Source organism: Rhinatrema bivittatum, chromosome 16 (assembly GCF_901001135.1).
Source record: "Rhinatrema bivittatum chromosome 16, aRhiBiv1.1, whole genome shotgun sequence".
Classification (NCBI taxonomy): Eukaryota; Metazoa; Chordata; class Amphibia; order Gymnophiona; family Rhinatrematidae; genus Rhinatrema; species Rhinatrema bivittatum.
The window spans coordinates 33,643,281-33,696,591 of record NC_042630.1 but is presented as its reverse complement, the minus strand read 5'-3'; the positions used below and the strand labels follow the sequence as shown (position 1 = coordinate 33,696,591).

Here is a 53,311-nt window from a genome sequence, read left to right as displayed (position 1 = left end):
GGCCCTGGAGAGCCACAAACAAGCCAGGTTTCTCAGGATATCCTCAAGGAACATGCATGAGATAATATGCACAGTACGGGGGGCCATGCATGGAAATCTGTCTCGGGCGTATTCCTTGTGGATATCCTGAAAACCTGGCCTGCTTGTGGCTCTCGAGGACCGGAGTTGGCCAGCCCTGCCACATTTCTTCAGGGCCTAAGATAGCAGGGTGGGTGAGCCAGAGTTTTCCCGTCCTCGTTAATTGTCAGAATCATTTTGCTTTTCAGAGAATGCACAAGTGCAGGCATGCCAGGGAGTTGTTTGAAGATTTAAGTTATCCTTCTTCTCTCTTTGAATCCTCACACTGCAAAGCATCGGGGCAAAGCATGTGCATGTATGAGGGAGAGAGAATATGAATGCATGGGTATGGGAGAGGAGAAAGTTTATGCATCCCCTCTCTCACTGATCCACAACAAATCTGAGTGACTGGAAATCAAAAGTCTCCAGCCTCGGCGAGCGTGAATTATTTTATCCTTATTAGTTTTAATTTGTGGATGCTATTTGTGTCCGCTGTTTTGACATATTTTATTGCATGAGAGACGGATCCCACCAATAATGCTTTCAACTCCAAACGATCCAAACTCATATCCCTATTGTAGTGGTCCCTGCCTGCATTTTTGGCAAGCAGTGTGCGGCTTTTCCCCCCTGTGTTCGGCTACCAGAGGTTTTTTTCAATATTGCTTCTGAATCTAGCGAGGCCTTTCTTGGGTGCACGGTTTCTGCAGGAACAGGAAGGCGCACAGATGTTCCCCAGCTCTCAAGTCATCTCCCTGCACACTTAGCCCCTTCCACCTTCTGGCACTGACTTTGCTGTTCTGGATGTTTTCATTTAATACTTTGAGTGATTTGGGTTGAAAACTGTGGGATAAACGTCTGCCCTAGTTTGGTTCCCTCCCCTTAGAATCCTGAAGGATGGTTGCTGGCTGAATTTGGCAGCGCCGCTGGCCGACCCAGTTTCCAGAGGGAGCGGGGTTACAAACCAATCAGTCAATTTACTGCCAGTGATTGACAAAAAAAAACAAACAAAAAAATGAATAACTCCCACGTTTGTAACGTCCATGATAAATAATTTCATGTCTGTAAAAACGTCGGCCCGGTGTTCCGTCCGTCCTGTACGTCTCTGTGCCGTGCACGCAGTAAAGAAAGTTTTCCAGGGAATTTTAAAAGAACAGTTGTTTGCAGGATGTGCCAAATATGAATCTGTAATAACCACACTGTGCAGAGCATGAGTGTAATAGAGAGTGCGACCGGAGAGGGAAGCTAACTCGGGCCCATTTCAAATTTTTTTTTTTTTTTTTTTTTACCTTTTGGGTACAAAATGATATTAAGTCGAAGGGTGCACAGAAAAGCAGTTTTTACTGCTTTTCTGTGCACTTTCCCGGTGCCCGAAGAAATTAGCGCCTACCTTTGGGTAGGTGCTAATTTCTTAAAGTAAAATGTGCGGCTTGGCTGCACATTTTACTTACTGAATCGCGCGGGAATACCTAATAGGCCCATCAACACGCGTTTTGGACGTGCTATTGCCCCTTACTGAATAAGGGGTAAAGCTAGCACGTCCAAAATGTGCGTCCAAATGCCGGCTAACAGTGCGCTCCACCGGTCAGAGGTGGAGCGCACTGTACTGTGTCGCCCGGATAGAAATGTGATGGCAGAAAAAAAGACCACATGGCCTATCTAGTCTGACCACCCTCCCAACTAATTCAGCTTCCAATTAAATCACTCCCTCGGAGATCCCATGTATTTATCCCATGCTTTTTGGAATTCAGATACTGTTTTTGTCTCCACCATCTCCACTGAGAGGCTGTGCCATGCATCCACCACTCTTTCTGTCAGGGCCAGCGTAACCCAGTGTGCAAGCCCTACACTTGCACAGGGCGGTGGCCTGGAGGGGGGGGGGGGGGCGGTGGCCTGAGGCCAAGACCAAGTGAGCTGCTGGTGCCACTGTCCGGCAGTTCCCAACCTGCCACACTGTGATGATGAGGAGCCCGTAGGGCTGCGCGGCGGTTCCCAATCTGCTGCGTGGTGAAGAAGAGGAGGAGGACGGGGCCATGCAGCAAATGAGGAAGTTACAGGGCCATGTTTGTGAGTGTGTGTATATGTGTCTGCGCATGTCTATGTGAGAAAGAGGGATCTTGTGTGTGTGTGTGTATGTGTATGTAAGAGGGAACATGTGTGTGTGAACATGTCTATGTATGTAGGAGGAATCATGTGTGAGCATGTGTGTGGGTGAGAATGTGTTTGAGAGAGAGGGTGCATGTGTGTGGGTGAGAATATGTATGAGAGAGAGGGTGCATGTGTGTGAGTGAGAATGTGTTTGAGAGAGAGGGTGCATGTGTGTGAGTGAGAATGTGTTTGAGTGAGGGAGCATGTGTGTGAGAATGAGTTTGAGAGAGAGGGTGCATGTGTGCGAGTGAGAATGTGTTTGAGAGAGAGGGTGCATGTGTGTGAGTGAGAATGTGATAGAGAAAGAGGGTGCATGTGTGCGAGTGAGAATGTGTTTGAGAGAGAGGGTGCATGTGTGCGAGTGAGAATGTGTTTGAGTGAGGGAGCATGTGTGCGAGTGAGAATGTGTTTGAGAGAGAGGGTGCATGTGTGCGAGTGAGAATGTGTTTGAGTGAGGGAGAATGTGTTTGAGAGAGAGGGTGCATGTGTGTGAGTGAGAATGTGATAGAGAGAGGGTGCATGTGTGTGAGTGAGAATGTGTTTGAGAGAGAGGGTGCATGTGTGCGAGTGAGAATGTGTTTGAGTGAGGGAGTATGTGTGTGAGTGAGAATGTGTTTGAGAGAGAGGGTGCATGTGTGCGAGTGAGAATGTGTTTTATTTTTATTTTATTTATTTAACAGCTTTTAATATACCGGTGTTCGTGCGAGCACATTGCGCCGGTTTACAATAAAACGAGAAAGGATGAGAAATTACAAAAAACAGGGTGTGGGGGCTGGAGCAGGAGCGAAAAAGTGGGGGGGGGGGGGGGGGGAGAGGGAGAGAGAGGGGGGAAAGGAAAAGGAGGAGAGGATAGCAGCCGAGAAAGGTAAAAGGAACGTAACATTACTCACACAGTGAATAATGTGGGATCGAACAAAGAAAACTTATAACATGTATGGTGTAGAAGGTTATATAAGTAACTTATTTACAGCATTTATGACAAGTAAGGGGTAACTTGCTTAGCATTTGAAAACAGGTTGTACATTTTGATATGCATTCACAATCTTACAGTTTACACAGTCTTACAGTTTATGGAGGAGGAAGGTGTCTGGGGTGTGGAAACGGGTGTGGGAGAGGTATGGAAGAGTGGGGGGGGGGAGGGTGTGAGGGGAGTGGGAGGTTGTGTCTGAGGGGGGTTTCAGGGGTTGGCTACGAGGGGTAGGTTTCGGGGTAGGCCTGCCTGAAGAGCCAGGTTTTAATGCCTTTTTTGAAATTGTGTAGTGAGGGTTCAAGACGGAGGTGTGTGGGGAGGGAGTTCCAGAGGGCTGGGCCTGCAATGGTGAATGCTCTTTCTCTGGTGGTGGCGAGGCGGGCTGTTTTGAGGGGGGGTGTGTGGAGGGTGCCTGTGGAGGTGGATCTGGTGTGGCGGGTTGAGAGATGGAAGTGGGGCATTTCCTTGAGCCAGGAGGAGTTGTCTTTATAGAGGGAGTTGTGAAGAATGGTTAGGGTTTTGTATTGTGAGCGGAATTGGATGGGCAGCCAGTGTAGGTCTATTAGGATGGGTATAATGTGATCTCTTTTGCGTGTGTTAGTGAGTATACGACCCATGGCGTTCTGAAGGGTTTGTAGTGGCTTGATAGTGGAGAAAGGGAGGCCTAGTAGCAGGGTGTTGCAGTAGTCCACTTTGGAGAAGATTGTGGACTGTAGGACTAATCTGAAGTCTTGAGTGTGAAGTACAGGCTTGAGCTTTTTAAGGATCTGGAGTTTGTAGAAGCCTGATTTAAGGAGGGATTTGATGTGAGGTTTGAAGTTGAGGTGTTGGTCAAGAGGTGTTTGAGAGAAAGGGTGCATGTGTGTGAGTGAGAATGTGTTTGAGTGAGGGAGCATGTGTGTGAGTGAGAATGTATGAGTGAGGGAGCATGTGTGTGAGTGAGAATGTGTTTGAGAGAGAGGGTGCATGTGTGTGAGTGAGGGAGCATGTGTGTGAGTGAGAATGAGTTTGAGAGAGAGGGTGCATGTGTGCGAGTGAGAATGTGTTTGAGTGAGAATGTGTTTGAGTGAGGGAGCATGTGTGTGAGTGAGAATGAGTTTGAGAGAGAGGGTGCATGTGTGCGAGTGAGAATGTGTGTGAGTGAGAATGTGTTTGAGTGAGAATGTGTTTGAGAGAAAAGGTGCATGTGTGTGAGTGAGAATGTGTTTGAGTGAGGGAGCATGTGTGTGAGTGAGAATGTGTTTGAGAGAGAGGGCGCATGTGTGCGAGTGAGAATGTGTTTGAGAGAAAGGGTGCATGTGTGCGAGTGAGAATGTGTTTGAGAGAAAGGGTGCATGTGTGTGAGTGAGAATGTGTTTGAGTGAGGGAGCATGTGTGTGAGTGAGAATGTGATTGAGAGAGAGGGTGCACGTGAGCATGTGCATGTTTGAGGGAGAGAGAATATGTATGCATGTGTATGAAAGAGGAGAAAGTTTATGCATCCCCTCTCTCACTGATCCACAACAATCTGAATGACTGGAAAGAAAAAGTCCCCAGGTACGGCGAGCGTGAATTATTTTATCCTTATTAGTTTTAATTTGTGGATGCTATTTGTGTCCGCTGTTTTGAAATATTTTATTGGTATTTAAGAAATTTAAAACAAATTGTTTATGAGTTTTTAATTAATGGACCTTCTGTTCACAGCTGTTTTGAAATATTGTTTTTATTAGTATGTTGATACTATTTATTATATTTCTTGATATTATTGTTTAATGTCTGAGGATTGGTGGTGGTTTCTGTTTTTCCATTGTTACACTGCATAGAGATGACTTGTTGCGGTTTTCCTGTTCAGTTTTTGCCTGCATGTTTCTATTTATACTTTATGGCTTCCTTTTCCTGTATTTGGCGAAGGTTTACCTGTGTCCTGCATGTGTGACTGACATGAGAGATTCTGCTAGGGTGTAGGAATTTATAACAGCTTGGTTTGTTCTGTTTCCTAATAGGAGGTGTATTGGTGTTTTAGGGCCTGGTGTAATATTTGCAGTGCTGCCTTTTCATAGGTAGGGTTGTTACATTTTTAAATGTTGGCAGTTAGAGCTATTTTTTTTTGCGTGGGAGGTTTATTACATTTTAATTGTAATTTACTCATGGCCTTCTGAGGGTCAAGCCCACACCTAACACGCATTACAGTAGCCCTAATGCCATATGGGATCCAAGTGTCTTTTTTTTGTAGGGTTTTCTGGTTGGCACCAGAGAAGTGCAATGCACATGCTTGTTGTGATATTTTTTTTTACCTCAGAAGACTGTACTGTGAATATTCGTTTTCATGTAAAATCTGTTATTATAAATGCATCATTTCTAAATTGTGTACGTGGCGAGAGCAGGAGGTGGGGGTGTTGGGGTAAAAGCTTTGCCTAGGACACCTAATACTCTTGCACCAGCCATGGGTTCCAGGGGAGGGGGTGAAGACCCGGAGGGTAGAGGGGTGACAGTGTTTAAAGTTTAGGTGGCAGGAAGGAGCTGGGATTTCTGGCAGGCCTGAGACACAGAGGGAATGAAGTGTGTGTGGGAGGAGGAGGAGGGAGGCGTCACGATAACTGTTTGCACAGGGCAGCAAAAAAGCTAAGCACGGGCCCTGCTCGCTGTAAAGAAATCTTTCCTAAGATTACTCCAGAGCCCTCCCCCCTTTCACCCTCATCTCATGACCCCCCTCGTTCTAGAGCCTCCTTTCCTGTGCATGGAAACCTTTGGGATATTTGAATGTCTCTGTCATATTTCCCCTATTCCACCTTTATTCTAGGGTACACATGTTTAGATTTTTAAGTCTATCCCCCCCCCCCTCCACCTTTAGAATAAAGACCTCCCTCTGGCCCGACTCCATCCTGTTTATATCCTTCTGAAGGTGCAGTCTCCAGAGCTGTGCACAGTATTCCCAGTGAGGTCTCACCAGGGACCCATACAGAGGCAGTATCACCTCCCTTTATCTGCTGACCATTCCTCTCCCTGTGCAGCCAAACATCTTTCTGGCTTTTACCATCGCTTTATCCACCTGTTTGGCCACCTTAAGATCCTCAGATACAGTCACCCCCAGATCCTGCTCTTCCTTAGTTCTTAGAAGAATTTCACCTCCAATACTGCACCTTTCCCTTGAGTTTTTGCTTCCTAAATGTATTACTCTGCATTTTTTTAGCATTAAATCTTAGCTGCCAAACCTTAGACCATTCTTCAAGCTTTGCTAGATCCTTCCTCATGTTTTCCACTCCTTCCCGGCTGTCTACTCTGTTGCAGATTTTGGTATCATTGACAAAAAGACAAACCTTTCCCAACAACCTGTTTTCTTGCTCACAAAAATATTGAAAAGAAACTGTTTGTGAGGCACCGCTAATAACAACCCCCGCCTCAGAGAAATCTCCATTTACCACTCCCCTCTGTCACCTCCCACTCAGTCACTCTAGGCCCCATACCAAGGGCGCACAATGTATTTATAAGTCTCCTATGCAGAATTGTGACAGAGGTCTTACTGACATGTAAGTATCCTACATCTAGCGCTCTCCCTTGATCCAACTCGCTGGTCACCCAATCAAAGACATTGATCAGATTGGTCTGACAAGATTTATCTCTGGTAACACTTTGCTGCCTCGGATCTTGCAATCCATTGGATTCCAGAAACTGCACCATCCTCTGTGTTAGCAGCGAGTCCCTTAGTTTGCTCACCACAGAGGTCAGACTGACTGGTCGGTAGTTCCCAGCCTCCTCCTTACTTCCACTTTTATGAATAGGAACCACATCCGCCCTTTTCCAGTCCTCCAGAATTACTCCAGACTCTAAGGAAGCATTGGAAAGGTCACCAGCGGAGCCGCCAGGACATCTCTAAGTTCCCTCAGTACCCTCACATGTATCCCATCCGGCCCCATCGCCTTATCTACAAGGAGATTGATATTCAAAAGCCACAAGTTATCTGACATGTAAGGCCATTCATTTTTGAGCGACGTGCCGGCATCGTGGCGGTATTATTAAAATTGGGGGGGGGGGAGGGGAGGAGTGTGGGCGGGGGTTCTCTCCCCGGCAGCGCTGCGGGTGATAATGTTCTTCACATTATCGCCCGGCAGCACGGCGGGAAATAGCTTCACCTTTTCCCGTGGCGCTACGGGGGCGACGGCGTGCGGCTGCCCGCTACCCGCCGCTTCCCCCCCCCCCCCCCCCCCCCCCCCACCACCACAAAACATCATTCTGCTATAAATACAGCAGGATGATGAATCTAGGGGTAAATGGCAAATGCGGCGTGTTCAGCCACTTATCCGTCTCAACTGTAAACCAAATATCAGGGTAGCCAGGTAACTTTAGACCTGCTTCAGAATAAAGCCACTTAAGTGGTGTTTCACTTAAAAACAAACAAACCCAAAAGCCTGATTGTAGGCCTACAGGCCCGAAGCAGACCCTCCCTCCTCCCTTCCATGAATGGCGTAAATACCCTGGCGCCCCCTCATAGCAGCCGCATCTTAATTAAAAAAAAAACAAAAAAAAACCAGGGCCAAGGTTTGCTTGCAAATGCATTCCCTCCCCCCCTCACTTTAAAAATAAATATGTGTTTTTGCAGGGCTCGCCAAGCCCGTCCCCAGGGCAAGTGCAAGCTTTTTTGCTGCCCTGTAGAAACAATTACCCCTCCTCCCCCCCTCCCCTCCCCCATACCGATTCATTCAGTCTCTGTCCTGTGCCCATCACATAAAGCCCAGCTTCCTCCAGCAATCTGTATTTTTAAAAGCTGACATCCTCCCCCCACCACAGACCCCATGGCCAAGGGAAGGGTGTTAGGTACCTGAAGCACCCCTTGCACACCCTGTCCCCCCACACACTCCCACACCTTCTACAGACACACACACAATGGATTTATACATTTATAACAGATTTTACATGGAAAAGATCATTCAAAAGTACAGTCTGCTGAGGCAAATATCTCACTTACAGCATGCAGGTTATATTCACATGCACTGCTGTGGTGCCGACCAGAAAACCCTGCCAAAAAAGACACTCGGAGCTCCTATGGGTGTGGGCATGGCCCTCAGAAAGCCATGAATAAACGGAATTACCATTACAATATAGTAATGGTAACCTCCCATAGCAAAACAACCCTAACTGCCAGCACTCAAACAGTAGCAACCTTACCTAGGAAAAGGCAACACTGCACATATTACACCAGGCCCTAGAACACCAATGCACCTCCTATTAGGAAAACAGAACAAGCCAGGCTGCTGTAGATCCCTACACAGAAACTACACACACCAGTGAAATACCTCATCTCGGTCCACAGATGCAGGACACAGACAGGCCCTGAACAAATACAGAATAAAGAGACCAGAAAGTATAAACAGAAACATGCTAAGAAGAACTGAACTGGAACACACAACAAGCCAGCCTCTACATGCAGAGCAACAACGGAAAAACAGAAACATTACCATTCTTCATAAAACATTAAATAATAAAATCAAGAAATATAAAACATTAATCATAATAGTAAAATCACATTCATAAAAAGAATAAATATTTCAAACCAATTAATGACTAGAATATCCAAAACTTCCTAAACACCGATAAAATGTTTCAAAACTTCCAAAACATCAAATTACACCCAATAATTAAAACTAAGAAGGATTTAAAAATCTCCTGCTCTGCATACTTGGGATCTTGTGGATTGGGGAATGTAGGGCTGCACAAATGTTATTGTCTCTCTCTCACACACACACACACAGAATAACACATTCATTCTCTCACACACTCCCTCTCTCACACATACACAGGCTCTCTCTCCCTCACAGACACATTATGCGTGTGAGAGCATATATGTGACACAGTCTCTCACAGGCACACACACACACGCGCACAGGCACTCACACAGACACACGCACACAGTCTGTCACACAGACACACATACTCAGGCATACAGTATCTCACGCACACACACACAGAGCTTCCTCTTCACTTTGGACCGTGGTGATCTTCATGCGCGGGGGGGGGGGGGGGGGGGGGGCGGCATGCAGAGCGGATGCTGTGTGCGGGTGCACATGCACACAGATTAGCGGGACCACCTTTCCAAGCTGCTGGCGGGTTGGGCCCTGCGACTTCTCCTGCCGCCACCCACCCCCCGTGGGTGGCGGCCTATTCCTCTCACTCCCATACCATAACTTCAATTGCTTTTTCGATATGAGCCAGATCATGGCAGTGTCCTCCCGCAGTCTGGGCCCAGTGCTTCTGCTTCTACCGTTGCTAGGCATGAGCAATATCAGAAGCACCAGCTCCAGTATCGCCTGCTCCCGTGTGGGTTCCGTTACCAATCGATAGAACAGTTCTCCTCGCAGAGAATGCAGGAGACACCACAGCCGGGATGTCCCAATGTACAACTGGCAGATTGAAATCCCCTAACAGCAGCCCCTCCCCTTTCACAGCAATCCTGTGAATATCCTCCATTAGATCTCTCTGCATGTCTTCTCTCTGTGATGGAGGCCTGCATATAATACACCAAAATAAATAGATGTTCCATTCCCTCTTCACCTCCTAAGCCCTACAGTTATATTGCTTTAATATTATTTTTGATATGCAGTGCCCTTCCTCCCTTCCTTCCTGAATAGATTGAAGCCGGGGATACCTATATCACCGCCATAGCTTTCTCTGTGACAGCCATGACATCCAAGTCGGCTTCTTCCATGACTGCCTCTGGATCCGGCACTCTAACTCCCATACTATGAGCATTGGTGTACAGAGCTTTCCAGATGTTGCCCCCTTTTCCCCATTTCTCCACAAGGCATTTAATGTTTTATGTAGCTAAGGATTTTGTTCACCCATCTCCAATAATTGTAGTTTAAAGGCTTCCTCAGAAGGTTTGCCATTCTGTGTTGAAAGGCAAGTGGCCCCCCATCTCTGCTCAGCAATCCGTGAAATATCGTTCCGTGAACCAGGAAGCCAAAACATCTGCACAGCCATTCATTGATGTCCAGAAAGCAAGCTTCCCTCCCTGGGCCTTTAACTTTGACTGGGAGGATTGAGGAGAATACCATCTGTGCACCTCTCTCCTAGAGCCATAAAGTCACTTTTGATATGATCTGTGTGGTACCCCACAGCATCATCCGTGCCAACCCGATGAGCAGCATCAGATAATAGGCAGTAGGTTTGAGGATTGTCGGCAATCTCTCCCCAATGTCTTGGATTTGGGTATCCGGCGGCAGCACATTTCCCAGGACAACATGCCCAGTCAGCAAATGGATCCTCCACGCCCCTCAGAAGCAAATTACCAACTACCACTACCCTCTGCCGCCGCAGTGGTTGTTGTGCCCGTAGCTTCTGGGCTTGCATGCTTTGGATCCTCCTCATCATCATGGGATGGTATCTGCTCCTCCACTTCCAGGGCTGCTTACTGCTTCTTCAGTTCAAGGGAAATCGAAGCTCTGGTGAGGGGTCTCCTAGCTGTAGTAATCCGGGCCAGCTGTCATCTCATGGACCAGTTTCGCCTTCCTTCCTGCTTGAGTTCTCCATCTTAGATGCCTTGGTAAGTATTTCATCAATGTAATCCTCTCATTCTCCCAGATGCTTCTCAGTCTCACCATCTCCTCTCACCTTCTCCCTCTGTCTCCTGAGGGAGTCGATCTGCAGACATCTTTCACACTGAACCGGTTCCTCACTGTGGATCAGGACATCTGGCTGGACAGCAGTAGAAGTGATAACACTTGGTGACAGCTCTGGTGATACGATGTGTCCCGGCCATCCATCAGTTGCTGGTAGCTTCCGGTACCTGTTGAAAGAAATGAGAAAGGACCTGCCAACGTCCCTGCCCTTTTCTTAACTGTCCTGCAAGTAAAATTATCTAAGCCTGAGGAATCTAACTTCCACCTCTGCACTCAGTTTCCCTGCTTGTGGTCCTATTTGTTTGCTTATGTGATGCTTGGAAGCATGACGTATCTTATCTTACTTGTAGCCTGGATTGGCCACTGTTGGAAACAGGATACTGGGCCTGATAGACTCTTGGTCTGATCTGGTATGGCAATTTCTTATGTTCTTAAAATATATTTATGCAGGTATGCAGTTTTGGGTTGTTCCCTTTGTAGACCCTTGTTTCCAAGGGTATAAACGTAAACCAGAGCAACTAGAAATGATTATTACTATAAGATCTAATATGATACTACCAAATACCAATCAGCTCTCAAGAAATCTACTTAATTTGTTCTCTTTGCAGGAAAAAACCAAAATGATCTAATTCACTTGCTATCCCATCTCTTTTCAGGTACCAAGCAGTACTTTTCTCCAACTGATGACTAGCAATTTATCCTGAAAATTAATTACCTGAAGTATATACTATGGTATTGCTAATTAAGCTCCCCTGAACTTTACCTAAGTATTTTGACTCCACAAATAACTAAATGTATCTAAATTACTTCCTTGTGATTCTCTGCCAACTAATGTCAGGTTATTCTGTGTAGTCCAACCCCCTAATCAGTGGGGGCTTTCACATTATCTAAACTGCATGGCTGTCAAAAAGTCAGGTTATAAGTTAAAATCTGATCGACTCTCAGTGAAAAAAAAAGAAAGAAATTCCCGGGTTGGAAAACCTGACAGGGAGGCTTGAGGCCTTTCTGACGTCCCCCCTCCCCGATGACGAAGTGCACAAGGCTCTGGCATGCGAGATCCAAAAAAACCCAAAAAAACCCAGGACCGGCCCAAAAGTCCCCCTCTGGAAACTGGGTCACTGGGTGGCCCCCCTCTCAGGTCTGAAGAAGCCCGATGAGGTGACAGCAGCGACGGGGGGGACGGGGGACACGAGATGTAGCCAAGCTGGAATACGGCCAGCAGCTTGTTTTCTTCAGCAGCACCCAGCAGTCAAAAGTTGTTCTACCGATCTCGCAATAAAGAACCCTGTAATTAATATTTCCTCAGCTGCAATCTCTACTTTTTCCATTGGGCGGGGGGGTTGAGCGCGTTGGAAAAAATGGCCTAGGGAGTTTTGAAACAGGGCTCTAGTACCCATATGCAGAACCCTAGAACCCTTACGCAGAGCCCCAAAACTCATGCACAAGGCTCTAGAACCCGTACGCAGAGCCCCAGAACTCATAGGCAAGGCTCTAGAACCCGGACGCAGAGCCCCAGAACTCATGCGCAGGGCTCTAGAACCCATACACAGAGCCCCAGAACTCATAGGCAAGGCTCTAGAACCCGTACGCAGAGCCCTAAAGCTCATGCGCAAGGCTCTAGAACCCATTCGCAGAGCCCTAGAACACTCATAGGCAAGGCTCTAGAGCCATTATGGGCCCAGTAGAAAACTGCGGACAATGATAAGGGCTGCCTCTTGGCTCCATGTCATAAGGAACAGGCAGATCCGATCCTGGCTTTACCCCCACGGTGTGCAGGCGCCTGCAGTTCTGATTTTCGCAGAGGAAGCCAGTGCGGACAATCAGGGCCACAAGTCCATGCAGGCACTCGGGGTAAAACCCAGGACTGGGTTCTGTTCCATATGGCCTGACGCCAGGGGGGGCCAGCAATGTTTTCATTGACTTTGCTTTAATTGCTAACCACTTTGATTTATGTAGAAAAACGGCACATCAAAACTAATTAAACTAGATGAAGCCCTGGCCGTGCTGGCTTTTCTTGCACCGACAGGATTCTCCCTAGCTTCAGCTTGCATTTTTGTGGACAGCAGCCAACAGACCTAGGCATTTGTTCCTTAACACAAAATATCCCTTACCGGGGGAGGCAGAGGCACCTGTTAAAGATAGTGCCAGGGTCAGCAACCAGCATCCCTAATAAAAGAGCCTTCCCCCTCTTAGTACACCTGGCTTGGATTACACACGTTCTCCTGAAGTGTTGCATCTGTACCCTCTCCCCTCAATCACTGATTGGCAAACTGCAACCTGGGGGTGGACTCACAAGGAGAAAGGCAAGGTTGGGATTAGAACCCGCAGAGTCCACGTGCATCTCTCAGTCCTGCGGTGTGATCGTAATTTTAGACCCACTGAGCGTGGCTATCTGGCTCCAGGTCAGGCCAGCCCGGATGTGTTGCCTGATTCAAAGCATCTGGGGAGTATTTCAGCGGCCTTCGGAGTTCCAGTTTCTCTAAGAATGGCTGGGGACCAGAAATCCAGAGAATGCACTGGAAGTAAAACCAGCACTGGGGCTCAGCCTGGCCCTTGAGGACCTGGGGCCAACTGGTAACCCTAAAGCCAGGGAGGCCACTTTCAGAGCACTCCAGAGGGGCGCCTTGCCACATTTGGTTCAAGCCTCTCATTTGTCTTGTCTGGCTGTCTTGGCTAGATCGTAAGCTCCACGGAGCAGGGACCATGCTTCTGTACGGCATTGTGCAGGCAGGGCCGGTGCTTCCATTAGGCAAACTAGGGCGGTTGCGTAGAGTTGCCAGTGTTTTGGGGGGCAGAGAAGGGCCCAGAGATGCGCCATGCCGGGGGCCAATCCTACCAGAGAAGGCGGGTGCCGTGCTGGGGGTCACTGCCACCGGTAGGAGGGAGTGCTGTGCTAGAGGCAAGTCGGGGAAGGGTGCGCACGATCACAGGCTCGCTTAGGGCACCAGATCCTCTCTCTCTCTCGCTCCAGCCCGTGTGTACGCCTGGGAGCACCACTACACACGTGTGATGCCGAGCGGCAGTGGCGATCACTGCATGGGATCAGCACGGGTGTCAGTTTAGGCGGTCAGAGTACAGAAGCGCTCACACTTTTGAGGACGTACGAGTCCCACCTCCCTCCCACTGGCTCTGTTTCCTAGATAGGCTCCCTACCAGACCTCCTTCCTAGCAGACTTATTCAATTAAAAACTGCCCCTTCCTCAAATATTCCCACCCGTATCCCACCTGCTAGAACTCTTCCCAGTGAAGGCCTTGCTGTTATAACTCTGAATGGATTAGCTAGGGCGCAGGAGCTGTCTTTTGTAGGCATCCGTAAAGCACCAGGGTACGTCTGGTATGTGCTGTACAAATAACAGCAGTAAGAGAAGTGGATTATTTGTGCCGGAGAAGGGAAAGTGGCTGTGTCTTGCAATAATTTCCTCCTCTATCCTGCAGACCTTTGGAGTGAAAGAGGGAGGGAGCTGAGCAGGAGAAGTTTGGGTAGTGGCTGGTGGGTGGGATCAGCCGGGTGACTTTAGCAACCGCTTTGAACAGGAACTTTCAGTTTGCTTCAGGCACTTCGTGTACCTGTGTCTCTCTCTTTCTCTCTCTCTCTCTTCTCACTTCACACTCCTCTCCCCAGCTCCTTGCATCCATCCTGACCAGCGGCGGCACGGCGCGATGGCCAGCCACTCCACCAACATGCGGGTCAAGCTGCCCCTGCTCTGCATCCTCCTGGAAGCGGTCACCATCATCCTCTTCGCCGTGTTCGTCCGCTACGACCACGAGACGGACGCCCGGGCCTGGCACCATGAGATGCAAGTACACAACGAGTCCAACATAGACAACGACTTCTACTTTCGGTACCCAAGTGAGTAGGCGTCGCATTTATGCTCCACGTAATTGTTATGCTTATCCGTTTATGAATGTTTGATATTTCGCCTTTTCCCCAAAGCTGGTCTTGCGGCAGATTGCAATGAACCTACAAGAACAGAGGCACTAACTAATGAAGCCTTGGAAATCCCATTGGTGAACAGTTTCAAGACCCCACTTGTGTCAACTGTTGTGTCACATAGTCAATAGCCACCTTTGTGTTAATGGGTAGCCTAATCCCAGGCTCGCTTAGGCTTCTTTTGTGGCGGGTCAAACATGTAGAGATCATCAGGGACAGGCTGAGTCCCAGTTTATGCTCCTAGAGAGCGCCCCCCACTGGGAAATCAGAACCACGCTTTCCTGCATGCAATGGACTGGCTCAGACCGTGCCTCTTGGCATGGAGTCATGCAGTCACCTTGCCTTGCATACAAGTAGGGGCCCGGGTGAACCCAGGTAGGCTGATCCGGTCCCGATTGTTACCCCCCGTTGCACTTCCAACCTCTCTAAGAACAGCAGGAATTACAAGTCCGTGGATGCAATGGGAGTAAGACCTGGGCTAGCTCAGCCTGTTCTTGGTGACCAGGAAGCCTCACATAAGTCAACAGCCACCTTTGTGTTAATGGAGAGCCTAATCCCAGGCTCGCTTAGGCTTCTTTTAATTTAGAAAAGTAGAACGAGTTATGGAAATTGCTGATGCTCATGTGTCTCTGGCATTCACTTACACAGACTTGAACTGCAACCTAAAAGCAATCAGTTTAACTTATTGGAGAGATGGGGGCTCTCTAAGCCAGAGATGTTCTCCTCTGTGTAGACTTTACAAGGCGGGAACATCATTATAGCAAGGAGTCACTCTGCATAATGACCTTATCAGCCAGCATAGAATGAATTTGTCTGACACGGGCTTGCTATAGCGAGCTTTAACTGTACCGAAGAGCCTTCTATGTATCGTGTCACGATAAGCCGGGGGTGGAGGGGGTGCTGCGGTGAACGTCTGCGTTCACTCTTCATGCTCCGCATGCTTGACAAAGAACGTGAAACAGATCTGGCTAGCTGGGCCCCCCTCGTAAATCTCTGCAGAGCCTCTGAGAAACGTCCCTGAAGTTCACGGTGGCTAGGACCCAGGTGGCCAGCAGCTGTGGTCAGAGCTGCGCCCCAGACCTCTGCTGAAATGCACCATCCAGCGGTCTCCAGTAACTCCACATCTGCTTTGGCGAAGAGCTGGTGTTTCCTGACTTTTGGGGATTAGGAAATCCAGGACTTCTGGATCCTGCATAGAACATCTCACTGTATTTTTATGTTTAAAAAAAAAGGTTGTGTTTGTATCACACAAGTGCAGGGGATAAAGACCGTCTCCAGGCGTTTCTATCCCTTCCAAGTTAGGAGTCGATGCAAAACAGTGTGCTCAGCTCAGCGCACTGTTTAACCCATGAATGGACACGCATTTTGGATGCGATTAGCGCGTCCAAAACGCGTATCGAAAACCCTCCCCCCCCCCCCCCCCCCCCGCGAAACTAATAGCGCTCATCACATACAAAGGCATGTTCATGGGCCTATTAGTTAGTTGCCTGGGATACAAAAAAAAAAATTGTGCCTGATCAACACATTTTACGCTCAGAAATTAGCGCCTGCCCAGAACAGGCGTTAATTTCTGAGCAGCCCAAAAAAGCAGAAAATACTGCTTTTCTGTACATCCTCTCACTTAATATCGTGGCGATATTGTCGGAGGAACCGAAAGGTTTAAAAAAAAAATAAAAAAAATTGTGCGCCGGCCGTCAGGTTAAGAAAAGGGACGCTCAATTAACGAGCATCCATTTTCCTAACCCCGTGGCTGTGCACAGGCTAGGAAACTGGACGCTCGCAAAATGGCGTCTGTTTTCCTTGCCCGCTGACAGCCGCTTCTCCTGGGCGCCCGCCGCCGAGGAGGCGCCAGGGGCGCACATCTGTCCCTGGCGCCTCCTTTTTTCAGCGCGACCCCCGTCATTTAACTATTGTTTCGGGCGCCCAGAAGAGGTGGCTGATCAACACTGGGCCCCCGTTTTCCGCACCGATTTATTGCATCGGCCCCTTACTGTATCCCTCGCTGCAGGGGTAATAAAGGCTGCAACCAGGCGCGTCTAACCCTTCTGTCTCCTTGAATCATTGAACCTTCAATGTAACAATTCTGCTCTGCTGAAAGGCAGCACTGGGTCCAGGTGCACTTTCCGGGTGCACTGTTAATGTGAACAACCTATACGATGTCCTAGTAAGTAGGTATCACTGAACAGGAAAGTCATCTAAATGCGAAAAGCTGGGAAGCAATCAATTTAATATTATTTGTTCCTCACTATTCCAAAACCTCAAAGCAAGGCAAAAACCACAAAAAAAAAGAATACAAAAAATAATCTGCCGTATGTCTAAACCATCACTTTATAAACAATAAAATCAGTGACATCGCTTTATTAAAACTCAAACCAAAAGTAAGTTACAAACAATGAAATAAAACAGTGAAATACGCACGGAGGGGTGAATTTTAAAAGCCCGGCGTGCACCGAAGCTGGCAGATACGTGCAGGAGTCCCGGTAAAATCCGCCGCTCGGATTTTAAAAGGCTCCTGCAAACGCGCGTATGTCCCGGTATACATACAAATGTTTTGTTTTGCTCTTTTTTTTTACAAAAAAGGGGAAGAGCCTGGCCAGGGTCAGGGTGGGGCGCAGGCACGCCAATAAATGTTAAGCCTGCTCACTGTATTATAACGGGCCGTTATTTGCAGTCTATATTTATTTAAAATGTTTATGCAGGACCAACCTATACCAGGCCCTTAACCCCACAGAAGAAGGGCAGATCCTCGTAGGTCCAATTTAATATATATATATTTTTAGATTCTTTCATTGCAGAATCTAAAAAATCATAAATCATTCATCAATGCTATAATCAGCAAGTTCGAAAATAAGAACCAAGTGCAAAAAGCTAGACTTAGCTTGAAAACCCTGTCCGCAAAACGCCCTGACAAGGATCCTTGTTTCCAAGAATATCCGCATCAGGGGGTTAATACTTCATTCGCGCCACTCACTGACAGTCGGTCCTGTTGGCAGTTCAGCAATGAAAAAAAATCTTTAAAAAAATATATTAAATTGGACCTTCAATGACCTGCCCTTATTCTGTGGGGTTAAGGGCTTGGTATAAATACAGGCTGCAAATAACGGCTTGTTATAATACAACTAGCAGACTTAAAATGTATTGGGTTGTTCTGATATTGTCTGCTGGAATACGGAAGGTTGGGCGGTTTTTGGGCCATGGGCATTTCAGGATTTATTTACTAAACCAGCTTTGAAAATACTTACGCGGTAGGGGACCCCCGGTGTGCGCGCAACTTTACGTCTGCTATGGCTGACGTGTAAGTCCTAAAACAATAAAAACTAGGCTAGTCAGCGGGGTTTTAAGGGTCGGGGCTAACAGGGTAAAAGGGAGGTTAATTAACTAGGGGGGTTAGGAAGTCCTCCCCTTTACGCGGGTGAACTGGAAACAAACGGGGAAACTGGTAATTGCCTCGGCCTGCGCGTCTACTAAAATACCCTCACTTGCACGGTAGAGGTGGCATTTGCGCGCACCTGTGCACATCCATAAACACCGTGGGGCGGATTTTGAAAGGGTTACGCACGTATATTACGCGCCTAACCGCGAAAACCAGCTCCTGCGCGCGCCGAGCCTATTTTGCATAGGCTGCGCTCATGGCTGCGCGCGCATGTTATAAAATCGGGCGTACATTTGTGCACGCCGGGTTGCGCGCACAAATGTACGCCCGCGCGTACCTCTTAAAATCCGGCCCATAGCACGCATGTAGGCGCCTTCACCCTATTTTAAACCATGCACGCATATACGCGCGAATGTTATAAAATGGCCGCATCCTATTAATTAATAAGCAGTAGTAGCTTGTCATCTTATCTAATGTTTGGGTACTTGCCAGGTACTTGCGGCCTGGATTGGCCACTGTTGGAAACAGGATGCTGGGCTTGATGTACCCTCGGTCGGACCCAGTATGGCATGTTCTTATGTTTTTAGTCGGCGTATGCGCGTGCATGTGCGCCCTCGCGCCGGTATGAAAGTTACCGTCCCTGTGATACAAATCAGAGATGAAATCAAGGTTTTAAAAGCCTGTTCAAAGAGCACTTTCTGGAAAATCAAAAGGCTTTCCAGCAAAGGCGCGCTTTTCTAGTTAGCGTGTTCCGCCGAGGCCCCATCCTAGGCTAATGCTCCTTCTCGAGACTCCATGAGCCTCGGCGAAGACCAAGGGGCGGCATACCCTCGCCGATCTCCATGCCGGGGATGGGATGCACCAAATCAACCGATTCTTTCAATTACCGGGGGCCCCCAGCCATTTAAAACTTTAAAAACTAAGGTTATGATTTTCTGTTTCAACTCATCTGAGATCTGATAGGCAGCCAGTGCAATTCTTTTAAGATGGAGTCATGCTGTGAAATCATCTCGTATCAGTTAAAATATGAGTGGCCGCTTTTTGCGCGCGAGCTGCAGTTTCCACATACTTGGGATGGGGGGGGGGGGGGGGCGGAGCAAGACACAACAAATCACAGTAATCCAGGCAAGATGCGACAAACAAAGGAATGACAACAGCTGACATTGTTTTAGCAAAAAAAAAAAGGATGGTTGGCGAATACACCTTAACTGAAAGAATGCAGCCTTAGAAACAGCAGAAACTTTACCTTCCACGGCTAAGGACAAGACTAAAACTGCATCCAGACTAAGTGCTCAGCAGCTGAGTGAGAGAGGGACCCCCATCTAGTATTAGTTTGGTTTGTAATGCTTGGGGAGGTGGCGGTAGGAATTTTCCCAGGCCATACATTTCCAGATTTTAGGGGATTAAGTTTCAAGTTGTTAGTATTTAGGCAAGAAGAATCAGAAGCGTAGCAACACAATGGAACTAACGGGGTTCTATGCCCCCCTCCCAAAAAAAAAAGGATTTGAAGAATTAAAGAACAGTATCGCCTGGACCGAAGTTTCACCCGTGCTTAAATACAATTCCACGGTCCCTGGTGGCGGGGAAAGAGCCATCTGAATTCCATGCCCGGGATCTAATTCATGACAACGATCACCTGTCTCAGCACTGAAGCCATGGCAAAAGCCCTGACTGGAGGGGGTGCCGAGAATGGGTCTTCTCTAGAGAAAGAAGAACCCACTCGCCGTTTATTAGCGACCTTCTCAATTATTTTCCCCAAAACGGGGATGTTCGAAACCGGTCTGCAAATGGCCAACTTATTTGGATCCAGTATGGATTTTCTTACGAGGAGGCTTCTCCACAGCTTTCTTGAGCTGCCGAGGAAAACACCAGTTGGGGAGACTGCTGGAAGACGTCTTAACAGTCCGACCCCACCACGAAGGACGAAGGTCCAGGGAACAAGCAGCTGGTTTTACTTTCCTTCAGCGCATGGTTCAGTTCATTAAACTCAAAGCTGAGGGGTAATATGTCCTCCCACCAGCAGATGGAGACAGAGAGAAAAAGATCCTAGCTGACTTCACTCCCCCTCTAGGGGTCTGGTGCGGCCTTCAGCTCTCCAGTAATCCGGCAGGGGATTCCTTATAATCACCTTCCTTCACCTGAGGTACATTAGCTGAGGCAGAAAGGGGCTGGCAGAATGAAAATTACACGAGTCAGGGAACACCTTCTTAACTAAACAGAATCATTCTTTTGAGGAATGAAATGCTCTGGCAAAAAATAGGTGACCAGCATCAGTTACAGAGAAGGAAGGAATTGTCATGAGCAAATGTGGGCCTGGTACTTCTGAAAAAATGTCCCTTCACAGCCCCGCCCGCTTTCTTCTGTATTTCAGAGACAGGGCAGCAGGGACTGCAAAACCCACAATGCATCCCAGGGCGAAAGTTCAAACGCTCAGGCGTAGCCGAAAAGCCGCCCACCAGGGACAAGGTCACCACTCAGCCCCCCTCACAGCCAGAGCGCCCTCGGAGTCCCGGGGCTGCAGGCTGGGAAACCTCGTATTGGACCGGCATAAGACTATAACGTGGGCTTTCCCGGCTGCAGGCGGGCCCCGCTTCGCGTGCTATGGGAAAGCTGATGCTAGTCAGGCCCGTCTGTGCCTTCCTCGTCGCTTCGGGCACCTTTGGGTGCGCTGAGCGAGCTGGAAGTGAGCACAACGGCCACGTGAGAGGACGGTTAACACTGGGGGGGAGAGAGGTTGCATCTAATAATGTGGCCATGACCGGATTCCACCGGCGCAGAGCTTTAAAAGCCCCGATTTACTGTGCTGGGGAGGGGAAGCAGCAGGAGGAGGAGGTTTTCTTTTCCTTCCTTCCACAGACGGTGTCTCCCGCTTTAAGCAAACATCTCCACCCCCGGCTTTGCAGCCAATGCCTCCGAAGCCCAGAAGAAATCCGCAGGCCTAAATCTTTTCCTGGAAGGACACACCTGCTGTCCCTGCCGAGACGGGGAGGGGAGGGCGCCGCTCCGCTAACGGGAGATTTATGAGCCGCGATGCACGAAGCCGGGCAGAGACCCAGGGGCTTAAGTGCCGTGCGTTTCTCCGAATAAACACAAAACAGGAAAACGCCTTTCGTGCACCAGACTCGTAATTATTAAACCATTACTATGTCAAGGGGACCCGTGGGAAGCGTTCTAGAGCAGAGCAAAGCAAAGCGAGGTCTGGTGAAATCTTGGCAAGGGAAAGATGGAGGATGCACGTTTGGGAGTTGGGAAAGAGTTGAGAGGGGCTCTTGGATGAATCGCAGGCCCCTCCTTCATTTTTTTCCACAGGAGCCAGACCGGGGGGGAATAAGATGCCTTTCTGAGATCAGAGAAGGAAGCAGAAAGCTGCTGATTACTGCAGGAAAGACAGGGCCTGGTGGGATGGATCAGAGCTGAAACATCACAGCAATTAGTCGAGTTCTGCGCAAAAAAAAAATAAAAAAATTCTGCAGTAAAAATAATAATAAAAAAATTCTGTGCACTGTATTTAAAAAAATCTGGAGACTTTATTTGTTCAAACACTCTCTTTGAGTAATTTAATAATTTTTAAGGCAAGGCAGAAAACGGTTATTACTCAAAGATTACTCCTGGGGGAATTCTGTGCACAAAACTTAAAATTCTGCAAACTTTATATTGGTCAAAATAACACACTTTACACGACAGTCTTTAAGTAATTACATTTAAATTAATACAGAAAAAAGTTATTACTTAAAGATGTAGAATTGTAAATATTTTGAGCAGAATTTCCCTAGAAATTCACTGTAAAGGTGTCCCTTCCACTCACTCTCCCTACTCCCCTGGCCACTTTGCCTTCTCAGGCCCCAACTCCTCCACCTGCCAGTATCTCTCCCCTCCATCTCTAGGCTCAACCCCTTCCAATCTATCGCCAGTCCCAGAGTTTGACCCGGTTCTCAGTACTGCTTATCATACAGGCTCCCTCTATCACTCTCTCTCTAATACACATAAACACACCCTCATACAAGCTCCTTCACTCTCTTGCGCACACACACACAACCCCTCATACAGGGTCCCTCTGTCTTGCACACACACCCTCACAAGCTCCCTTTCTCTCTCCCACATACACCCTCACATAGGCTATGTCTCTCTCTCACGCACCCCTTCACACAGGCTCTCTCTGACACATACACAATCCCTTCACACAGGCTAGCACCCTCACATACACACCAGCTCCCAATCTCTCACACACTCCTTCACAATCTCCTCATATAGGCTCCCTCTCTCTGGCTCCCACACTCAAGCACCCCCCTTGCTCTCTCTCATACCCTCTGCCCTCTCTCACACACTCCTGCTTACCCTCCCTGGTCTTGCTCACACTCCCCTGCTCTCTTACCCTCTCCCCCCTGCTCTCCCTCTCTCTTACCCCCTCCCCTCTGCTCTCTCACACCCCTACCCCTCCTCCTCTCTCCCCCTCCCCCTGCTCTCTCACACCCCCTACCCCTCCCCTCCCTCTCCCCTCTCTCATACCATTCCCCCTCACACACTTCTCTATACACATTCACTCTCACCAGTGCCTTCATCTATGCCGCGAGCAGAGCGCATCCCATGGGGGCCATCATCTTCACCGCACCTGGTGCCCCGGCGTCTTCATCTTCACCGCGAATGGCGCGCACTCCTTTTGTGGCACGCCGGGGCCTTCATCTTCACTGCACATGGTGCACCGGGGACTTCATCTTCACCGCAAACAACACGTGCTCCATTCGCGGCAAGCTGGGGCTTTCATCTTCGTCGCACATGGCATGCCGGAGCTTCATCTTCTCCGCAAATGGCATGCTCCATTTACATTCCTACATTTTTTTTTTAACAAAACCACCGCGTAAATACTTATGTGTACGAGCGCGCGCCAGGGTCCCCTACTGCATAATTTTACTTCTGCTATGGATGGCGTGTAAGTCCTAAAACAAAAAAAACTAGGCTAGTCAGCAGAGTTTTAAGGGTAGGGGTTAACAATATAAAAGGGAAGCTAATTAACTAGGGGGTTAGGAAGTCCTCTCCTTTACCTGGGCGAACTGAGAACGAACTGGGGAAACTGGTAATTGCTCAGCGAGTGTATCTACTAAATCCCTCCACTTACGTGGAAGAGGCGTTATTTGCGCACACGTCCATATAAAATTGTGTGCGCATGTATGCGCGTATAGCCTGTTTTATACCATGCGCGCATACACACGCGTATGTTATAATATGGCCGCATCCTTTGGCGTGCCTGCGCTGCAGTTTCAAAATTACTGTCTTAAGAGTACAGTGTGACTGGAAGTGGTATGGAAGGGCCAGGATAATGCCCAAGATCTTAAGGTCACCACGAGGATGAATGAACAAGATCAAGCAGGGGTATTTCTGGGGTAGAAATCTTCTATAGGATTTCAGTTTTAGCTGGGTTTCATTGGAACTTATTACACGTCAACCAGTCAGCAATTGCACACAAACATTAATGTCATTTTGCTAGCTGAGATTATTGTTCAGCTCCTAACTCCCCAAGAATCTGAATCTCATCGGAAATATCATCTCATGAGATATTTCATGCCAAAGGAAGGGATTTAATACGTTTAGCCAAGGGGTTGAAGATAAATGTTGAACAACACTGGAGAAAGGAGTGACCTTTCCCGGATCTCCATATTCTACTAATTAAGGCTCTAAAAATGGTAGAACCCGTCAATATTCCCTGACTTCTCCCTTGTAAAAAAAAAAAAAGATCAAAACCAAGTTAACATTTGGTCCACAATACCCGAGTCCTCTAGCCTACTTAACAAAATAGTGTAACTGAGCAAGTCACAAGCGATTGTTAAGTCTAATGATCTGTGTACATCTCCATAGAGCTCCATAATACTTCAAAGCATTTTTGGAATCGGACAAACGGTTACAGTTGTTTCTATGGGAAGCAGGGTGACGGCTCTCACAATGCGAGCTATGTATAGACTCTTTTTATTTGTATTTTTTTTTTTTTTATTTAGGACGCATGAAAGCCTCCTTCAAAAGACTCGGCTATGCCACCCGACTGCCCTGAGCAATTCATGTTGCTCTGTAATGGCTTCTGTAATTGCATTCACACATCCTCTCCACAGAGGAGCTGGAGCTGGTTCCGGGGGACTGGTAGTTTGGCTCCCCTTTTAAACGGATATTTTCCGCTTCCTTTACCTAAAACAACATAAAAGGATGAAACGGCTGATGATGCCCTATCCGAGTTAAAAGAGGCCTTCATCAGTCTGCTTTACCTGGACGGCTTCCAAGCTTCCCCCTAACCCAAAGTCATCTTGTTTACAAAATAATCTGCTAACTCCTTAGCAGTGGGTGCCACTCTACCTCGCTCCTTCATTGGTCGATTCTGAGAGTTCGTGACTGGAAGAGAAAAACATCTTTTTTTTTTTTTGGTTCTCGAATTTTATTATATTTTGCACAGGGCCTGGGACCTGAGCTGAGTTGTCAGAATTCCTAAGGGTGGAGCCCCCTCCGGGTTCAGATCTTTCACCGATTCTATTTCATGGGTTCATCGTGCACCCCTGGCTACCCCGATTCAAGATTTGGGGGGGGGGGGGTACAGTGCATTTATTTGTGCGGAGGATGGTCAGGTGCTGGCGTATTTTAATCCTATTTCAGTAGGAGACGCGGAGAGGTTTCATCTCTGCCCCCCATCCCTAGCTCAGAAAGGCAGAGGAAGTTTAGGTTAAAGCCCAGGCCCCCAAAAATCAGAGGTGATATGGCTGGTTAAAAAGGATTTGCTCCGACGATAAAGTGTTATTCCCTTGAAAGAAGCGCATAGCAACTTGACCGGGGTTACTTGGGTGGCTGCAGTAACTAAATCCACCTTTTATTTGATGTCTTAAAACTCATCAGATTCACAGTTTTTAATTCGGGCTTTCGTCCGATCGAGATGAGGGTCTAACAGGTTCATCCAGGAAATGCTTGCCACCGCTCCAGAATAGGGCACGGGAGATCTGAACGTGATCTCCCCCCTGCTGAGGGGGCTTCCTCGGCTTCCAGTGCCAGTTCCTAATTAAATTCAAGATTTTATGCTTAACCTTCTTCTGGGTTCTGACCGCAGCACCATGGGGGTGAACTTTAAAAGCGTTGCTCGGGTTAAAAGGCCCGTATACGCCGGTAACGCGCATTTTAAGAGTCGCAAATTAAGTTGCAGATGTGCGCGTGCCTGGGGGGGGAAGGAAAAGTGGTGGAATTTGTGCTTTCTGGTGGCGGGACCACAATTTATGCACGTAAATCCGTATTTTAAATCCCGTGGCCGCGGCGCGTGGCGGGCCGGTTAGCCGCGCGTTTGCTCCGATGAGGTGTAAGTCTGTAGAAATCGCTTTTTAGGCCCTAACACCACAGAGTGCGGGCTGAAGAACCGGGGGGGGGGGGGGTGTCTGGATGGGCAAACTGGTGGACTGCTTGGTTAGACCTGGGGACGTCCTTTCACGCGAGCGTGTTTTAAAATCCGTTTACCTGCGCTCGTTAAAGTCGACGAAGATACGTGAAGTGCGTTTTCTCAGTTAACCGTTTAAAATTAGGAGCGTGCGCACACAGGCGCGGTAGGCGGATTTGAAATCAAGCGTGCACGTTTTTTTTTTTTTAATTCCACGTATGTGTGCTCGCGCGCTCGTTTTAAGGATACCGTCCTCGAGTTTTATCCGAGGGGCTTGTGCCTGCACGCCGGCAGAGAGGTTGTCCACACTGTATGGATGTGGTGTTGGTTCCACATAAGCCAACGTGTGTTTTTCCACTCCTCTGAGCAAGAATTGCTTGGGCTACCATTACCCAATGAAATAAGGCTTAAAGGGACTCTTGTGAATTTCTTTTTCACATCAGATTCCTTGGTTGAGGAACTTCTCTCCATCTGAATGTTTCTTCCCAACGTAACTATGAGACGTTTAGGAAACTCGTTACAGCCTGGCTTTTTAATCAAGTACTTCATGAGAGCTTATTACTTTTTAAGCTGTGGATAATTGACTTTGGGGTCTGCTTGGGGCAGGAGATGTGTGTGAAGAAGGGGGAAAATGGTGGGAGGAGGTTATTTTGGGTGGGGGAAGTTGGGTTGGGAGGAGGGAAGGGGAAGGGATGACCTATCCTTTCAGGATTTTACTGTAAACAGCTTAAGATACAGTACTACGGATGTCTGGCGGCCTACCAAATATTAGTAAGCATTAACACTATCTTATCTCCTACTGTATTCCTTTCACGCCAGATTCTCTCCAAATGTTTACCTTCTCTCTTCAGCATATGTGATTCTTTAGTGTACCAAGCAGCACGTTGCACTGGATTAAATTAATGCTCTGTCAAAGGGGCTGCAGAGGGCAGAGACACGAGAGATCTCCCCATTCCAGTTAACCATTACTGACTACATATCATGCTCTTCGAAAAATAACTTGCTTCCCAGATTTTGGCTTTGTTTTGGTGAAGGACGATACAAGGTTCTAGCAATTGGGCTCAATTTATAAAATCTCTTAAAAGATCCTTTTTTAACATTTCCATTGCAGACACCGGACGCAACTTCTTGTCGTTAGTTCTGTTTCATTAATTTTCCAACTTATTGCGAGGATAGATGTTATCTTCAAAAAATAAAGAAAGACTCATCCTATTGTAGCTCTTGCACGTTGTCATTCAAGAGTCCAACCTTTTATTACATTCCGAAAGCCTGGCTTTGTGGATCGGAAACTTCTCTGTAACAGTTTGCAAATTGTGTGCGAAAGTCAATTAGCTGTCCTGACAGGGGCTTACTCATCCTTCAATGGCCGTCCAGCTGGCTTCTAAAGAAAAGGTCCTTTGGTTTCTCCAAACAAAACACCGTTTGCAGAGGGACGTTGAAAGACTCCCTTTCCAGATCAGCTGCCTTGCCGGGAGGCAACACCGACCCCCCCCCCCCCCCCGTGACCAGCCGCTGCTGTCGCAGTGGGGAACGTGCCCAAGCCCGCCAAAGCAATGACATCATCCAACAGCGACAACATGGACGGCTCGCCGCTTGTATTCCCCCCCCCCCCTCCCGTGGATGGGTCCATATAGGATTCTTCCCTTTCCTCCGGGCTCAAGATGGTCTCCCTGGCCAGGAAGAGTGGCGGCTCTTCCTTCCCCTGCTGGAGCTCCCAATGGCACGGCACTGGAGGGTTCAGGCGCCGCGTTTCCATGACCCATAAACCGGTCGATAGAACCCGAAGCAGGGGCGTCAACAGGATAGACCTGGGTCTTCAACATTTCAGCGGGTAAAATAGATGCAGGGGATAAAACCGGTAGCCCCCGGGGTTCAAGCAAGGCAATCATCCACCATCTTGCTTCGCCTCCCCTTCGGGCTCCCCAAATCTTTATTGTGCTGACCTATCACTCACCTTCCCCCTTCTCCTGGTGTCTGTCAAAGGGGGTGTGGCGTAGTGATTAGAGCATAGGCTATGGTTTTAGGACGTGAGTGCGAGGCTCTCCTCTGCCGTTGACTGGGTCATCTTGTCTGTCCTAATCCCAGCTTTGGCACTGACTCTCTGTATCTCGGGACAAGTCATTTTAGCTCCTCTCAACCGCCATTCTAATCCCAGCTCTGTCTTTCACTTTCCGTGTGACTTCAGGCAAGTCCCTTTCTCTCCCTGTGCCCGAGTACTAATCCCAGTTCTGTCACTAACTGTGTGTTTGTCGCACTGGACAAATTATCTCCCTGTGCCTTTCGGACAAGTTGTAAACCAAAGACAATATGACTTGATCTGTTTTTTCCAGTCAAGACATTATATTTATTTAAATATTTTGTAATTAACCTGTAAATTTGTACTGTTTGCTATTTCCTGCATTGCAGATCAACCAGGAGTTGGGTATTTCTGGACAAGAGCCAAATGCCTTCATTCTGATCATCAAGCATTGCTTATTTGCCCTTGATCTGCACTTTGTGTTTCATGTTCAGATCAGCACATCTGATAGCCCACTTTTCACCTATTCAGGGCTGGACTCTCCTGGTCTGTGCTTGCACAAGTCGCCTTGCAAAAGTAGCTTCCGGTCCTCCCGCTGTTCCCCTTCCCTATGCAGAACATGGATGGAGGTCAGAAGTAAGAACGAGGGCACATCTTTTGCAGTGGGGAAGGCAGGCCACTGTTATTCATTGGCTCCAATTTTTTCAGTGCAGGATGATCCAGTCCTAGTTTTCCCTGAACAGACATTTAGTCCCATCGGTAGCACAGAGCACCGGATGAAATCCCAACCGGATCCTAAAAAAGTTTAGGAAGTTAACTGGATGATCCGGGCCTGGCTTTGCCCCACTGCATGCATGGGAGTTGTAGTTCTGGTTTTCCTCATTGATTGACTGAAGAACTACAAACCCCAGCATGCACTGGGGCAAACCCAGGCCCGGATCAGCCTATTCCCTTGATCAGGGGTGAGATGGCAGCCCTGCCCCGGGGCCCTTCTGCCTTCCCGATTCGGAACGATGAAGACGAACCCTGGGAGGGCCTGGGGCCGAGCGAGCCGCGCCGCAGCTCGCTGCCTGCACGGTGCCACCACTCTCTAGAGGATTCTACGCTGTGCTCACTCTCCAGCAAACCCGGTTTATTTCCTTTCTCTAAAAATAGTGTGGGTTCAGGGAGAGAGAATGACAAGGAGAAGGGTCATGGGAACCCGAGGCCTTTGTACAAAAAACAAAACGTCAGTCATTAGAGTCCAGGTAGGAAAATAGCCCCCCCCCCCCCCCCTATCCCTGTGGGCACCCAAGCATGCACAGAAACTGATTTGTGCTGCGCTGGCCTCCCACTCCTACAGTTACTGTGAAGCGTGTCCGGGACAGGCCCGCTAAGGTCACTGCCTCCAAACGTCCCTCCAGTGATAAAAGTCAGCAGAGTGTGAGCTCGTCTGCGTGGGTTGTCTGCCATTTCCAGCCTCAAGCTCCTCCGTTTCCAGGCCAGAAGCACCCCCTCGCCCCTCCTTCTTCCACTTACAAAATCCTGACAAAGCCCAGAATGGGGGGGCTGTTGGGTTGTTTTTTTTTTTGGGGGGGGGGGGGGGGGTTGCCAGTCTCTGATATCGGTGTCCAACGATGTCTCCTCTTCTGTGACATCAGCTACACATCCTGGTCTTTCATATCCAAAACGCAAAATAAATGTTACTGTGATTGCTACATCGACCAGTGATAAACATTGGCAAGAATAATTATTATGTGTGCAATGTATAATTAAGGTGGATATGTGGGAACAGAGGTCAACATATGTTTACTGTGAAAATTGCCTCCTCCGTAAAGCTGAGTTACTGCTCTCTAAACAGGTAGCTTCAGCCAAGTTTTCAGATTTTTTTTTGCAAACATTTCTGATGTGAAGTTACCTTAGCAGCTGAATTCCACCTCACCGGGGGGGGGGGGGGGGGGGGGGGGGGGGGGCGGATAAGGCTGCTCTTCTCAGGTCGCTAAGCAGAATGGTTGCTGGGGCAAGCCAGGAACGGCCGGCAGCCTCCGTCGCACCATCCGATAGGGGCTTCTGGCATGGGCGAGGGGCAGGGCATCATCGCTAGCACCGCGTGACGCCGCGCCGCGCTGGAAACATGGGAGCAAGCCTCCGGGAATCCCTGCGGGCCACACGCTGGAGAAGGGTGACGTTCCCCAAACCCCAACCTCGCCGCACCCTGTCAGGAGCCACTGGCTCCCACTCGTCACCTCATCCTTGCACCGAAAACCTTCCACGCTGCATGGAGAAAGACGACTTCAGTTCTCAGCTGTGCGGCGGTTGAGATACAGCTAAGTTACCAAACCTGGAAGGCAGTAGAGCCCCGGGGCAGGGCTGCCACCTCATCCCTAAACAAACGAATAGGCTGCTCCGGGCCTGGGTTTGCCCCAGTGCATTGCTGGGGTTTGTAGTTCTGAAGTTCTTCGGGTCAATCAATGAGGAAAACCAGAACTACAACTCCCATGCATGCAGTGGGGCAAAGCCAGGCCCCGATCATCCGGTGCTCTGTGCTGCCGATGAGGGGTCAAATGTCTGATCAGGGAAAACTAAGACTGGATCATCCTGCACTGAAAAAATCTGAGCCAATGAATAACAATGGCCTGCCTTCCCCACTGCAAAAGAATGTGCTCTCTGGTTCAGCCTGCAGTTCCCACCAGTTGACCTGAACCCCTCACCCTGTTGGGTTAGGACTATCTGACTGTGAGCTCTTTCCGACGCTATCATAGAAAGATGGGTCTAGAAGGAGCCTCCATAGGAAACCTAGTCCTGCTGTGCTTGATCCACCCCAGAGAGATGTTTCCCCAACCTCTTTCGTTTCTGGGCAGTCCTCTCTCTAGCACCTCACCTTCCAATCTGGAGCACCTCTTCGCAGCTAGCGCCTTATCTGCTTATCTCTGCGTTGTGCGTGTATCTGTGTAACAGCATCTCAGTTCCCTGTAACCATTAGTGTGTCCCAAACCATTCCCAGCAGACAAAACGATACCACTCGGTACTCTGCTGCGTTAAAATGATTCTATTAGTTGAATGCCAGTGCAGCTTGAAGCCCAAGGTTCTTACACAGATGATCTGCTCAATAATCGCTCCATGGGATACAAGTGTCCTTTACCGCTCTTCTCACCCTCAGGGATTTCTTCCTTCTTTCTTCCTCTTTCTCCATTCCCACATTCTCCTCGTCCATCTTGCCTGGACTGCTAAGATGGCCGCTACATAGCCTAATTAGCTGTCCAGCTGCTTAGCTTTCATCAAGCCTCCCACGGACAGCGACAGCCTACTCTTCCAACTTGTGCCGCACTAAACTCTTCCGCTCCCTAGGCTAAGGATGCTGCGGAGGCAGCGCTCACAGCCCTGGCGGGGAGGACAGCCCTTATCACTGTGTGCGATAGCAATAGCTAGTGGCTGGATTTATTGCCCATAAGTGTAGGGTTCTGAAGGGAGCCACGGACTGACGCTGCAGTGATTGGGCTAAGTGAATTGGGAGCGGAGAGAGAAAACAAGAGGAAGGCATTCCACAGGTAGGAGGTCAAGATGGTAGCTGCAGATTTTATGCCCCTGGAGTCTTGGCTCATCCCCCTCTTTTCCACTGCATTGTCTGTGGACTTCTTGCTTTTCCTTATTGCTAAGAGGCCGGAAACGTAAGAAGGAATCATGAGTTTTCCACTCCGTAGATGCCGTGAAGGTCACCACGCACAAGTCCACCGGTGGCACCTGCAGGGGGAAGGGGGAGCTTTCTCCTCCAACAAATCAGTGAGGTGCGAATCAGAGGAGAGGCAGAGGAAGGCAACGCGAAGATCGGAAACGTCAACTCCTGCCACTGTGGGATCTGCCTCGGGAGTTGCGTTCTACCGAGCTATCGTGGAGAGCTTGGGCTCAGAGCCTTCCCCTCTCCACCCCACTGCCAACACCCTGTGCCTGCCTAGCTCCCTACAGCCTGAAATCGAGAGTCAGATGGCAGAAGGCGCCAGAACCTCTGGAGTCTTGTTGGTTGAACTTGACCTGGCTCCAGTTCGAGTAAGGAATTGATGGATGGAGGGACTGGCAGTTGATGCTGGAAGTGTGCCTGAGAATATTGCTCTCGGTACAGCCGCCAGTTTCCTATGGAAGATCATGCGTAGATTCTGCAGCAAGACTTGGAAAGCTCTGCAGGGAGTGTATGTCTTATTTTGCAAAGATCTGCGTATTAATGCAAATTTGTATTTTACTTTATAAAAGTAAAGTCTTTTCTTGTGCGTTGGGTTCATTTATTCTTGGGTTCTTCTTTTGGGGGAGCATAGAAAGGGAATGGAGGAGGGGGAGAGAATGAGGGGAGATGGAGAAGGGAACTCAATGACAATGAGGATTAGGGATGGGGAGGCATGGGGAGGGGGAGGAGGAAGAAAGAGCAGAAGGAGGAGAGGGAAGGAGAAAGGGGAAGATTTGGGATGAGAAGAGGGAGAAGCCACGCCCATTCCCCTCCTCCTGATGGTCGATTCCATTTTTCCATTCACAGACTCCCTTTGTTCCTTCCAGTCCCTACCTCTCATCCCAGACTTCCTCTGACCCTTTCCCTCTCTCTGCGCCCTATCTGATCCCCTTCACCGGCTTGCATCTCCTCTGATCCCCGCACATCTTAAACCTCCCCCCCCCCTCCGTTCACCCGACGCAGAGCTCCTCCATCCTCCCATCTCGTCTTGGTGTTAGGGGGAGGGCGGCGGGGGCGGGGCATCTTGGCCACACCCTTCTCTTCCGCTGCCTGGGCCGGGCGAGTCACGTTCAGGGGCATGCGGCCCTGCGGTTTCCTACGTGGTACAAAGCATGGCACGATGCCCCCGGGGCAGCAGAACCTGGGCTGGCCTGGGTTTCCTGCAGCGATTTATGCAGAAAACAGGGAATTCCGTAGCCAAGAATCAGGCCCATTCAGTAAAGTCCACGGGAGAGCCGGCGCTCCAAGGCAAGCGCCCGCTCTCCCGACGCGCACCCAGGCCACTCTCCTGGGCGCGCGATTCAGTGTTTAAATTAGGGCTCGCGCTAATAAGGAGGCGCTAGGGACACTAGCGCGTCCCTAGCGCCTCATTGGCGGAAGCGGCGGCTGTCAGCGGGTTTGACAGCCAACACTTAATTTTACCGGATGTCGGTTGTCAAACCCGCTGACAGCCACGGGCTCGGAAAATGGACGCTGGCAAAATTGAGCGTCCGTTTTCCGGGCTGCGGGCAGATTTTTTTTTTTAAATTCTTGGGGCCTCCGACTTAATATCACTATGATATTAAGTCGGAGGCCCCAAGATACGATATTAAGTCAGAGGGTGTACAGAAAAGCAGTTTTTTCTGCTTTTCTGTACACTTTCCCGGTGTTGGCCGAAATTAACGCCTGCCTTTGGCAGGCGTTGATTTCTGAGAGTAAATCGTGCAGCTTGGCTGCACATTTTACTTTCTGTATTGCGGGTGACTAACTAATAGGCTCATCAACATGCATTTGCATGTGATGAGCGCTATTAGTTTCAGGGGGGTTGGCCGCACGTTTTTCCACGCGCTATTACTCCTTACGGTGTAAGGGGTAACAATAGCGCGTCAAAAACGCGCAGCCAAACGGGGGTTAAAACGGTGCACTGGGCCGAGCGCACCGTTCTATATCGGCCTGAATATGAGGGGAGCACTGATTTCTGCGTCAACCCCGAGGCAGACAGCGGCTGATCTAAAGAGAGCTTCGCTTCCTCACGCCAAGCACGTCTAGAAGGAAGCTGGAAGGCCTGGATTTGCACCAGGTTTTGACTCCGTCTGTGGGAACCAGGGAGAAAAAAAAAAAAAAACGAGAGAGGAAATTCTCTGCCTTCAAAGCTTTGGTAGCCAAAGATAATATTAAATAATCAGGAGAATGGAGATTCTGCAGAATTCCAAGTGCCAGAGAAATGTGCGGGCTGCGAACTCTCCTTGGGACCCTAATATCTCTGGAAGTGGAAGCAGTAAAAACAAAACAAAAAAAAAAAAACCCCCACCTGGTTGACTGTTTCTAATTTACTAAGGAGACGTTGCCACCTATGTCCCCACCGAGTCTACGTTGCCTCAGGATGTTTTCTCTCTGTCACAGGATCGGGAGATGGGTACAGAGCCGGGGGAGGCACTTTTGGGGGGGGGGGGGGGGGTGTTTCGCCTTCAGACTGTCCGCTTTGGGGTAAAAGTCTACGGGCCTGGGTACAAAGCAGCCGCGGTGACTCTCACGCCCGTGGACTGATTTTACCGTGGAAAACAATTACACGTGGACTTCTCTTCCCGTCTTGCCCAAAACATGCCCTCTCCCCCCCTCCGGGAAGGCCCTCCCCTAAACTTTCATCCAGATTGGAGGGCGGGGGGGGATTTGCAACCAGGCCCACTGACCTCTTAGTTACCTTTGTCCTGGAGGTCGGCAGGAGTTTGGAGCAGGCGCCTTCCTTTTCTGAAATATTCTTAAAACCCCTGGTTAGTTTTGGGCCTTGCATGCCAAATTGTTACCAGATGTACTTCGACCGACGCAGGCCAAGGGGGAAGACGTTCTCAGCCTTGCAGTCAGAAGGCACGGAGTTCGGGGTGGGGGGGGTTTTGTTTCTCCTCCGAGCTACCCTGCAAAATGTTCAAGCATCTTAGAAGAACGCTACTCCTCCATCCTGGAAACCTTCTCAACCCTCTGAATTTTATTTCTCAACTCTTCCTGAACCTTATTTTACGCCGCCATGCACTGGGACAGTTTATAAAAATATTTCGGGGGGGGGGGGGGGGCGGTGATCTCTGTTTTCTATTGTCCGTGGCCTGTAATTTTCTGCGCTGACGCTGGCTTCGTTTGTTTATTTCATTCTCTATTCGTATTATGGGGCGGGAGGCGGATTTTTCGAAACGGTGCGGGCGGGTGATAAGTCCTCAGGTGCCTGCTTCGGTGGATTCTGCCCCAGTGCTGGAAGGGAAAGGGCGAGCCTCCTTCCCCCTTTCGAAAACCCGCCCGCAGGAAGCCACGCCCGCGGTGACCGGCGCCCGCTTCTTAACCCACGGCCACCACTTCCAAGCAAAACAACGCACGCAGCCGGGAAAAGACCCAAACCAGCCCCTAGATTCATCAAAATGCTATAATAAACGCATGGATAACGCCCTCTCTCTCTCTCTCCTCCCCCACCCCCCCAAGCCCAGAAAAGGCCGAAATGCAGTTTGCAAAATTTATCGCAAATTGCGTTATGGCCGTTTCGGTCATATCGCACAGCTTAACGCCAGGAAAAAAGGTGTAGTTATTTCCGGCATTAAAACCATGCGATATGCTTTCGCACAATGCGATATTGCCCCTCATTTTAATTTATCCCGCCCAAACTCCTCCCCAATCCTGACCCTTTTAAAACTTTGCATTTATGCCGTGCGGTAACACCATTATCGCATGCGTTATGGCGTCAATGCATGTGTGGACGCCTTATCGCACGCGTCAACACCGTAACGCATTTTGAGGAATGACCCTACTTGTGAGCTCTTTTCTCCCATGGCCTGACCCTACTACGTAACGCTTTCACCCACATTCTGGGAGGGCAGTTTTCAAATAGCCCTTTTACTCATGTAAGCAGCCATTTGGTCAGGGGGCTATGGCTTTTGAAAAATTGCTCACTCTAGGCTTATTTCTTTTGATGCGCTTCCTTTTCTAAGATTGCGTGACTATCGTGTTCAAGCGTTGTTGTTGTGTTTTTTTAGATTTCATTTTCGGTCCTCATCCCTTGTTTGTGTTACTTTTCGTTGCTAACGTTGCCTAGGTGAAATAAAACAGAACGTTAAAAACGAAAATCCCCTGAGTAGTTGCGAATGGAGGTGCATGGCGTTGGATCCCTGTCCCTGTTCCTACTGAGCTGGAAGCCCACAGGAACAGTAGGAAACTGTGGGGCCTCCTGCCACCAAAAACCAATAGCGAAAACCTCCTCCAGTAAGAGAAAATCCATCTCCTTCTTAGGGAGCGTGTTGCAGTGCTCAGCTGCCCTCAGACAGCTCTTCCTAATATCTCAGTAAACCTTGCCCACTGTAATGCCAGCCTGTTACTATGCGTATCCCAGTAGAGATGGAGCGCTGATCCTGTCCTCCCTATAAACCCACCCCATGCCCTCCATCCCTTTTATGTCATCAAACCTCAGCCTGTTCTTCTCCAGACTAAATGAACTCTGCTCCTTTCTGGAAGCTCATCCCTATCTCCTCACCCTTTTTTTTTTTCCAGGTTTCCAGGACGTTCACACCATGATATTCATCGGCTTTGGCTTTCTGATGACCTTCCTGAAACGTTATGGCTTCAGCAGCGTAGCTTTCAATTTCCTGCTTGCGGCCTTTGGCCTCCAGTGGTCAACCTTGATCCAAGGATTCTTCCATGGTTTCCATGATGGCAAAATTCACGTTGGAGTTGAGAGGTATTGTGTGTTTCAGAGGGTTGCAGTCTGTTCCTGCTATATTCATTTCACATTTTTATACCGCACTACTCCAAAAAGTGGAGAGTGTCTCAGGGTGCTGCTGTTTCCTCCTCTGTGGTCTCTCTTCATCTGTTTGTGTTGTAGCCATGCTTGGGGATGTCTCTGGGTGCTGTTGTCCCTTCCTTGAAATGTCTCTTCAGCTTTTTATGGTTGGGGGGGGGGGGTGTCTCAGGATGTTGCTGTCTCATCCCAAGAGGTCTCTGTTCAGCTGTATTCATAGTTTGGATGTGTCAGAGTGCTGCTGTCTGCTGCCCTGAAGTATTTCAAACCTTTCCAGGCTGATGCATCCTATACTGGACTCTATGACTGCACCTGCAACCTGCAGACCACAAAGAGACCAAACATTTTGCTCTGGAAAGGTGTTCTTATTAGGGAGGTGATATGTGATTTGCAGGACTTTAGATAACCTTAGTTAAGGATTTTTAACTGGAAAACTTGTGTATATATATCTCAGCTCTCTTCTTCATTGCCAGCATGATCAACGCTGACTTCTGCACAGGGGCGGTGCTGATTTCCTTTGGAGCGGTTCTGGGGAAGGCCAGCCCGGTCCAGCTGCTAGTCATGACCTTGATTGAAGTGACGCTCTTTGGGATTAACGAATTCATTATACTCAACATCGTTGGGGTGAGTTGCTTTGTGTGGGGGGCCTTTAAGAACCATGGCTCCCCCACCCAACTCTTTCTCCCCGTGCACACCCCTTGACATTGCACAATCTTGCCATGTGGATGCAGAACAGATGTAGGCCCAACCATTTTAAAACTAAATGAAAGGTGAGAAAATGGCTGCCAAATCCTTTTCAAGGCAGAAGAATCCAGGCGTTCCTCTTTATGAAATATCACATTTGTTGGCTACTATACAAAGGGTTTTCATAGAAAACTTTGATTGCTTTGACTTTAGTGTGCCATATTATAGCTAAGATCTGCTACAAAGACATAACGTTTCGCAGGTATGGTTTGTGAAGACTGAACTTAGCCAAACACATCACAGCCTGTCCCTTGAATTTTCCAAGTTGAGGACACTGTCAGTGGGTCATCCATGATTTCTCAACAGCTTGCTCCAGCAACTCATAGTGAGCATGTAAACTGTTGACTTTAAATCAAGAGAGTTCCTGACCTGTGGGTTGGGACCTACCTGATGGCCTAGTGAAGACTCATCGGAGGGTCACAAGATGAAGCGTTGTGGGATACACAATGCCAGACTGACTAAAGTAGTGAGCAAGACAGACGGCCAGACATCAGTTTATGTGCAGAACTACAGAATCACTTTCATAGCACTAAATCTGTGGAAGACACTACTTGTTATTTTATTAACTATGGTGGGTGCCATGGTTCTGTCAGGACTCCTGAGAAAGTCTTGAGTGGAATAAGCCTGGGAAAGCCACTTCAGCCAGCACTTCCCTTCCTTTTACTTGGTCCAGAAATATTATCCTCCTGCTCCTTAGTGAGGCCTGGCAGTTTCTTCCTGTTCCTTTGGGTTTCCAACACAATCCTGTCCCATGAGTCTTCAGTCACAGCCACCTGGGATTCCCCCTCCATTTTCATTCTTGTTGCCCTTTTTCCCCCCAGAGTCCTCTCGTTTACCTCAGTCATCCCGGTGACAATCCTCCGGCCAAGAAGCACAGATCCCGGTGCCTTCGGGACCCCACGGGTGGCTCCTTTGAGTCACCCACAGTAGGTTTCACTCTCTCCTGCAATATTCTCAGTTTCTGCCGGCCCAAGGAGCAGGACCTCAGTTTTGGGAATGGAATCCAGGTCTCTCCCAATGTGTTGAGTGGGCCCCCCGTTTCCTTCTCAGCAGGAATTCCTTTGTATCTCACTGGAAGGCTAGGCAGACTTCTCACATTTGTAATCCCATACACGTTTCACCTATATATGTGCTACTGTGACTACGGCCCTTAGAAGGTGCTGAGGCACATCATAAAAGGTAAATGAGCCTCAGACTTGGGTTATGCTTTGGGCCAGTGTCTAAGAGGTGGGGTTTTTTTTCCGCCATTTTGTACAGGCCAAGGATGCTGGAGGCTCCATGACCATCCACACATTTGGAGCCTACTTTGGACTGATGGTCTCCCGAGTACTTTACCGATCACAGCTCGACAAAAGCCGGCACAAAGAGGGCTCGGTGTACCACTCGGACCTCTTCGCCATGATTGGTAAGATTTTACGTTTGACCGGAATCAATCCCTGAGAGGCTAAGCCAGTCCTGGGTTTGCCCCATTGCATCTTCAGACTTGAGGCGCTGATTTCTTTAAGAAAGGTGAACTCCAGGACCGCAGACACAGTAGGACCACAATTCTGACTGCATTGGCTGGCTTGGACCAAGTGACCATTCAACCTGAAAGAAATTTATTTGCATAATCTAACAAAACTTTGTTGCTGCAGTAAGGTTCAGGTACTTCTTAGGCCTTCCCAGGCAAATGTGAGTGAATCATGTGATGGGGGGGCATGTACCCCAGATCTTTTAACAAGATTATATATTGTATCCCTGGCTTGCAGTTTAACAAGACAGGTGCAGGAATTCTTGTTAGCTTGAGGGGAGGAATAAGCTCCAGTGAAGGGAACACATGCAAGGTTAACCCCAGTGGTTATAAAAAATAAAACAGCACGCTGGACTGTTGTTCCCAAATCAAATTGTCCTTATACTTGAGGCAGACAACTATTTACAATAGACTATTCAGTTTACTCCTCACTAGCGCATCCCTAGCGCCTCCTTTTTGACAGGAGCGGCGGCTGTCAGTGGGTTTGACAGCCGACGCTCAATTCTGCCGGTGTCAGTTCTCAAACCTGCTGACAGCCACGGGCTCGGAAACTGGAGGCTGGCAAAATTGAGCATCTGGTTTTCGACCCAACAGCCGCCGGCCGACTTCCAATTTTTTTTTTTCTTAACTTTTTTTACCCTTCAGGAGCTCCGACTTAATATCGCCATGATATTAAGTCGGAGGGTGCACAGGAAAGCAGTTTTTACTGCTTTTCTGTGCACTTTCCCAGTGCCGGAAGAAATTAGTGCCTACCTTTGGGTAGGCACTAATTTCTGAAAGTAAAATGTGCGGCTTGGCTGCACATTTTACTTTCATAATCACGCGTGAATACCTAATAGGGCCATCCACTGCATTTGTATGTTGAGGGCGCTATTAGGTTCGGCGGGTTGGACGCGCGTTTTCGGCCCCTTACTGAATAAGGGGTAAGGGAAAACGCGCGTCCAAGGACAGGTTAACAGTGCACTCCGTCGGAGCGCACTGTACTGTATCGGCCTGTATGTTAGCAGGCAGGGTTTCTAAAGATGCTACTTGATCAAACAAATCCTTCCTATCCTCCAGCATAATCTCCAGCAATTTCCAAACCAAATTGTCACTTACTTCGGAGAAAGTATTTTGTCACTCAGCTTGCAATTAAACTATGGAATTTGTTACCAGAGGATGTGGTGAAAGCAGTTAGCATAGCTGGGTTTGAAAAGGGTTTGGACAGGTTCCTGGAAAAGTCCATAAATCACAATTAGCCATGTTGACTTGGGAAAGCCACTGCATAACCCCTGGTTATCAGCAAGAAGGCTTGGACCGGGGCTTTGGGATCCTGCCAGGTGCTTGTGATCTGGCTTGGCCGCGGAGGGAGGGCTAAGTCTTCTGCTCTTATGTTCTAGTAGGACACTGGCCTCCACCTACCACTGAAATACTCGTTTGGGGTAAGGTTTCAAAAGCATTTAGCCATTTAACACTGGGTTTTACCCATGTAAACGCACTTTACCTATCTAAGTGGTGTTACTCCCTTCCCCAGCAAGGACGATTACTGACTGCCCAAGTATTTGGCACCCCCCAAAATGACGGTAACCTGCAGGCCCCCAGCCGGATAAGATCGGCAAACGAATTTCTCACGCAGAGCAAGGCATGGGGGGGACCTGTTCTCTCTTCCCTGGCTCCTGTCCCAGAGGTTAATGGCTCCGTGATCCCAGAAAGCCTGAACGCTCCTGACGGACCAGTTCAGAAAAGGGAGGTGGGGTGGGGTGGGGTGGGGGAGAAACTACTGCGGCTCATAATCCCTTTTCTAAAAATCCCTTCGTCCTTTCCCAGGGGGATGGAACGTTCCCTGTCATGGCGCCTCTGCGCTCCCTCTGCTGGCCGCCGCCTCTCACTGCACGCTAGGAGGGGGGGATGTGCCAGGCCGTGCCAGAGAATGCGTTCACCCTTTAATTAGGCAGGTCCAGGACCGGGCCGCATTTTCCATGCCGGTTTTAAAGCCTTAGCCCTGTGTCTCTAGCTTGGAATTCCACATCTTGGATTTGTGTAATTACTCCTTAGAACACGCATTCCATCTATGGTCGCTGCGGGCTACAGGGGAGGGGAGGGGGGTGAGTGTGTGTGTCTGGGGGGGGGGGGGGGGTTCCACTGGAACAACAAATCTGGGAAAAGTTGCGGGAACCGAGGTGCAGTTACAAGCTTTCTCCCCAGCGGCCTGTCAGTGTGACCTGCGCCGCTGTTTAATCAGCAGTAATTGGCTGTTATTAACGGCGGGAATGTAACTCCTCGCCGCACCTGTTTGACAGCTTCAAGGTGCAAGAAATGTGCTGCCAGAAGGTCCACCCCGGCAGTGGCTGCACGCTCATGCAAACAAATCATGCAAAGCGCTGTAGGGCTTTCGGGGACCCTGGCGAATGCAGATTCATGTCCCTGCTAATAATTCAAAAGGCTCCAGATGTAGCCCGGCCATTGATCGCCACTGCCTTTTGCATTTATCTTCCCAAACCCCAGGCACGATTTACCTGTGGATGTTCTGGCCAAGCTTTAACTCTGCCATCACGGCTCACGGCGACGACCAGCACCGGACCGTGCTGAACACCTACTACTCGCTGGCGGCCTGCACTCTGGCGACCTTCGCCATGTCCGCCCTGCTCAGTGGGGAAGGCAAGCTGGACATGGTGAGCACGAGCCACTCTCATCTTAAAAGGGCGTGGAGGGGGAAGGCAGTCCTGTCGCTTTTCAAGGGACCACCTAGTTTTGTCCTCAAGGTGTCTGGGCTTATAACAGGCTGCAGATCGCTCCACCCGGCCTGTGCCTCTCCTCACCAGTCACCGGTTTCCCCTCGGGGAGGGGGGAGACCTTTTCCGTGCATCGCTGGTTTAGGGTTTCCCACCTCACCTCGGGCGGATCCCAGGCCTGGTTTTTGCCCCACTACATATTTTTCTTAGAGGAAACTAGAGCTCCATGCATGCAATGGGGACAACCAGGCCTTGGGGATGACTCTGCTCAGGGTGAGGTGGCAAACCAACTCTATTAATTGAGTTGACTTAGATAATAACCACCGCTATTACTAGCAATGGTTACATGGAATAGACTTAGTGTTTGGGTACTTGCCAGGTTCTTATGGCCTGGATTGGCCACTGTTGGAAACAGGATGCTGGGCTTGATGGACCCTTGGTCTGACCCAGTAAGGCATGTTCTTATGGTTACCCTGAACCGTGCTGTGGCTGTTCCTGATAACGGAAAAGGGTAATAAAGCCGGGGCCGGTGAGCCGTGTTCCTTAGCGATGTTCACACAAGATTAAAAATGCGTGGTTTTAAAAATAAAAAAAATCCTTGTGTCTTTATTCCGTCCCCTGCCCCACCCTAGGTCCATATTCAGAACGCGGCATTAGCTGGAGGTGTTGCTGTCGGCACTTCAGCAGAGATGATGCTGACTCCTTTCGGAGCCATGATAGCTGGGTTTCTGGCTGGGGTGATCTCCACTTTAGGATTCAAGTTCCTCACTGTAAGTCCGGGAGAAGTTAATCTAGAGTAAAAGTCTTTTGCATGGGGAGTAGGCTCCATATCTAGAAGATACAGCTGTGGTATCTCTCCACCATTAAAACTGACAGACTCTGTATCCCTGCTCCCATCCCCTGAACCCTCCAGTCCTAGAGGTGACAGGCTCTGTATTCCTGCTCCCATCCCTTGAGCCCTCCAGTCCTAGAGGTGACAGGCTCTGTATCCCTGCTCCCATCCCCTGAGCCCTCCAGTCCTAGAGGTGACAGGCTCTGTATCTCTGCTCCCATCCCCTGAGCCCTCCAGTCTTAGAGGTGACAGGCTCTGTATCCCTGCTCCCATCCACTGAGCCTTCCAGTCCTAGAGGTGACAGGCTCTGTATCCCTGCCCCCATCTCCTAAGTCCTCCAGTCCTAGAGGTGACAGGCTCTGTATCCCTGCTCCCATCCCCTGAGCCCTCTAGTCCTAGAGGTGACAGGCTCTGTATCCCTGCTCCCATCCCCTGAGCCCTCCAGTCCTAGAGGTGACAGGCTCTGTATCCCTGCTCCCATCCCCTGAGCCCTCCAGTGCTAGAGGTGACAGGCTCTGTATCCCTGTGCCCATCCCCTGAGCCCTCCAGTCCTAGAGGTGACAGGCTCTGTATCCCTGCTCCCATCTCCTGAGCCCTCCAGTCCTAGAGGTGACAGGCTCTGTATCCTTGCGCCCATCCATTGAGCCTTCCAGTCCTAGAGGTGACAGGCTCTGTATCCCTGCTCCCATCCCCTGAGCCTTCCAGTCCTAGAGGTGACAGGCTCTGTATCCCTGCATCCATCCCCTGAGCCCTCCAGTCCTAGAGGTGACAGGCTCTGTATCCCTGCGCCCATCCCCTGAGCCCTCCAGTCCTAGAGGTGACAGGCTCTGTATCCCTGCTCCCATCCTCTGAGCCCTCCAGTCCTAGAGGTGACAGGCTCTGTATCCCTGCTCCCATCCCCTGAGCCCTCCAGTCCTAGAGGTGACAGGCTCTGTATCCCTGCTCCCATCCCCTGAGCCCTCCAGTCCTAGAGGTGACAGGCTCTGTATCCCTGTGCCCATCCCCTGAGCCCTCCAGTCCTAGAGGTGACAGGCTCTGTATCCCTGCTCCCATCTCCTGAGCCCTCCAGTCCTAGAGGTGACAGGCTCTGTATCCTTGCGCCCATCCATTGAGCCTTCCAGTCCTAGAGGTGACAGGCTCTGTATCCCTGCTCCCATCCCCTGAGCCTTCCAGTCCTAGAGGTGACAGGCTCTGTATCCCTGCATCCATCCCCTGAGCCCTCCAGTCCTAGAGGTGACAGGCTCTGTATCCCTGCGCCCATCCCCTGAGCCCTCCAGTCCTAGAGGTGACAGGCTCTGTATCCCTGCTCCCATCCTCTGAGCCCTCCAGTCCTAGAGGTGACAGGCTCTGTATCCCTGCTGCCATCCCCTGAGCCCTCCAGTCCTAGAGGTGACAGGCTCTGTATCCCTGTACCCAACCCCTGAGCCCTCCAGTCCTAGAGGTGACAGGCTCTGTATCCCTGCGCCCATCCCCTGAGCCCTCCAGTCCTAGAGGTGACAGGCTCTGTATCCCTGCTCCCATCCTCTGAGCCCTCCAGTCCTAGAGGTGACAGGCTCTGTATCCCTGAGCCCTCCAGTCCTAGAGGTGACAGGCTCTGTATCCCTGCTCCCATCCTCTGAGCCCTCCAGTCCTAGAGGTGACAGGCTCTGTATCCCTGCTCCCATCCTCTGAGCCCTCCTGTCCTAGAGGTGACAGGCTTTGTGTCTCAATACCCATCTCCTAAATCATCTTCTCTCCACTGGACTCTTCCCTGACAGTCCCATATTTTGTCCTGCAGCCCTTGCTAGACTCAAAGTTGAGAATACAGGACACGTGCGGTGTTCACAATCTCCACGGGATGCCTGGTGTGATGGGGGCACTCATTGGTGCAATTGTGGCATCGCTGGCTACAGCAGAAATCTACGGTGCTGGGTAAGAACGTTTCTGATAACCTGGCGCTCCATAGAACATCGTGCGCTCATGGGACCCAGCTTCTCGTGGTTTAACAGGACCTGAGTTTCCAGTTCTGGGTGGGGCTTGGCAGCCGGGGGAGCAACAGGGGAAGAGGGAGAAATCTGGAAGCCCAAACCGATTCCCCAAAGTTATTTATTTCTTTTTGCCGAAACTGTCATCCTCCTGCTGGGATCCAGATCGTGCAGGACAGGTTTCCCCCCCCCCCCCCCACTCCCCTCACTAGCGCTGGCGGCCTGCGGACTCTGCTGGTCTTAACCTTTAACCCGTTTGCCCTCTTCCAGGATGGACGACGTGTTCCCTTTGATTGCTGACGGCACCCGGACCCCGCAGTCCCAAGGAGTGTTCCAGATCATTGCCTTGTTCGTTGCGCTGGGGTTCGCCATTGTTGGAGGAATTGTTGTTGGTGAGTCTGTGCAGCTGCCGTGTGCTCCAGGCCTGCCTTGATATCTAGATTTCCAACATTCCCAATCAGAAACGGGGGTGGCAGATCCCAGAATATTTTGCTCAGGGGACTGAGAACCAGGCTATATGTTCCCTCCTCTTAAGTTACCGATTTCTATTGCCCCTGTCTTTGGCATAAGTTTGATGAGGCCTCCGGCTCCCCTCGGCTTCGCGGTCAACGTGAAGGCCAAGCGATGATGCAGTGAAACCTGCCGTGTCAGCAGGAAATGTGTCTGCTTTCTGGTTCCTGCTCAGCAGTGCTGCCGCATGACTCAACAGCTTTGCCAGAGATACAGCGAAAGCGAGTTTGCTTACCTGTAAAGAGGGTTCCCTGTGGACAGCAAAATGAATCAACCATAACCTGTGGGTGACGACATCTGGCACTGCTGACATGGACCCAGGCTCTCAGAGCATGGAGAGGGCTCCCGCGTGCGTGCCCTGCTCTGTGAGCCTCTCGGTCTCTTCCAGAGCTTAAGCATCAGCGACGTAGGCGACTCTCCGAGGAGGAGAGCCGAGTATCCAGTACGGCTGATTCATCCTGCTGTCTGTGGAGAACTCTTGTTTACTGGTAAGCAAAATTGCTTTCTCCGTCAACAAGCGGGCGTATTGAGGCTTGCATTGCGGAGCAAGTACTGACTAGACGACCTGCTGCACACCAGGGGAGAGTGGACTGCTTAGTGAAAAGGCTGCGCAGTACTGCTTGGTCCAGAGAGACCTGCTTGTCCGTAGAGTAATGGGCTGTAAAGATGTGAACTGACGACCAAATAGCAGCTTACCAGATGTCCTCAATGGAAGTGGCCCTGAGACGAGCCACTAAGTTGCCGTGGCTCTCCCTTGACGAGCCTTGACAGAGTCTGTAATCTGTAAGCCACCCGGCTCGTAACAGTGCGCTATAAGGTCCGCTAGCCAACCGGTCAGAGCTGCTTTGGCAGCTGCCCTTCCCAATAGCTTGGGATCAAAGGACACGAACGTTGAGAAGCTTGATGGGGAGGCCCCGACCTTATGGGTTTTATTATTTATGCTTTACTGTGATCCACTTGGCACGGTTACCCTGATACAAGCGGAAGGTAAGATGTTTAGAACAGATTAAATAAATAGGTCCCGCTGCAGCCGATCTGGTAGGGGATCTGAAGGAGGAGTCATGGAGTCTTCCCGAGGGGCAAACCAAGGGGCAAGCTGAGCCGTGACGGGGGGGGGGTGGGATCTCTGTAGATCCGAAGGGGAGAAATCTGGCAGGAGCTTTGAATGACCTGACTCCGCCTCTTCCCTTTCTGGTTCATGACCTGGAGGAGGTGAATTTAGGGGGATGAGGGACGTATTCCCGAAGCTGGCGGCCCCCCTAAGGAAAGGCGCACATCTCATGGGGGGTGGGGCGGAAATTCCTCCATCTTGGACAGGAGAGGTTCCAACCTCCCTCTCTGGTCTTCTGGGCTCAAGGAGGCAAAGAAGCTCTTCCCGGGACCTGACAGCTGGGGTTCCCCGTGGCTGAGGGGAACCCCCCCCCCGCGCTGGAGCTGGAGGTGTGAGGCAGCCTCTTCCGAAACCCGGCTTGGTTCCTCCTCGGCCGGGGCCGCTGGCGGCGCCGAGGAAGAACTTGGCGCCATGACGGTTACACCCGCAGCAGAAGCGGCCGGTTACAAGACTCTCTCTCCACGCTGGTTGCATCGCCACCTCCCGCCGAAAATAGCGCGCGCCGTGTTTCATTGCCGGTGTGGATTTAGTACCCTTCTGCCTGCCTCGCGGCCCCGGCAGCTGGACTCTGAGGCTTTATGCACGGATGGCCCTCCATGGCCTTCCCCACCGAGAGAGGGGGGGGGGGAGGGGAGGTGACTGCACCCTAGAACGCGTGCTCTGTGCCAGCGATGGGGGCGGCGCCCTGGCCGGCATCGGGTCCAGGGAGAACGGACGGCTCAAGGCGACGAGGGCCTTCTGCACCACGAAGGATGAATGCACCTTCTCCGCCGAGGCTACCGTCTGCCTTGGTATCGGTGAAAGGACCCGCTCGGATGGAACCCAGCACCGGTGGCATGGACGCCGAGGGAGACAGCCCTGGGGAGGATCCCCACACATCGCTTAAGTGCGCTTCCCGGCGCCTCCATCAGCACCACAGGCTTCTGTGCCACATTCGACCCCTGACCTGTCACGGGTCCAGGAACCAGCACCCTGAGTGGGTGGCGACCCTTTCCATGCCAGCGAGAGAGAGAGAAGAATCCTCTGTGGAATGCTTGCACCGAGTCGTGACGATGCTTCGGGCCTGGACGAGTGACTGCTGCTCAGCCACCGCCGAAACACTCTGGTTGATACCGTCTCCCTCTCTCCACCTTTTATCCTTGACTGGCAGGACCGAGAAGAAACCCCGCCTGTGCACCTCTCTGCCTTACCCTCTCTCTCTCTCCCGGAGCCACGAAGTCGCTCTGGATGCAATCTGTGCGATGAGCAGCATCGGGTGGTACTCAGTAGGCTTAAGGCTTCTCAGCAAACCTTCCATGGCTCCTTGAATTTTGGTACCTGGCAGGCACCGTTGAATCCCAGGACAATCCCCTAACCAAGGTACTAGAAAGTGCAGAGATGCAGTCCTCCCTTTTAGCCACCAGAGGTCAGTGTACCCTAACGCACAGGCCAGGGCCTGGTTTATTGCAGCCCAGGCTTCCTGTAATAGCTTCTTATAAGCTCCAGAATGTAATTACAGCCCCGCACACAGGAGGCACGTAAAATACTTATTTCTTTTCATTTTGCTTTTGTTCCCAGGGTTACTCCTAAAAATTCCTCTGATGGGCTCCCCTTCAGACACACAGTGCTTTGAGGATGAAATTTTCTGGGAGGTAAGAGCTGGTGGAATTGAAAACAGAATTTATTTGGGTTTTTGTTTTTTTTTGTCCAAAGAAAATGTGTTTCCAGTCAAGAGGTCCCACCTATACCAGCTTCAGGGATATTTTAGAGGGAGCCTGGCATCAGAAGGTGAGAGTAGGCAGCAGTCACTGAAACCACTGAGCAGACTCGCTTTAATTTCTAGCAGGTCGTATAATAATCAAAAAAATGTTTGTTTTGTACTCACTGTCAGTACAGATTTAGATGGTTGGCAGATCTGAAAGAAAGGAGAGTAGATGCCACTCAACTTCATGGCATATTTAGTAATGTTTTTATCCCCTACATGGAAAGTTAGTAGCTAGTCCAGGGGTGGCCAACTCTGGTCCCCCAGAGCCACAACAGGCCTGGTTTCCAGGAAATCCACAACGAATGTGCATGAGACAGATCTTCATGCTCTACCTCCACTGAATGCAAATCTGTCTCATGCACATTCGTTGTGGATATCCTAAAATCCTGGCCTGTTTGTGCCTCTCGAGGGCCGGAGTTGGCTTCCTCTAGGCTAGTGTATCCTGTTCTTTTTGCGTAAGGGTTACCAAGGACTCAATGAATTCAGGACAGCCTGAGCCTGGTGTTTCCCCACTGCAGGCAGAGTCTTGGATTTCCTGCTTTTGTAACGGAAATCAGGGTTGCCGGCACATACATGCACTACTCGATGATGATCCTAGTCAGGGGCGAATGTGCGCTCACACTGTCTCCTCTGCGTCCCACGCCCAGGTTCCAGAGGACGAAGGGGGCCATGGCGAAATGATGGCCGTGAACGCCGAGGACAATGAGAAGCAACTGCACGCGTAAAGCCGTCCAAGCTGCGCTGGGAGATCACCGTGGGCACATACAACACGTGCCATGCCTACCCCACGGTGCAGACCACACACCGGAGCAACACCCATTATTCCGACCATATAGTGCAGGTGCAGCATACACATGAGCTCTGTCAGGCAGCAGCTGCAGAGAAACAGCTCCATCCCGAGCCACTGCATTATTTAAAAAAAATATAGCAAAATAACTGCACTTAAGAGGAATGTGTGCACACACAGAGATGTGTGCACGATTCCTGTACAACAATTAATTACTCGTATATCAACACACGCACATGTAAGCCTTTGCGTGGGTTAGTCTGGGGAGGGTGGTGGGAAGAGACCTGGCAGATACCAGCAGGTTCTTTTGATCAGAAGCAGGAAGGATGATGGGACCCAACTCCCCTCCCTGGCCCCCGGTAATATCCACCTCTTTTCCTGCCGGTTTGCATCAGGGACGCACACCTTTGCTGTTGCTGTTCAGCAGAAAAATCAGTAGCCCCCGGCCTGTTTCAAATTCCGAGCTGTGTTGACTCCCCAAGTTTTTAATTTTCCCCCGAAAATGGGATCCTCAAAGGATTTTGCTGCACGACGACTGAAGCCATCTTTCTTTTCCTGCAGTAACTGTGCAAGATAAACTTATATTAATCGCGACTTTTTAACAGTCTTTGAACAAAAAGCAAGGCCTGCTAAGATACGCAGTCTAACTTGCCAAAGCCTGAGCCTGTGTATTAAGGACACCCTTTTATTAAGGCTATGATTTCTGCTCCTGGTAATCCAAGCATACCGTTTTTTGCTTTTTTGCATGCATGCATTTTCACCTGTGTATTGCAGACAAGCTTCTAGTGCAAAAACAGCCTGTCCTATGGGGGAAGAACCATGGTCTCTGCCGATAGTAAATGAGCCTGATGAAGGCCGAGAAGTATCTGCTTTCTTCTCCCCTCCCCCTTTCTTTTCGTACAGTGGAACTGCCAGCTTCAGCCTCGGTAACTGAGAACATCTTTCCACGATACTGTCCTCAGTGTAGGGTGCTTCATAGGGCATGACTGAGAATCTGCCTATATCCTTCGTGAGGGCAGCACAGTACCCGGCCCTTGGGTGACTTGCAGGTATTCAGCATTTTATTAAAGTTATAGAATCACCTTACTGGGGACCTATAATGCTTGGCACTGTTACAGATTATATAGACAGTATATATATATATCAAGGAAGAGAGAACTGTGCATGATAAGGCCTTAGGGTGCTTCTGATTTCTGAAGGGTTGGCATCATAGTCTACCGTTTCAGGAACATAAGGCCTCAGCTGGACAGCTATAGCATTGCTGTAAGTATTATTATACAATTATAGTGCATGGTAATTTTGTCCAAACCAGAGCACAATGTGAATAAATAAGGGAGGCGCACTGGTACTAAGTAACAGCTTAGAAGATGCATCTTGGCCATATCTGGATCTAGATTGTGCACCCACCCTGTGTTGGAAATGAGCCTTGATACAGGGACGAGCAACGCCCAGACTCTCGCAAAAGGTGCCCTGGTGTCTTTAGCGTCCACTGAGGAGACAGGACCGTGCCAGAGCATCTCATCTGAAAGATGGCACCCTTGACAGCTTAGTGCCATTCAGTACCATGCTGGGACACTGGGTCGCTGCTGGCCCAGAGCAGACTGTCCTGTAACACAATACCGGGACACTGGGTCAGTTCTGGATCGAAGGGATGATTGGTTAAGTACTGCCTCAGAGAGAAGAGTATCCCCTACCACCATGCTGGGGAACATTGCTTCATCCCTACCCCAGAGAGGAGCCCGAACCATCAAAACCATTCCCGCAGCATCTATCACTCAATGTCCTGGGCGAGCCAGTTTGTGAGTAAGGGCAAGTCCTGCATTTGAGCTCAGCATGTTATCTCCATTTGAAAACAAGGCACACACCCTAACTGGGCTCTCTTAGGTTGAGGGGGGCAGCCTGGGGGTTAAGGGAATGGGCCGAGCACCAGGATTCCAGCCCTGCTTCTCCCGCTGGCACGTCTTGTGGCCTTGGTCCAGTCTTTTACTCTCCCCTTGCTTTAATACTCCATCGTGACTGTAAGCTCTTGTACCTCCACGTACTTAAAATGCTGCCCTAATCTCTCTCTCTCTCGGGGTACTTTGCTACATTGGTAGGGTAGTCCCTGTGTTTCATTCGCTCTACAAAACGTCTATTTGGGCTGCCCTTTTCGGGACATTGAATGATTACATTCGTTTCTTTAGGGTGGTTTTTTGTTTTTGGTTTTTTTTTTTATCCCACCCAAACTGTGCCTTTACAACTTTCACTTAAGACCGAAATACCGGGATGGAGAAACGGCATTTCCTGTCCAGTCGCCCGCGTGTAAAACCGCATTCCGATCATTGCTCGGCCTCTGTGCGTGGAAGAGCGCGCGCCCTTTCAGTCGCTGAGCAAAGCGCCGCTCCCTGGTGGACGGGTGACTGGTCACGTCCCCGTCTCCTTTGGGGTTTGGTTTTTTTTTCCCCCTCCTTTTCATTTTCGACGGGTCTTTACTTTAGCAGACACATAATTATTATTGCCTCCCGGACAGGCCTGCTTTGATTCTGGGGCCTCGCTGGCCCCCCCCCCCAGAGCCCAAGGTGAGAGGGATGACTGTAACAGAAGCAAAAGCTATCCCAAGAGGGAAAATATTAACTGCCACCAGGGGTCAGTACAACCCAAAGGAGACCGGCAGAGGAATTACTATTGACACTGGGGTGAGCAGCAGGGGACATCCACCCTTGGAAATTATTTCAAATAAAATTCGTCCTGGTTATAAAGTCTAATTTCAAGAAGGAAAATAAATCAAAAGTAGCAGCGCTCACACTGTATGGAAATATTTTCTCCCTTTTGTGCCTGAGGTCTGTTACCTGCTAAAAGAAGGGGGGGGGCGACCGACTCACAAGCTCTGACACTCCTTTCCACCCTGACAGACCCCCCCCCCCCCCAACGCACCTTCCCAGCACCCCCCGAACATGTAAAACTCCAACGCCCCTTCCCACCTCTCCAAGTCCACCCACCCTCACCCCACTTCCCCAAATGACACAGACTCGTATAAACACACAACTCCAGCACTCCATAAAATACACAGACCCCTCACACTCTTTCTGCCCTCCCACCCTAACACACACCTTGACACCCTTTCAGAATCACAAACCCTGACACCCACCCCCACCCCCTTCCCACTTCAGACACACGGGGCAAACTCGATGTCTGGTCTCTGGTTTTCAGTTGGGTGAGTTTGTCCAGTGGGATGACTTTTATAATTTAACCAGTCAAGTCTTGTTTTACCCCAGGAGAGTATTAGTACAACTTTCCCAGAAGGATGAGCCTCAGGTACCCTTTTTTGTCCACGAGATGGCATCCCATCTACAACCTGAGCGCTTGCCTAGATCCCTGGCAAATACCAGGTGTGCCTTGAGCAAACAACTCCATTCCCAGGTGGGACACAGGTCCCTCAGAGTTAGTCCCACAGGCTGATCCCTTCAGGGCACTCCGAGACAGACCAGGACTGAACCGGTCGGTTTAAGTAGGGGTCCTGTTTTATCAGGGGCATCAGAACACCTCTGCCATGTATCATGGGCTTCTTCCAGTCCATGCAATGACACGGGCCTCATCTCTCTTTTCAGTTTGCTGGATATTAGCTACTTGTGTATATTCAGACTGTTTCTTTTGTCTTTGCATTATGTATATTTTCAACTGTATGCAATATGTTTATATGAAGAATAAAAGATATGTATATTTCCTCATTACTTTAATAGAACATATGCTATGTAGCTGTAAATATAGGCACGTGCAATCGTTGCTCCATTCGTTTGATTCGTTTCGGCAGTACACGCGTATCTGACAAATGGATTGTGTGCAAGCAGAAACGAACGGGGTGCGCATATCTACGCGCTGAGTGCATACGCGCACAATATCCATTCGTCAGCTACGTGTATATTGCTGAAATGAATCAAACGAATGGAGCAACAAATGCACATGCCCAGATATCTGTTGTCAGAGGACCCCTGCCAAGGTAAGTTACCTGGTTACAATGCTCCATGTGATAAAAATAAATAGCAATAATCAAACAATGGTTTTAAGAAAGGCTTTTCTTCAGTTTAGTGCCTACAAAATCAACCTTTCATAACTCTAGTCAAGGACAATCAGCCACGGCCTTGGAAGCTCCCCTCTCCTGAGACCAGCGCAAACAATTTTAAATGATCTTAGACTGATGAGGAGTAGCTCCTCTTCCTCCCCGCTCCACCACATTCTCCCCTCCCCCCCACCTTGCCATCTTTCTCTAGTTGGATAAATAAAACGGCTGTATAATGCAGGTCAAAAAGAAGTTATGGACCACAGTTTGGCTATTTAGGAATGAGGGAGACCCTCTTATATAAAAAGAAGCAGGAGCGAAGCACCCAAAAAAAAAAGTCATCCTGCAAAAAAATATCTTCGGAGAAAAATCGCCAGTGATGAGGATTTAGACGCGTTCCTCTCCATTTTCTCCAAATCTCTCTCTTGAAAATTAAACGTTGCTATGCGGCAAGAGTAGGGGCAGTTTCTCAAAACAGCCCGTGTGGTGGCAGCCTGTGGATACGTTTACCTGCAGACTCTGCAGCAGTTTTCCCAGAGGAAGCACTCATGCACGTTCCCTCTTCAGACTGTCTCGGGGAGGGGGGGGGGGGGAGGATCTGCAGAGATTTGCCACCTGCTTTTCCTATGGGCACTTTTTTTTTTCCCCCCTTTGAAAATAACGTGCAGAATTTTGAACATCAAATTGCACGTGTTGTTGCCCAACTTTTCCAGATGACTGGGGGGGGGGGGGGGGGGGGCTGCCAAACTCAACAACAATTATCCCTGCTCAAGCATCCACAGAGTTCATAGCTATGGTTGTTGCCTCCCCCGACCTCTGAACCTGCCTACCTTTCCCACGGGTTAAAGATGAGAGCAGACTACCGAAAAATGATGTCGCAGCAGATGAGTTTTCAAGACCTCACACGCCTGAACCTGGGACCCGTGTGACCTCAAAACCTCACGTACTACAAAACCTTCCTATGCTGGTTTTCTAAAAGGGCTCTCTCCCTACAAAGACACCAGGATGGCTTGCAAGGACTCTGCTTTCAGCTACATGCATTCTCCAAAAAGCATGAGGGCGGGGCCTTCCAAACCTGTCCAGGGGACCCCCCCCCAGCCAGTTGGGATTTCAGGATATCCACCGTGAATATCCATGAGATACCTTTGCATAGCCTGAGACTCCATGGGTCTGGGGAAGCCCTCCATGAGGGAATAGTGATGCCTGCTCTTGCTGTATCAAGTGTTGCAACGTCAAGCAACTTTTAGCCTCTGTGCCTGAGAACCCAAGCAGCAAGGGCCTTTGTGACAGAACCGGGCTGCCACAGAATCAAAGGCGCAGTACACCTGGGTACCAGCTCCTAGATTCCATCTTCCAATGTAAACACCGCTTTAGGTGACATCTGAAGAAGAGGCCTGAGTGGTCCCGAAAGCTCGGGGACAAGATCATTTGTGGATAACT

General features: G+C 49.7%; 1 protein-coding gene across 1 annotated transcript; it reads left to right on the top strand.

The window, feature by feature from the left end:
- The first annotated feature begins 14,307 nt into the window (after window positions 1-14,307).
- On the top strand, window positions 14,308-51,545 carry RHBG (Rh family B glycoprotein). Its single transcript, XM_029580796.1, has 10 exons — window positions 14,308-14,614; window positions 35,676-35,862; window positions 36,396-36,546; window positions 37,924-38,071; window positions 40,661-40,827; window positions 41,520-41,657; window positions 43,497-43,630; window positions 43,954-44,075; window positions 46,862-46,935; window positions 47,696-51,545. Exons 1-10 carry the CDS (start codon window positions 14,425-14,427, stop codon window positions 47,771-47,773), a joined length of 1,389 nt encoding a protein of 462 aa, XP_029436656.1. The 5' UTR covers window positions 14,308-14,424; the 3' UTR covers window positions 47,774-51,545.
- Window positions 51,546-53,311: the final 1,766 nt, after the last annotated feature.

Bases quoted from the DNA above. Each gene is read 5' to 3' on its own strand.
- RHBG (XM_029580796.1), top strand. From the start codon at position 14,425: ATGGCCAGCCACTCCACCAACATGCGGGTCAAGCTGCCCCTGCTCTGC. The intron at 36,547-37,923 runs GTGAGTTGCTTT...CATTTTGTACAG, and splicing joins TTATACTCAACATCGTTGGG to GCCAAGGATGCTGGAGGCTC. The intron at 46,936-47,695 runs GTAAGAGCTGGT...TCCCACGCCCAG, and splicing joins AGGATGAAATTTTCTGGGAG to GTTCCAGAGGACGAAGGGGG.